The 72,089-nt window shown below is 39.0% G+C and overlaps 2 protein-coding genes and 2 pseudogenes across 5 annotated transcripts; 3 read left to right on the top strand and 1 right to left on the bottom strand.

Annotated features, from left to right (window-relative positions):
• Nucleotides 1–23,715: 23,715 nt before the first annotated feature.
• On the top strand, nt 23,716–25,980 carry LOC146457275 (tetratricopeptide repeat protein 28-like). The gene is made up of 2 exons (XM_085092095.1): nt 23,716–25,426; nt 25,861–25,980. The coding sequence occupies exons 1-2, from the start codon at nt 23,767–23,769 to the stop codon at nt 25,896–25,898; spliced, it is 1,698 nt and encodes a 565-aa protein (XP_084948221.1). The 5' UTR covers nt 23,716–23,766; the 3' UTR covers nt 25,899–25,980.
• A 5,335-nt stretch (nt 25,981–31,315) lies between these two features.
• LOC146457274 (uncharacterized) lies at nt 31,316–40,854 on the top strand (annotated as a pseudogene). Its single transcript, XR_014858492.1, has 6 exons — nt 31,316–31,563; nt 34,880–35,097; nt 36,487–36,826; nt 38,632–39,049; nt 39,571–39,796; nt 40,232–40,854. The product of XR_014858492.1 is annotated as an uncharacterized LOC146457274 (transcript).
• A 683-nt stretch (nt 40,855–41,537) lies between these two features.
• LOC146457273 (ATP-dependent RNA helicase DDX24-like) lies at nt 41,538–57,987 on the bottom strand (annotated as a pseudogene). Its single transcript, XR_014858508.1, has 15 exons — nt 57,910–57,987; nt 52,257–52,481; nt 51,728–51,840; nt 51,499–51,623; nt 49,942–49,982; nt 48,664–48,777; nt 48,002–48,123; nt 46,785–46,942; nt 46,029–46,140; nt 45,565–45,682; nt 45,233–45,329; nt 44,287–44,364; nt 43,529–43,593; nt 42,410–42,508; nt 41,538–41,863 (listed from the first exon to the last, which is right to left on the bottom strand). The product of XR_014858508.1 is annotated as an ATP-dependent RNA helicase DDX24-like (transcript).
• A 2,251-nt stretch (nt 57,988–60,238) lies between these two features.
• Nucleotides 60,239–63,514, top strand: LOC146457272 (uncharacterized). 2 transcript variants are annotated; one of them, XM_085092061.1, is made up of 2 exons: nt 60,239–61,514; nt 63,194–63,514. In XM_085092061.1, the coding sequence occupies exon 1, from the start codon at nt 60,322–60,324 to the stop codon at nt 61,489–61,491; it is 1,170 nt and encodes a 389-aa protein (XP_084948187.1). In that variant the 5' UTR covers nt 60,239–60,321; the 3' UTR covers nt 61,492–61,514; nt 63,194–63,514. The 2 variants fall into 2 exon arrangements, with proteins under 2 accessions (XP_084948187.1, XP_084948188.1); XM_085092062.1 differs by lacking the exon at nt 63,194–63,514 and having other exon boundaries at nt 60,239–61,371; nt 61,424–61,838.
• The last annotated feature ends 8,575 nt before the right edge of the window (nt 63,515–72,089 follow it).

Raw genomic sequence — 72,089 nt, 5'->3', positions numbered from 1 at the left:
AGTGGCACACGAGCCGCAGGCGAGTGTGTCACTGATGTTCTTACCACATTTTGACGTCTTCTGTGATCTATTACTGAACAGACTTACGGCAACTTGGAATCTATTTGTTTTATACAATGAACAGAAAGGAAACACGACAAACTTGCCTCGTAGTGCTTGACTGTTCGATTTGTGCCAGTTCAGGCATTTTCAAAGTCACCAACGCTACTTTCCGTGTCGGCTTCTTCTCTTCTTCTTTATCGTACTCGTAAACAGCTTCCTCTTATTTTTTTCCGAGGCCTTCGCTTGCTCAAAGCAGAATAATCTAGTAAATATCTCCAAAACTGTGAACCTTTTCGTAGCGCTAACAGGTGTTTTAAAGATTTGTTCCAGTTTAGGCATTTTCAAATTGACAAGAACACTTTCGCCTTGGTTTCTTCTTTTTTCTTGTTTGTAAACAGCTTCTGCTAAACTTTTCTCGAGGCCTTCACTTGCTCAATTCGAATTAGTCTCGCAAACATTTTCAAAACTGCGTGCCATGTTGTACAAAACAAAGAAAACAATTTTTCCCGTGACGTCATCCGTGTGTCTGTACTGTAATAGATCATGGGCAACGACCAATCACAGCGCGCGTAGTATTCAGCGCATTGTATAATTTAATATCGACGGCCATAGGGATGGACAGGCTTCTCGCTCTTTTATTGGGGCTTCGATACAGACATGTTGTAACTTTAAGGCGAATTGGGGCAGCTATAGTTTGTTGTGTATTGCTTAGTGTTGTCATTGGATTCTTGTACGTTTTTTTCAGCGATAAGTTATACAGCTTGGCTTTTGCCGTTGGCGTTTGCACACTTTCAGCTATCATATCAGTTTTTTGTTACATCAAGATCTACATTAAATTACGGCAACATCAAGCTCAAGTACACAGCCTCGTGGACCAAGGACAACCAAATGGAGCCGGAGAAAGTCCACTGAACATTACACGATACAAGAAAACGGTTGCTAGCATAGCGTGGATACAGTTGTCATTAGCTGTCTGCTATCTTCCTTTTGGCATTGTGTTTTTCAAAAAATTCGTGTTTGGATTAACAAACAAACCCTCCCAAATCACTTGGTTTTTTGCCATAACTCTGATGCATTCAAGCTCGTCCCTAAACCCGCTTCTTTACAGTTGGAAAATCCCAGACGTACAATAAGCAGTGAAGGACACAATCAAACAGTTTTGTAGCTCATAAACTTGAGCTTCGGCAAATCTCGATGCCGATATCACATATATGGCGGCAAGGAAAGCGTGTTTCAATTACCGTCATCCGACCGACCTACATTTGTGGGAATTTTCCAGAAAAATTGATTAAATTAAAAGTGATACTATTGTTACGTTTCCTAGCCAGCAGTTGAAAACTTTGCAGGTAGTGAGGTCGCTCTATTCGATTCAGTTTAGCGTGCAGTCAAAAGAGAGATTTAAAGCTAAGTTTTCTTTATCGTAAGTACCGAAAGTATTGCTCCTCACTGCTTTTGTGCTTTCAGCGTTTATATTACTATTGACATCTGCAGTGAAGTGGAAATTTCCACCTACATTGATTTGAATGCCAAATGCAAAATGTCGGTGGAAATTTCCACCGGCAATTTGGCAACATCAGTAAGAAAAATACGTAGCATTTTAAAATATCTCTAAAAAGTTTACATTTTTCATCTCGTATTTAAAATAAGGACTTTACAACTTTTATCGATATCGAGATTTTGCAAAACCGAGGAAGATGCTTGTAATATCAAACGAACTTTGGCTTATTTTGTAATCTTGCGTCAATTTATGTTAAAATGTTAACAATCAGGTCTAATTTTCCGTGAATAATCACAGTTTAGTAAAAAGAAAACAACCAATTAAATAAAGGAAAATACAGGGTGATGTAAATCATCGACCATAAGAGGACACACAAAAAAATCTGAGGCCTAGATTTTTTTTTCTGTGTCCTCTTATGGTCGATTCTTTACATCTCCCTGTATTTTCCTTTATAATATCATGCAACCAATTAAATGATTCCATATTTTGCCATAGTTTGCTGTATTAGAATGATCCCGCTGGGTACCCTGCTGTGTTTTAGAACGTTTTATGCTATATATCTGCACCTGTCATGGACGGAAAAGCCGCGACTGATTCTCATAAGAATGAAGTAGATACAATATTTACCTTGTGAAAATAGCACTACAATCGTTTAAAAACAGAAGTAAGCCGGTAGTTAGAAGGGTGAGGCTAACTCGCGTGGGTGGGTCGTGCAAGAAACGCACAGTTAAGTGCGAACTTTATATGGCGTTTACGTGCGCGCTTTAACTGGTCTTAAAGCAAGAAAATTTAATAAGGAACTTACCTCTGCTATAATTTATCAAGAAATTAATTATCTCTGTTAGAATGCCACAAGACAGGAGGAGGCAACGTCGTCGAGTGATTAGCGCTCCGAACTTGAAGTCTGGAGGTCCCAGTTGTTCCTCGGTAGCCCCAAGTTCAACCCCTCGGCCGCGCCTGTAAATAGCCAGCTAGTCTGCCTCCTGCCAGTTGGGATTTTTAACCTTGTTATTTTCAATTTAAATTATTGGTTTGTTGCTTAATGCTCGGCCCCACTAGTACTTGCCTAGGGTAAATAAAGGTTATATTTAACACTGTTCACGGACTTAACGGTCTTAACTGCGCTGGCTAAGGTACTTTGAATTTTTCTCTTATTTTAAAAAACGGGGGCTAATCATTCACTTAAGTTAAGACAGCCAAGAGCTAAGGTTGACTGTTAATTTTCACTCATTGTTCGTCAGAATACATGGGAACGCGCGCGCTCCCTAGTGAAATAGCAGAAGCCAACGATTTTATCATTTTTAGAAGTAAACTGAGAAAACTTTGAAATTATTACATTTTTATCATAGTTGGATTCTGTATTTAATTAAGGGAACGTCCTCGATAGCGAACTGAAAACCTTGGACGTTTCCTTTTATGTTTTCTTCACATAGTAAAATCTTGTTGTTGTTTTTGTGAAGGGGTCTTGTTGGGTGGAGAAAATTAAGTACTTAACGAGAAATGCTAAAAGCTATAATGGTCTTTAAACCTTTGCATGTTCTTACACCTGAGTAGTTTAAGCAAGCTGTTTGTCCGGCTGTGAAATAACTGAATTTTCTCAGCTCTAAAAGACTCCATTAACAAAACTGTAGTTACATTGCCTCGCACCCACTTTATGAAAAAGAGCTTAAGTTATACTAGTGCAGTCCTTTGGAACAGCTCATTTCCTCCGATTTTTGGGAAGAATCATCACTAAATAATTTCTGTCCCTCGTGTTGGGGATAAGGACCCGTAAACAAAATTACACAAAAAAGGAAGAATAAGAAAATACACAAATAAGTCCAGTGACCATCAAACACACAAAACAGAGGAAGAAAAAGATGATAAACAAACTCAGTAGTTGCTCCATCAGTTGGGTGCTATCGTTTGTTAGCCCTACAACCCTATTTTTCGCTGTGGGGTGTGGTGTTCTCCCCCTTTTGATAGACTAATAGACTATCGGCTGCACTCTGCCCCACAGTAACTGCAATGGCCTCCATAAGGTCTCCTCTCTCCAAGATTGTACCATCGAACCTGCTAACCTATTATCCTCCCAGAAGGGCATCCTTCCTGTGGTCCATTTAACAATTAGACGGCGAGCTCGAGGTTTCTATCGGCTGATAGTTGGCGAGGGGCGAAGCCCCGAGTCAACTATCAAAGGCGATAGAAACCGAGAGCAAGCCGTCTAATTGTTTTAGCATACCTCAGTGATCGATCTATGAAGCAAAAAAATCTTTTTATTTCATAAATTTTGATATATTCGTGCAATGATGCATGCGAAATCGCGCGCGCACTGACAAACTGACATCTATCGATCGATAGACGGCACCTGTAGCCAATCATATTGCACGTTACGCGATAGTCGGTCACTGAGGTATGCTGAACTATATTACACTCTAACATAGGTTCCCCTAAAGACACTATTATTCTGTGGAATATTGTCTTCCTTCCCTGTCAACCAAGTATTGCAACAACAATCAGCATTTAAGAGCAATTCTCCAGGAAAGTGAAGCAAAGTTGGAAATGAAAATTTTTAACCCCACTTCATTTTTTGTGTGGAGGTAGGTTACCTGCAGGGATGAACAAAAACAGCCATATTTGGATCAGCAGGTGTGTCGTTGCCATAGAAACCGCACTTGATCACGTCGGCCTGAGGTCTATGTTTTGACCGAAAAATTCCCTCTCAAATAGTAAAAATAAACGAGTCTGGTTCTCGATTACATGTGAACCAATTCAAATGAAATTCATACAGATGGTAGAACCACTCTTCCAGTTTATAAAATTTGCTGTTAGAGTATTTTGGGTTCTATAATCAAGAAGACCTTGGTCGTAATACTATGTTGCCTGTCAGCAATCTTGACAAGAAGGAAAAACAAGCACAACCATATTCGTTATTTCTCCGAAAGTACTCTTTCCACATAAACCAAATTAGCAGCAGGGCTTACATAGATATTGAAGTTTATAAATATTATAAAATCTATTTGGGGAAAATTATATTCTGGCCATGTGTGTTGAAGACTTCCGAGGCAAGTTGCAAAAAATTGCAAAATTGGAAATGTTGAGGTCTCCAGTATTTGGTTCAAACAGGCTTTAGATAGAGAATATCAGCTTCAGAGGTTTTTTCATTCATCTTATCTGTTATCTACATTTGATTGATTAGGTTTTGCCCAACGAATTTGATGAAATATAAATTAAAACAAAGCCTACCTTGCAACTTTTGGGAATTTCTTCAGGATGCTTTTGTCGTATAGGATGGGTCTCTCCTCAGTTCGCTCGCTCCATTTTCTAGACCAAATCTTGCACAGACTCTAGCGGAAAGGACAAATCTAACTGCCTAGTCTTGCCGAACATCTACTTTTAGACCAAAGATGATGATGCATTAACCCGAATAAAGAACAGTTGAACAGGTCAAACACAGTCGTGTGTCGAGTATCGAAATAATTAATCAATACAATCCATCCAGGAAGTTAAATAGATGCATCAAGATCACAGCTGAGCAAATGCATGTTTGCGACGATTCTGAATAACGTCTTTGGCTAAATCGAGCCGTACATTCCGTGGTGCATGGCTGATAAGCGAAGAAATCGTTGTTTACGACCTGTTTACGACCAAACGTGTGTAGACCGGAAATGCGAGTAGCAAAACTGCTGACTGGATGTAGTTTTAAATGCGATATACGCGCTTTTTGTTTGTTTGTTTTTGTAGCTTCGGCTAATTGTCGCAATGGCATTATCTCTTCTTTAGATATTTTTGGTACAATATATCATTGATAGGGGGACTAAAAGAACGACTTTTGATCCGCTTTTATGACTGTTTTACAGTGGTGAATAAAGAGCCAAAATAAAAGCGCTTAACTAGTCGTTTTTCGCAACCACATAAGCCGCCCATGTTTCCTGGGTTTGTTTGTTTGTTTGTGTTTTTTTTTTTTAATTCATTGCTTATTGGATGTTAAGGATGGCCTGCATGTAAGATACGTCGCTGATCTGGGGCATTAGCGTACACATTAGAAGTTACGAAGTTGGAATTATTGAACCACCTCTCCTTCGATCTCCTCCAGAAATAAATAAGTCCTCTTCAAGCCGATAAATTTTTACATTCAGTACCCAATACCTGCCCAAATTTTGGCATTCTTTCTGTTTATTTATTTATTTATTTTTTGCTGTTGTTTTTTTTTGGCGGGAGGAGGGGTGACCGGACGTAAATTTGTGCCGTCGATCAAAAAAACTGTAAGGGAAATTTGCATATCGTCGTGCGAAGGAAAATATCCTGGTCGGGACAATGGAAAGTTGGTCTCTTTCAAATCCCAAAAGGGACGTTTCGGTTTTTGAGTGCAGTGGAAACAATATCAAACTCAGTCAATGTCAAAGGGATCTTTCCAGGCACGTGCAAGCCTACGGACTTAGTATAAATCGTGATGAAATCAGCGACGAAATGGATCTTATTCTTTGCCGTGCAGGTAAGTAATTATAAGATTTCATGCGCGAATTTTTCATTCTCTTGTCACGAATAGTTTATCATAACTGAATTTGTAATTGCATTTTCACAGTCTAAAGAGCAATCTTTTTTTGGGGGGGGGGGGGGTGCGGCTATTATGATCATGCGTTCAACTTCAGTTCAGCTTCATTTCCTTTGTTTTTGTTTTCATTCGGTTATTCTGTTTTGTTTTTCTTTTTTGTTTTTTTTTTTTTTTGTTTGGCTTTCTTAACCATTGCCATTGTGAAACAACCCCATTACAAGAGGATATCATTACACATACATCCGGACTTACGGCCTATGCGTCCAGTTTATTTACCATTCTTGGCTTGTCGACTATCGCAATATCTGACTCGATTTTAGCCAAAGACGTTACTTTGGATTGTTTAAAGGCATGCATTTGCTTTGTACGTCGATCTCGACACATTTACTTTACTTCCTGGCTGAATAATATTAATGAATTTAGGGAGGGGGGGGGGGGGGGCGACAGGGGGGTCAGAACCTCCCGCCTCCCGTACCTTTGCCTCCCGCCTCCCGCTCTTTTTCGCGTTTCTCCCGTCCCCGAGTGAATTAGAAGGCTTCACTGAAACCTGTATTAGTCATAAAGCTGTACCAGGACGTACCATTCGTAGGCCTTTCATTATTCATTTTTTTACTACATACATTTTGATTAACGTTAACATTATCGATAGGTTTTGTACTCTGAGTTAATGGAGTTTTGACTAACAAAAAGACTTTTGTTCTTGGACCATCGTAGCTTGATCAGAAATAAAATACAAGCAGCGGTGACAGACATAATAAACTTGCGCATTTTATGTAACTTGACGTTTCATATGCTAGGTCAAGCTAAAATGCGCAAGTTTTCTTTATGTTTATCACAACTGTTTGTATTTAATTTTTGACGAACATGTTCGTCTTGTTTGACGGTTTAACCATTCTTTCAGTGACAACAGTCTTGTCCATTGTGCAGTGTTGCATTTCTTAATCATTCATTTGTTGGGATCATGTAATTCAAATAGGGAAGAAGGACATGGCGAGCTGGCAGCCAAAAGCCCCAGTTAGAGTTCGGTATGTCTGCCTAATTCTCGGCACCTTATTGGGGATCCATCACGTTTACTTGATACACTAATTCAGCGGCTATCTTGATATCTTTCTTGATATCCTTAGTCCCTAAAACTGCGTGAAAAAAATGCTTTTAGTTTGGGAAAAGGTAAAATGAAATTTTAGGACCTGCTTTCAATCCAAGGTTTAAATCTCTGGGTTACTGGTGGTGAATTCTAAGCTCGTTGCTACTGCTCTGAGGAAAGAATTAGTGAATTAAATGCAAAAAGCGTGCGAAATTAAGCCGGACAAACTGTTCATCAAAAAGAAGTCTTCATCAATGTGCCGGGGATGCTGCACTGTTCTCCTCCTACTCCTAATCCTACTCCTCTTTTCTATAAAGTCGTTCCCGATTGCTTCACATGCTGTTTAGCTGCCTATTGTAATAGGAATCGATTTTGCCTTGTCCAAAAAGAAAAACGGGGTCGTGAAACGAACCACTTCTCACTCTCGACGTGCTCATTGAAACAGCATTCCGTTCGCAAATTCCCATACACCTTACAGCAAAATCTTCATTACTACGGTCCGATTGACGGTCATTGGGAGCTAACTTCCAAGAAGGTCGCCCATGCCCCAGATTTCTCACTACCGTACTGAAAAATACTAAGAACTAAAATGGTCTTTGACGAACTTGAATTTTTTTATATCTCTGATACTAAATTTACAAGACACGTATTTGCTCGCCTTGCTCACTTCTTTTGAGACTTCTAACAACTTGCGCAGCACTCACACATGTGTACACATGCCACGCTTGACATTTCATGAGCTATGACGTAACACCATGAAAGGGTTTACAATTTCACCGGAAGTAACCCTGTTTATATATCGCCTGAACACGAATTTTCGTGTGCTCAGATCGGAAATAAAATATTGTGTAAAGCCTCAGAGGACGTTAAATGGAAGACAAATAACATTGTAAAACATTGTTGAGTTCTTTTTTTGAAAGTATTCTAACGCATTATTAAGTAAACAAATTCACCGTTTTGTATTGCTCTCCCGCTTCCCGCCCTTTTCTCTCCCGTCTCCCGTACCCCTCCCGCCCCCTATTCTCCCGGGCTCCCGCCCCCCTGTCCCCCTCCACAATTTAGGTGCTCGACGGCAGAAATCGCAAGCATTACGACCATGATTTGGACTTTGTCAACTATTCTTTGTCAAGTGTATGCGGGCTACTTGTATCATCATCCCTGGTCTGAAACACAGCAAACTGGATATTCGATGGGAGTAACTGTTAGTCTGCGCTAGATTTGGTCAAAAAGACGGAACGTGCGAAGGAGAGATACTGGAGAGAACCACGCGACGAAAGCATCCTGAAGAAATTCCCAAAACCCTCAAGGTAGGTTTTGTATCAATTTATATTTCATCAAATTTGTTGGCCAAAACCTTATTTACTAAATGTAGGTAGCAGACAAGATGATAAAAGATACTTTTGAAGCTGATTTTCTCTCTCTAAAGCCTGTTTGAGCTAAATACTAGAGCTCTCAAAATTACCAATTTTGCAATTTTTTGCAATTTGTCCCAGGTGTATTCAGCACCCATGGCCAGAGTATAGTTTTCCCCAAATTGATTTTATGATATTTAGAAACGTCAATATCTATGTAATCTCTGCTGCTAATTTGGTTTATGTGGAAAGAGTACTTTCGGAGAAATAACGAATATGGTTGTGCTTGTTTTTCCTACTTGTCTAAATGGCTTACAGGGAACATAGTAGGACGAGCATTTTCTTCTCGTTTATAAAACCCAAATTATTGTAACGGCAAATTTTATAAACTTGGAGAGTGGTTCTACCATCTGTATGAATTTCATTTGAATTGGTTCTCATGCACCCGAGAACCAGACTCGTTTACTTTTACTTTTTGAGAGTGGAACTTTTGCTCAAAACATGGTCCCAAGGCCGAGGTCATATAGTGCGGTTACCATGGCAACGATACATCAGCCGATCCAAATATGGTTGTTTTTGTCTATCCCCCAAGGTAACCTACCTACACACAAAACTTGATGAGGGGTTAAAATTTTTCATTTCCAACTTTGCTTCACTCTCCTGGAGAATTGCTCTTAAAGTCTTCTTCTTCAGCGTTCTGGACGTTTGTATCATGCCTCGCCCTTTCTGCAACTAGGAGATAATTTTAAGCTGTGAGCATCTAGGTCAGAGTCAAATTCAGAATTAGATTATTCACTCGGTTGCGCTTTAGCTTGGCGGGCTATTTTTTGTTATGCACAAAAAGTTAATAACAGATAGGGGAAGTGAATGAAAGGTTCTCATTGATACACCAGAAATACTACAGTTAATTTTGCTTAATAGTCTAAGAATTTTTTCTATGAATACGTGAAAATCGCATCTGACATTTTGAACCGTCCGTGTGTTTATAATATTACACCTTTTTTTTTTTAGCTAGAAAGGGCCTCAAATACGGATACCCCGTCCTAGATCAGGAGTCGCAAAGGATTGAGTGTTCTCGTCAGCTGTAACGATGTGTTTTTGGAAAGCATATTGTAAGACTTTTATTGGGTAGCTTGAAGGTTGTTCTCGAAAGGACGTCAGTTGTCGAATCATATTTTTCTTTTATTTAAGTCTAAAGAAGTCTTTTGTGAATAAATTGCTGAAAATGTTGCACTATAGGAACCAATCGCAGTACGGAGACAGACAGAGATGAATTAATGATGATTGTTTTCTGAATAATTTGTTGCGCCAGCCTTGATACCCAAAACTGAAAAACAAAAAACCTTTGAAACTAGAAAACGAAACACCCCAAACTTAGAAAATAAACTTCAGTCGCCCTTTATTTCAGAGCTAGAAGAGTTTAAATCATTACTATAAAAAAGGATGCATACATTTTTACGCTTTTTTATTTATTTATTTATTTATTTATTTATTTATTTAAATTGACTAGGTAAATAATTTGCACCCTTTCAACTTTTGTTGTTTTCATTATTTTTGATTAATTATATTTAAAGTAGCTGACAATTAAGACAACAAAAGTTACGTGTAATGATCTTTTGGTCACGGAAATTTTACTCTCGAAAATGCAATTTTGACGATCGGATGATAATCATCGAACAAAAATAATAATGAGTTCCGCTGGTATGATAAATTTAGAAAATAAACTTCATTCGCCCTTTATTTCAAAGCTAGAAGCAGCTTAATCATTACTATAAAAGGGAACATACATTTTTACACTGTTTTTATTTATTTATTTATTTATTTATTTATTTGAAGAGAATTAAGCAGCAAAATTTACATGTAATGATCTTTTGGTCACGCAAATTGTCCTCTCGAAAATGCAATTGTGATCGGATGATAACCATCGAACTAAAATAACATTCACTTCCGTCTGTATGATATATTAAAACACGCTTTAGAAAGCACTGAACGCACAATCATTCTATATTGCTTTAAATTTTTACGGTACCGTGACAGATTTGGATCAACACGATCTTTTATCAAAGAGGTGAGTAATAATCTAAAATCTAACGCTTTCTTCAAGATTTAATCGCGTCCCGAATTTTAGAGAATAATCACAGTTGTTGTGTAGGGCGTAGCCGGAGAGTACACCGTTTTAACTTTCAATCCAGTCCTACCACGCCCTGTGCCTGAGATGTATAAAACTAACAACTGAAATGGTTGTCCCTTTGAAATAGATAATAGATAAAAACTATTTTCTTGAGTTGTTGTAGTTTGGTAAACATTGTTGTTTCACCCTGTGTACTAATCGAGCAACTCGCACATTTTTGTAACAAAATTACATCATATCCCAACAAACTCAACGAGAGACTTTTATTACCACGAACACAGTTCTTTGTTTGTCAGCCGAGTTATGGTCTCGTCAAAACAAGTCTTTCTTGACACGATATATAGAATTGGAATAAGTTTTGAAAGATATTCGTAAATCAATATAAAGGACACTTTTCGGGCTCTGGTGCTGGAAGCTCTTCAAGAGAGGAGGTATAATATTCTCTCATATCAATCTGTTTCACTAGGAAGTCTGTTAATCTCATAAAAACCTCAGCGCCTACATTGTGAAACTATGGACCATGAATAATTATTGATAAGGCGACTAACTTTGCACTAAACTATTTACAGTCATAAAGAGAACACTCCGAAGCTCTTCAATCAATCGCCCAGAAATCTCACGAAGGATTACTCCGGAACGAGAACTGCAAGGGTAAGTAGTGATCAATGCCTGCGCCAGATACTTCTAAACAGAAATCGTTCAGTGCAACTTGTGTTTGTAATCCCTCGCTAAACGGTGTTTACAGTAGAATGTATGCTAGCAACACCTTTTTCAAGTCATCTTGAACTGTCGTCACTGGGGTAAGCAAGTTGTGTCAAAATCGCCAATATTTGCTGTGTATGATAATGGCGTTACGTTTCCACCAATCGTTGCTCGCTCCTGCGACAGCAACCCGCAAAAACCAGCCATCACTGGTACGGTGCGGATCAATCTGCTGCAACGATGGTATAAAATTCATTTGCATGTTTATCGCTTGCTTCAAACTTTACGATTGCTGGCTTGTTAAAAACTCTTGGCCCATATAAATCCACCAATTGAAAGAACGTTTTCTTGTTTCCTATTTTCTTGGCAATGGAACCGGCTCTAACTACTAAAAATTCCTTATTCGACCTTAATGGCATTTTCCATCCTCGGCGGAGTAACTTTTTAGGTTAGATTGAAACAGTGTACTTTAATTAATATTTTCTATACTATAATTCTTGGGCCTTACTTTATTTGTTTTTTTTTTCTTATAGATGGTTTGATATCCCAGCGGATCTTACCAACTTTTATGTAGGTAGAAGAAGATATGATTTTACACGACTTATATTTAATTAATCAATCAATTAATCACTCTATCAGTAGCGGTTTTCAATTGAGTTTCGACAGAAATTTCGCGTTGGCTTTGGTTTACATTATTTTGCTTTGTGACTGGTCAAAGCCAAACTCGCGCCATTTTGTCAACCAATGAGAGGCAAAACTAAATGCAACCGTCACTTGCTTGCACGCATTTTCCCGCGCTTGCAATTAACTCCGGAATCATGTGTGAACTTTGAATTCTGATTGGTTCATTGCGCTGTTTTCAGTTGTTCTGATTGGCTAGCTGATAGTTACTTTGGTTTTGGTTGCATGACAAAATTTGAAAATCGTTCCTCTTGATTATTTATTTTACATTTAGTTTAATTTACATATATTCATTCTATGTCGAAATTTCAATGTTCAAACAATTGACGTTATTTGTGGCCGCAGTCGCGTTTTCTGGGAGCTTTCTTTTTGCGCGGTGGCATTATTACTTAAGCTGATAGTTCTTCGCTGTATAGTTGTCTGCTGTAGGTCTGTAGTTGTCTGCCGTTTAGAGCTGTCAGACATTCCAATTATTTTTTCCAGTTTCTTCATTTACAAGATGTTCCTGTTTTTCTATGCTTTCTTTCTCATTAAAGTAAACAATCAAGTAAAAACAATAATTTCGATATCAAACCTCTTGAGGTAAAAACTTTGAGTAATCTAAGGCAGTTCTGAGTTTGAGTTTGAGTTTGAGTTTATTACTATTTCTAACAAATATACAAAGACAATTTACACAACCCGCGTAGAGCATTAGCTAATCTTGGCGGATGTTAGTAATAGACAAAAATTAAGACTACAATATTGCTACAATATGGGCACTACAATGTAAGACTGTGACATGTAGTTGTAAACGAAACACATAGCTATAACGTATAATAATTAGTAATAAACAAAAATTAAGTATTAAGAGCGGCGGTCAGGAAAAATCGAGCAAAATCTGAATTTTCTGGCGAAACTTAGCAGAGTCGATTTCTTTCATCTTTTGTCCATAATAAGGTTTTACTAAAGTAAGAATCATGGTGTGGCTTAAATTGGCCAGAAACATTTGCGTTTTGAGAAAATCAGGAAAATCGATCGAAGCCTTGCGAACTGAAAAATGATTGAATTTAAAACCGGAAAATCGCCACTTTTAATTGTCTCTGCGTTTGTTCTAGAAGAAGCGTGCGAAAATCTGGATTTCTTATATCGAAAGACAATCTCTTTCTGATATGATAACCGATGAATTTGTGTTTGTTATGATATCTGGCAAATTTAAACAATTTAAAACCAGCGGCATATTTTTACAGCTGGTTTACTCTGCAATGTAGTGCCAAAGGTCAAGCACACATTTCAGTATGTGGTATAACTCGAAATATTCTCACACTTTGGCTTTCAGTAACAATTGCCTTGATGTACTTCATACCTAAATATCAGGCTGGGTTCTCCATTGAGATTTTCACAAAAGGTCGTTAAAGTTGGCTTATTTCGACCACGACATCGTTTGGCGGCCAAATGACTGCCAGTGAAAACAAACCGACGCGACGGGCAAACTGCTAATTACAGCTTCAAGGCCTTCAATAATGCTCCTATCTTGCTTTATCAGAAAGATTTCTGTTTTCCCCTCGCTTCCTTTTAACCATTATCGACGGGAAGAGAAGAAATCGAAAAGATTCAGACATGTCTAACAATGTTGCGTGACAGCAAATATGCAAATTAGTTAGATCGTCACTGAGATATGGCAGTAGGGGCGGGGGCGGGAAGAATTGCTTTAACAGGCCCTTAGTCAGGCTAAAACAACTGAGATGGGGAAAGCAAATTGGAAACATCAAAAAAGGGGCAGATATAGTAAGCAAAACAATAACTTTGCACTTGCATCACACTTTTTGGTACATTAAATTTCTTTTCGACCCTTTGCCGTCACTGTACGGACTACCACGTGAAATTGCCAAACTTGTTCACGTTTAAAGGAGGACGTAAAAAGACGACGACAAATTTCCCTTTCTCTTTTTCCAGTGAACTTGGAATCAGGCAGTAAGAATATGTCCGCAGGAAGATTTGCCTGAAATAAAAAAAAAAAAAAAAAATGGAATTATCGCGATGAAGTTTAAAAGAACGCGAATTCTCTTTATGTTTTCGAATTCGCTACCATCACCGTCATGTTATCTTTAACTCCCTACTAACAAACACAAATCGGTCATGAGGATTTTGGTTCTTATTTCCGATTCACAAGGAAGGACAACCTTTGCTGCTGTTGTATAAAAGCCAAATGTTAGCGGAGGAAACTGTCAGGTACATAATAAACAATTTATTAAGGGTTGTGAAAAGGCACTTGCAGCGTCAGAATTCCAGATTGATTGTTGTACATTATGACTGTTTTTTAATTATTTATTTTTTGACACATTGTTTTTTTACGCTTCTTAAAATTCTGGGGGGGGGGGGGGTTCGGGGCTTGAGTCCCCCCCCCCTGCCCCTCCCCTTGTTACGGACGCGTTTAACAGTATGGCTTTATATACCAGCTGCTTATCTGGAAAAACGAACTCTTTGTGACAACTTTTGCGCAAATGACTAGTACCCGTAGTTCTTTATTGGATTTTCTTTTTCGTAGCGACCAGCAACAAAAACCGTCAATGCGAAGGATACACCAGAGGAACAGACTTAAAAACCTACAATCACTGATTGAAGTGTAGAGCGAAATTTTACTTCTTCCTAAGATAGAGGGGGAAGGGGGGTGGGGGTGGCTTAATTAAATACATAACCTTATTTCTTTTAATTTCAGCCTCTTCATTTCACTTAGACCGTCATAAGCTGCTTCCCTTGTTCTAAAGATTAAAGGAAGGTGCATGCAGACCTAAAAATCGTAGCATTAGGGCGTGGCGAAGACACAAACTTCACACTTTTAAGAGCTGGGACCAGGCTTCTTTTCCTTCAATTGAAAAGTTTTCAATACTTTCCTTTAATAGGGATAATAAGTCTTTAGCATGGGCGTTACACAAGCCTGAAAAGCTGTAACTATGATGTCTTACTTTCCTCAAGAGAAGGACCCTTTTACGAGGTAGTGAACAAAAAGTTGTCCACCACAGTCAGTAGCACTAGGACTAGGGTTCCAAGCACAGAAAAATAAAAATAATAAATAAATAAATAAATAAATAAATAAATAAATAAATAACACTGAAAACTTCACGTTTATTCTAATTAACGGCTTTCTCCGCATCTGATGAACTGAAAATACATCTGAATACTAATATTTTGTACTGGAAAAGACCGAATGTGCAAAAAAGTTAAGTGTTACATCAGACGTTTTTACAGTTTATTATACATAAAAGGTAATGGAAATTATGTAAACGCATACCTGAACCAACTGGGATAAACAGTCCTAGCTTCTTCCATAGCAAATGGCACGAATTTTTTCCAAGTCCTCGTTCTAGTTTTGCGACTTTTTGCGCCTGGCTGTCATGGCTTGATACCGGCGGAGAAATTTGACACTTATTTGAACTGACCTCGACGCCAGCCAATGCCCAGAGACGAACGGTGTCGAAGACAAAACGTCAATTCCGAAAGGTGAAGGAGATAAACATTCGTGGTGAAGGAGATAAACATTCTTGTCAGAATAAGTTCAATTTCGGTTTCTACATCGGCTATTGACAAGGAAGACTTGTGACCGGCGATGTTCCTTTTGCACTAGTTTACTTCAGTTGATCTGCTCCTGTCTCTGGAGTCGTAAGAGCAAGGACCTCCGACCAAGGAGCTAACAGACCACCTCCATGCTTCCATGACAGCACAAGAATATCAAACCAAATTTAAAGAGACAAATTTCCCAGTTTCCGTAATTGAATTTATCTTACATTTAATTTACTAATTCAATTTACTTTGGTAAACACCAATGCGTGATATTATTAATATTCACTGATTATTGGTGATTTCGGAATTTGTAAAACGCAGCCCTAACTATTTAGCGAATTAAAAACAGAATAGGAAAGTTTGACCGGTCTCCAATTTTTATTTCAGCGAGCATTTTACCATAGTCATAGGGGAGAACTTCAACACCACAGATTTCCCTTTGATGCGGTTTCATTGGCAATCTGACACCTGAGCGAACTCAAGAAATGGACATCGAGACGCTTACTGCTCCTTACAAGATATGGTTTTATAAGCAAAAATCTCACAACGCAAATGAGAAAAATCGGTTCCCAGACCGGGCTTTTCCTTATTGTAATTAAAGATTAAAAGAAATTCGTTTTCATTACGCTTTTTTGGTATATGTAAAATGAGTCTGTTTATTGTCACGGTAACGCAACAACGGTTGTTTATTTAGCCGTTGTCGGAATTTTAAACGAATTATGGTGACTTCAAAACGGTCGTGTGAAGTGCTTAATTCAAAACCCAGGCTGATTTTAATACATTATCAAGAACAACGTTACATTACTTAAAAGGCAAAGTTTAAGAAAAATCGGCCTTATACCACATAGCAAAAACTATCTTTAAAATTTATCGGTTTTTGCGGGATTTTTCCTGTTTAGAAAAGGGACATTTTCCTAAGGTCTGTTTGCTTTTATTAATAATGGTTAAGTCTAGTTCAAACTTTGCTATAAACGTGCGGCGCTTCCTCTGTCAATACCGAGTATAAAAATACCATGGATCTTCTTTCCTTCCAGATGAAGAGTCAGTTCAGAATATTAATTTCACACCGCCGTGCGGGTACTTTCGGGATCCTCGCGGGTCAAATTTGTTTATCTCAGTTTTCTAGAACGTTAAGCGCTCCTAGAGAAAACTGAAGGCGGCAAATTTGTTCTCTACTTAAAGGCTTTTTGTAGCCAGAAAATGAGCGAAATTGATTTCTCGAGTTCTGCCACCAAATGCTTGATATTTTCTGACCGCCGCTCTTAATGCTAAAAGACTACATTAATGCTTTAATATCACTACATTTTAAGACTAAGATAAGCAATTTTAAACGAAACACGTAGCGAGACACATAGCAATAGGGTACAATAATTATTGGCATTAAATTTCAATATTAAAGAATGGGCCTCAACATAACAGTCCTCAATCCCAAGTACGATTAAAAGTATTTTATGAAGTTTTTTTTAAAAACTCTTTTCGTTAGCTTACGCCAGTCGGGGTGTAGAAAGTTCCACAATCTCGCACCAAACGCAGGGAAAGATTTAAGTTTCACACGCAATCTAGATTCCTGAATATAAAATTTCTTTGTGGAAGAGGAACGCGTATTATGTGCATGAGCATCAGATGAATGAATGAAAAGCTGACGAATGTTCCTTGGTGTAGAATTAGTAGAAACATTATGTATTATGCCGGAAACCGTCTCAAACTAGAGCATAACAGGTAGAATGTTCGAAGTTATAAAAAGAAGGAAACGAAGCATGTCAGGTTGCTATTTTCACTAATAACCTCATTACAGAAAATGAAAGAATTGGATTTTCGACTTGTACTACGAAATCCAAATTTTGCTTGATAATTGCAGTTACACAATAGCTTTTTGTTCTATGTTATTAGGTCTTGTCATCTTGTCTTCCTTTGTATGGGAACCATCTATGCCGGGTTACGTTTTCTTTGCCTGTCATAGACCTTTTATAATGTTAAAGCGATTTCTCATCAAGACTTTCGATCCAAAATTTTTTACCTTTTTCCCCAAATTTTTGCTATTTGAAAATTTTCATGTTTTCGTCAAGAAATGAATGCGGTCTCATAATTTTATCAATTTTATGGTCAGCCCTTTTTAAATACCATTCAAAAAGAGCTATGATAATAGGATTTCTTCTAAAATAGTTGTTTCTAGAACATTTTTCAGCTGAGTGATATAAAAACCAAAACCAAGGTAATTACCCTAGCCAATTACAATAGATGTAAAAGAACAACCAACCAATCAGAAGTCGAAGCGAATAAATGTTACTAGCTAAACCAGTAAACCGTGGGAAAACGCGTGAAGCAAGCCACGACTACTGGGTTTGGTTTGCTTCTCACTGGTTGAGAAAGTGCGCACGCTTTGCTAAAAAATCACATAGATAAGAAAATCGCTGAAAACCACTCTATTTTAGAGTCGACTGAAGTAAGTTCACGTTTGCTTGATTTTGCGTTACTTTATTCTGTGACTGGTTAGCAAAACTCGTAACGTGCGAAAAGCCGGCTCCATTTTCGTTTTGTTTGGTAAATTATTCGCGTGGGAAACGCTACTAGATAAGAGTAAATAAGAACGCTGTTAAAATTAGATCCGATCGCAAGTTAGAAAACGCGCGCTTTTCTCAACTGAAAAGAATTTTCACCAGAAGCAATCGTGACTTTCTTGGACACGTTTTCCCGCGCTTGGCGCCTGTCACACGTATTTGTTTCGAGTTTTGATTAACTCAATGTGTTATTATACTCTGAGCCTCACTATGGACTCGACCGGCTTCGTGCATTGTTTTTATGATGATAATTAGTTTTCGTTCATATATATTCGTGTCAAATGTATTCTCTTTTATTACGAATAAGGCCAAACAGCTAAATTACTATTGACCAATTTAGGCTTATTGTCACGAAAAACTGTTACTCAACTGTCGTGGGAACCGAACGTTTCGTTTTGGTGGAATATCGGTTAGCAGGGCGGCATTTCCACTTCAGAAATTCGGTATAAAATTGTGATGGAAAACTAGCGTTTCCATTGGGGAAATGTTATCTCAAACTTTGGAAACACCGTGAAAAGCTAAACCTTACGTTTTTGGAGTGGCAAATATGCCGTTTTTTAAATTTGTTGAATAAGTTCAGCTTGTATTTTCGAAAGGACAACAACAGCCTGGAAAATTGGAGACTAATATAAGTTTCTTTTCCTAAACGTTTCCTCGATGAAACTTGGATCTAGAATCTCTTTACAGAAAAAATGTGTTAGCTTTCTCAAATTTGCCTTACATAAGAACACAGAGAACAGCTTTTACATTATCATTTGCTTGAACGCTCTTCGCAGGTGTCAATCCTCGCTCTCAGGAGGAGACACCATGAAAACGAGGTTGGTTAGGTGTCCCTGAGCTGTTTAAACTAAAATTGCAAATATGAAATGAAAACAATAGAACACAGTGCTGAGACTCAGTACAACTTTGGTTATAACAAACAATTAAAGAAATAAAGAGATGTGTGTTGTGAATAAAACCGTTTTAAACTGAGACCGCGTTAGTGTTGAAACTAACCTGGTGAGTTGTTTTGTGAAAATTATTATGGATCAAAATTGATACACTGTGAGGGAAAAATACCGTGGGAAATTTGCCCTTATCAAATCGTGATCTTCTCAGACTATCTTTCCTTTTAGGTACGTCGAATGTAACAGAAGTACGTTTGATAAGACCTGCGATCATCATCTACACAAAAATGGTGGATGGAAAGTCAGGAGATCTAGACATAGAGAACCATATTTTAGAGCTTAGTAATGCCAAAGAAGCTGGGAACAGATGGAGGGAGGGATGTGCCTCGTTTGAACTGGGCGATGCGTATTTCCAAAGGGGTGATTTTAAAAAGGCCATAGAGCATGGTACGCAATCGCTTAGTATTGCAAAAGAAATGAGTGATAAAGTTTTGGAGAGGAAAGCCTATTGTCTTTTGGGCGAAGCTTATAACAGTCTGGGTGATTTTGATCCCGCCATAAAGCACCTTACTAAATATCTTAGCATTGCACGAGAACTGAAGAGGCGAACTTCAGAGGGAACAGCCTGCTGCCGGCTCGGCTCTGCTTATAAGGGACTTCGCAATTTTGAACAAGCTATAGAGTTCTACAAACTGCATCTTAGTATTGCCAAAGAAGTAGGGGACAAGGATAGCAAGAGTTGTGCTCTTAGACAACTGGGCGAAGTTTATCACAGTCTGGGTAATTTCAAACAAGCCATAGAGTACCACACCAAAAGACTCAGTATTGCAAAAGAACTGGGGAACAGAACTGCAGAGGGAAAAGACTGCTGCTGGATCGGCTTTGCTCATGAGAAACTTTGCAATTTTAAACAAGCTATAGAGTTCTACAAACTGCATCTTAGTATTGCCAAAGAAGTAGGGGACAGGAATAGCGACAGATGTGCTTGTGAACGACTGGGTGGTGTTTATTGCAGTCTGGGTAATTTCAAACAAGCCATAGAGTACCACACCAAAAGTCTAAGTATTGCAAAAGAACTGGGGAACAGAACTGCAGAGGGAAGAGCCTGCTGCCAGCTCGGCATCGATTATGAGGGACTTCGCAATTTTGAACAAGCTATAGAGTACTACAAACTGCATCTTAGTATTGCCAAAGAAGTAGGGAACAGGGATAGCGAGAGTTGTGCTCTTAGACAACTGGGCGAAGTTTATCACAGTCTGGGTAATTTCAAACAAGCCATAGAGTACCACACCAAAAGACTCAGTATTGCAAAAGAACTGGGGAACAGAACTGCAGAGGGAAAAGACTGCTGCTGGATCGGCTTTGCTCATGAGAAACTTTGCAATTTTAAACAAGCTATAGAGTTCTACAAACTGCATCTTAGTATTGCCAAAGAAGTAGGGGACAGGGATAGCGACAGATGTGCTTGTGAACGACTGGGTCGTGTTTATTGCAGTCTGGGTAATTTCAAACAAGCCATAGAGTACCACACCAAAAGTCTCAGTGTTGCAAAAGAACTGGGGAACAGAACTGCAGAGGGAAGAGCCTGCTGCCAGCTCGGCATCGATTATGAGGGACTTCGCAATTTTGAACAAGCTATAGAGTACTACAAACTGCATCTTAGTATTGCCAAAGAAGTAGGGAACAGGGATAGCGAGAGTTGTGCTCTTAGACAACTGGGCGAAGTTTATCACAGTCTGGGTAATTTCAAACAAGCCATAGAGTACCACACCAAAAGACTCAGTATTGCAAAAGAACTGGGGAACAGAACTGCAGAGGGAAAAGACTGCTGCTGGATCGGCTTTGCTCATGAGAAACTTTGCAATTTTAAACAAGCTATAGAGTTCTACAAACTGCATCTTAGTATTGCCAAAGAAGTAGGGGACAGGGATAGCGACAGATGTGCTTGTGAACGACTGGGTGGTGTTTATTGCAGTCTGGGTAATTTCAAACAAGCCATAGAGTACCACACCAAAAGTCTCAGTATTGCAAAAGAACTGGGGAACAGAACTGCAGAGGGAAGAGCCTGCTGCCAGCTCGGCATCGATTATGAGGGACTTCGCAATTTTGAACAAGCTATAGAGTACTACAAACTGCATCTTAGTATTGCCAAAGAAGTAGGGGACAGGGATAGCGAGTGTTGTGCTCTTAGACAACTGGGCGAAGTTTATCACAGTCTGGGTAATTTCAAACAAGCCATAGAGTACCACACCAAAAGTCTCAGTATTGCAAAAGAACTGGGGAACAGAACTGCAGAGGGAAGAGCCTGCTGCCTGCTCGGCATCGATTATGAGGGACTTCGCAATTTTGAACAAGCTATAGAGTACAACAAACTGCATCTTAGTATTGCCAAAGAAGTAGGCAACAGGGATAGCGAGTGTTGTGCTCTTAGACAACTGGGCGAAGTTTATCACAGTCTGGGTAATTTCAAACAAGCCATAGAGTACCACACCAAAAGTCTCAGTATTGCAAAAGAACTGGGGAACAGAACTGCAGAGGGAAGAGCCTGCTGCCTGCTCGGCATCGATTATGAGGGACTTCGCAATTTTGAACAAGCTATAGAGTACAACAAACTGCATCTTAGTATTGCCAAAGAAGTAGGGAACAGGGATAGCGAGAGTTGTGCTCTTAGACAACTGGGCGAAGTCTATCACAGTCTGTGTAATTTCAAACAAGCCATAAAGTACCACACCAAAAGACTCAGTATTGCAAAAGAACTGGGGAACAGAACTGCAGAAGGAAAAGACTGCTGCTGGATCGGCTTTGCTCATGAGAAACTTTGCAATTTTAAACAAGCTATAGAGTTCTACAAACTGCATCTTAGTATTGCCAAAGAAGTAGGGGACAGGGATAGCGACGGATGTGCTTGTGAACGACTGGGTGGTGTTTATTGCAGTCTGGGTAATTTCAAACAAGCCATAGAGTACCACACCAAAAGTCTCAGTATTGCAAAAGAACTGGGGAACAGAACTGCAGAGGGAAGAGCCTGCTGCCTGCTCGGCATCGATTATGAGGGACTTCGCAATTTTGAACAAGCTATAGAGTACAACAAACTGCATCTTAGTATTGCCAAAGAAGTAGCCAACAGGGATAGCGAGTGTTGTGCTCTTAGACAACTGGGCGAAGTTTATCACAGTCTGGGTAATTTCAAACAAGCCATAGAGTACCACACCAAAAGTCTCAGTATTGCAAAAGAACTGGGGAACAGAACTGCAGAGGGAAGAGCCTGCTGCCTGCTCGGCATCGATTATGAGGGACTTCGCAATTTTGAACAAGCTATAGAGTACAACAAACTGCATCTTAGTATTGCCAAAGAAGTAGGGAACAGGGATAGCGAGAGTTGTGCTCTTAGACAACTGGGCGAAGTCTATCACAGTCTGTGTAATTTCAAACAAGCCATAAAGTACCACACCAAAAGACTCAGTATTGCAAAAGAACTGGGGAACAGAACTGCAGAGGGAAAAGACTGCTGCTGGATCGGCTTTGCTCATGAGAAACTTTGCAATTTTAAACAAGCTATAGAGTTCTACAAACTGCATCTTAGTATTGCCAAAGAAGTAGGGGACAGGGATAGCGACGGATGTGCTTGTGAACGACTGGGTGGTGTTTATTGCAGTCTGGGTAATTTCAAACAAGCCATAGAGTACCACACCAAAAGTCTCAGTATTGCAAAAGAACTGGGGAACAGAACTGCAGAGGGAAGAGCCTGCTGCCTGCTCGGCATCGATTATGAGGGACTTCGCAATTTTGAACAAGCTATAGAGTACTACAAACTGCATCTTAGTATTGCCAAAGAAGTAGGGAACAGGGATAGCGAGAGTTGTGCTCTTAGACAACTGGGCGAAGTTTATCACAGTCTGGGTAATTTCAAACAAGCCATAGAGTACCACACCAAAAGACTCAGTATTGCAAAAGAACTGGGGAACAGAACTGCAGAGGGAAAAGACTGCTGCTGGATCGGCTTTGCTCATGAGAAACTTTGCAATTTTAAACAAGCTATAGAGTTCTACAAACTGCATCTTAGTATTGCCAAAGAAGTAGGGGACAGGGATAGCGACGGATGTGCTTGTGAACGACTGGGTCGTGTTTATTGCAGTCTGGGTAATTTCAAACAAGCCATAGAGTACCACACCAAAAGTCTCAGTATTGCAAAAGAACTGGGGAACAGAGCTGCAGAGGGAAGAGCCTGCTGCCTGCTCGGCATGGATCATAAGAGACTTCGCAATTTTGAACAAGCTATAGAGTACTACAAACTGCATCTCAGTATTGCCAAAGAATTAGGGGACAGGAATAGCGAGACATGTGCTTGTAAACGACAGGGCGGTATTTATTTTATCAATCTGGGTAATTTCAAGCAAGCCATAGAGTACTACACTCAACATCTCAGTATTGTCAAAGAACTGGGTGACAGAGACTCAGAAGAAAAGACTTATGAATGTCTAAGCACAATATATGGAAAGCTTGGTGTTTTTAAACAAGCTATAGATTGCCATAAACAGCATTTCAGGATTGCTAAAGGAGTGAGAAACAAGGCTAGCGAGGGAAAGACATATCTCAGTCTGGGCGAGTACCACAACATAATGAAAAACTTAGAAAAAGCCACGAAAAACTTTAGAAAAGGACTCAATATTGCTAAAGAAGTAGGGGACAGGTTAGTGGAAGTCCGAGCCTACTGCAGCCTTGGCAATGTTTACCTCGAGCTGGGTGATTTGGAGCAAGCCATGGAGTACTTTAAACAACAACTTATCATTGCTGAGGAACTTAGGAACAAGGAAAGAGAGGGACTTGCATATTTTAATCTTGGCTTAGTTTATTACGGCATGGGTAATATAGAACAAGCCATAGAGTACCACAAACTATCTCTTTCTATGAGCAAAGAGTCAGGGAACAGGCTCCTGGAGGGAAATGCATACGCTAGACTAGGTCTTGATTATGAATCATCCGCTTCTTTTTCTGAGGCTATTGATTGTTATCAATCAAGCATAGAGATCCTAGATAGTGCAAGAGCTCTTCTTCAGTCAGAAGATGCGTGGAAAATAGGATTTCGTGATCTCAACTCTCATCCGTACACTGGTCTGTGGAGAACTCTTTTAAAGAAAGGAGAGGCTGAGGAGGCTTTATGTGCTGCTGAGAAAGGACGAGCACAGGCTTTGATAGATGTTTTGAAGACACAGTATGGGGTTGACTCACAACCGTCCATTTCAGTTGAGCCAAAGGAAACGATTTCCTATATGTTAAACGATTTACCAACACAAACAGTGTTTGTAGCACTTGATGAAGCATATGGCACGATCAATTTTTGGGTACTAGTGAAGAGCAGAGACCTTCATTTTAAACAAACCAAAATTGAACCTGGACATGCCTCCCTCTTACTGGAAACAACCTTGACAAAGATTGGTGTTCGCGGTCGCGTCATATGCGAGAATCGCTCAATGGATGAGCTAAGTGATGACTCACGATCCAAAAGAGAAGATGTGGAAGAAACACAAGAGTCCTCAATCCCCACTGCTGTCAATTCTTTGCGTGGTCTGTATGATGTGATTATTGGCCCCATTGCAGACTTGCTCCAAGGTGACCAGTTGATAATTATTCCGGATGGTCCATTTTGCCTGGCTCCTTATTCTGCATTGAGTGAGTCAATCAGGATTCGCATTGTTCCCTCGCTGACCGCGTTGAAACTGATTGCAGGTGCACCTGACGACTTCCACTCTAAGACTGCGGCGCTTGTCGTTGGAGACCCATGTCTAAAGGAAGTCAGCGTTACGTATACCAGTCAATTCGGTGAGCCCTTATGGAAGCAGCTAGGATATGCCAGAGAGGAAGCAAAGATGATTGGAGAACTTCTAAACATCACACCTCTGATTGGGAGTGATGCAACAAAAGACGAAGTGCTGAAAAGGCTCAAGTCCGTTGCCTTGGTGCACATTGCCGCACATGGATGTGCGGAAACCGGAGAAATTGTTTTGGCCCCAAAGTCTGACAAGACATCGCAGATCCTTGAAAGGCAAGATTTCATCTTAACAATGTCAGACGTGCAAGCCGTTCGTCTGCGTGCAAGGCTTGTTGTGCTTAGTTGCTGTCACAGTGGCCGGGGAGAGGTCAAGTCTGAGGGTGTGGTCGGCATAGCACGTGCTTTCTTGTGTGCTGGTGCTCGGTCTGTTCTGGTGTCACTCTGGGCGATTGATGACGAGGTAACCTTGATGTTCATGAGAAACTTCTACCAACACCTGGCAGATGGGAAACGCGCCAGTGTGGCTCTTCACCAGGCTATGAAATCACTTCGGGAGTCACAGGAGTTCGGTGCCGTGAAGTATTGGGCTCCATTTGTGCTGATTGGTGATGACGTCACTCTTGAGATTGCGAACAGAAATAGAGAGAATGGTGAGTCTAGTTTGCGTTTGAATTTAGACAAAAGTAATTTTATTTGTAAATAACTAAGGAAGTCAAGGTCTGAGGGTCTTCAAGTCTGTCTGAAAGTTATGTTGTGATGAAATTTGTTGTGCGATGATTCCATTTGTTTCAGATTCAGTTAAGCTCTTAACGCGTTCAGGCTTAGGACCTGAATTGGCGAAATGGCAGAAAGTGTTGTGAGATTTTATAGGTGAAGTCACAAACTAATTTTTCAATCGTGGGCTATCTTTTCTTTCGGTTTTCAAAACATGAAAGTCTGGAATAGACTTATGATTTAGTTATTTGTTGATAGGCGGAATGTCGACATGCACGTCACGTTACGTCACGCACTCCTCACCACGGAAGACTCATAAAGATGCTCTCACAGATTAAATTATTTTGTTTTATTTTATTTTGTTTGGCAGAGGAAGCGTCTTCAAGCCAAGAAGGAGCTGCTCAGTAAAGCCGACCCTGACGTATGATAATGTCCATTTGGTGTCTTTTAACCCTGGCGACTTCTGAGATACAGTGTAATCATCTCGAATCCAAAAGATGTCAAAAACCAGTGGTCTATGCCTGCTTTGTTAAGAAATGAACAAGAGAATAATGTAAACCGGATTGTACGGAACATTGGCCATTTTCTTGTTATTCGTTTAGTGAAGGACATATTCATTGCTTGTTTCTGTATATATGTTTTGAAGCTATTACTGTGTATATAGTTTGAAGCCATTACTTTCACAGGATAGAATAACCAAATCAAATATTACTTAATTATTATTTAGAATAGATGATGCACATTGGTTTTTTTGCATATATTTTCTGTGATGGAAAATAGCTTTTATGGATCCAAACAAAAACAACAAGAACAAAAAAAATTTTGATGTTGTCATGGAAACAAGAGATGGCTGCCTCGTTCCTCTTTTTTTAAGGTCGCATTCTTTCGGGACCGTTTTGGAATATTTTCTTGGACCTATTCTGTTTTCGGCATGAACAGAATTTTATTCCATTGATTCTGCCCCTGATACCAGCGTGAACGGAACTGACGGTTTGCCAAGAATAGAAATTGCGTTCTTTTGAGAAAGCTTTCAGATTTATTGAAATAGGAGGACTCGCGTTCTTTTAGGAAGGTTTTTAGTCGATAAAATCGGAATAGGCATAAAGGCATTTTTTTGTAAACTGATAGTCTGTGTATTCTGTTATTTCTGGACCGGAATAAGAATAGCCAGAATTTGTCTCAAAAGAATGCGCCTCTAAATCAGCTCAACTGTTTCGTTTCACGATGAAACTCGTATTTCCATTGACATAGTTTTTGGTGAAGTGGTAACGAGGTTTTCATAACGGGGTGAAAGTCTCATTAGTATCGTGTTAAGAGCCCTATTAATAACAGGATAATTAGTGTAGGGTATATACCTATATTAAGTAATGAAAACATTCGCAATAAAATAATAATCCTACATGGTAACTTTGGCGTGATAAAAGTAATATTGAAATTTTGTTTTCTTTATTTTTTCCTTTCAAGCGCTCCCAATGAAGGCGACTTCATTTTTACGATGAAAAGTCCAAAGACTACTGCAAAGCTGACACAACGTAATATATTTTAAAACAATATTTCGGCTGGCCAAACCAGCCTTCTTCAGGTTAAGATGTTACTAAATTATATAAATGAAATTACAATATTATATTATGGAGGATGTTGCAATACATAGGAGCAGCGGAAATGACGTTTATAAGGTGGTACCAAAGGATAAGAAAATAAGTAAAATAAAATAAAAAAAATAAAAAAATTACAATTTATCACGTCTATTCAAACCGTGGGGTTCCAAGGTCTCCGCTAAATCTATAAAAAAAGACACTCTGGCTTTTCTGATTGAATAGCGTGAGGAGTGGATAACTTCAAGTGGTATTAGTTGCATGTCAGTGTGGCAGTGGTTAGGTTGAGAAAGAAAATGTTTAGAAACAGTGGTTGGTTTGGATGTAATATTAGTTTTGTCAACTGGGCGTCTATGTTCGTTGAATCTGTCTTTGAGACGTCGCTTAGGTTCACCTATGTATTGTAAATGGCAGCGGTTACATTGTACCATGTAGATTAAATTTTTGGTGTTACAGGTTATATGTGAAGTGATGTTACGGGTTTCGCCAAGCAGGATCTTCGTTCACGGCTTTTGCAGTTTTTAAAGTTTTTATTTTGAAATAGACATACCCAAAGACAAAGAAAAAAAAATACCACTAAACTTAAGACCTGCGCCAAAAAACAAGTGGAGAACGATCGGTAAAAACAGGATTGTTTTCGGTGTACAAACTAGTGGAAAATGAAACTGCTGGAATATTTTGGTTTCAAGTGTTAAAAATGTTGGCTTCTTTCAGCTATTTTATGCTTTGAGTTCAAGAATACATCTCGAAATTTCCAGTTGACTGTGGAGTCGACTAAACGTTGTTTCGGTTTAAAATTAAAATTGGAGTTAGAAGCTGTACTTTCTTATTCCTTTTTAAACAAAACAAAGACGCAAAAAAATCCGTCACTTAATTTGTTTTCTCACGGAGCAATAAAGAGCTCTCTAGAAATTCTTTTTAAAGGTGTCCTTTGCGTTTCTGGTCGAATTAGAGTTTGAAAATGTTGGTTTTTGTGGTGAGAGGAAAACGGGAGTAACCGGAGAAAAAGCCTCGGGGCAAAGATGAGAACCAACAATAAATTCAACTTGAACCTGGGGCGCTTTATGGGAGGCAAGTGTTGTTATCAATGCGCATGCGCCATCCCTGCTCCCCTGGATAGCACGTTCTTGCAACTCACATTGCGAGAAGGGAAGAAAGTTGCGGGTTTCTATGAAAAAATATTCAAACCAAAAACAAAAAAAAAAAAAACAAAACAAAACAAAAACAAAAAATTTCAAGACGTACCCACTCCACCCCCTTATAAGCCCCTTCCCTTTCCCACTGGCGGCCTACAGCAAACAAATAGCTGTAGAATCATACAATCAACAAACATTAGCTTTCAACAAAATAGTTCAAGGAGGACCCAGAGGAATCTGGTTTTGGAAAGCATGTAAATTATCGGTTAACTTGATTACTGTTTGTTTCGAAATGACTTATTTGTAAAATCATAATCTCTTTTCATGAAGGCCCAAACAAGTCTTTTTTGCATTAATGTAGGAAAAATATTTGAGGTTTCAATGTTATTCGTGCCAAGATGAATTGATGATGAGTGCCTTAGGAATAATTTTAGACTGCTAGCGGTCTCTTTCTTCTCCTAAGTTCTTTAGCGCGCAAAGGATCTCCCCAATCCCCCCTCGTTCATTTTACTAATTTGCATAATTTTATTGTCACTTTGTGCGCATGACCTGAGAAAAAGGTACGACTGCTCGCAGTCTATAATTATTTATTCTGGCCTTGGGGCGGTGGAATGTCGAAAACGAAAAACTAAATATCTAAGATTAAAAAATGAAGCACCTTGAAGGTCGAAAACGAAGCCAGGAAGCATCCAAAACTTAGAAACTAAACTGCAGTCATCCTTTATTTCAGAGCTGACTCGTGAGTTTGAACGAAAATCACACTTTACACTTCCGCCCTTCCACAGATGAGAGACAAAGCCCCAAACGTCTGGAATTTGTTCAATTTTAAGTCACTTGTTCACCATTTACTCAACTTTTACGACAAATTCGCACCCTCGAAATCGGCCCTTAAAGGAGCATTGTCACTTTTGTGTTACCCCCGAATGGCGAAACAAAAACATGTGTATTAATAGCCGTGTTATAGTAATTATGCCCCAGTTTGTTTCATGACTACTCCAATAACTAGTGCACAAAGGTTGTGTAGGTTATCTTTGCAGATGACCAAGATGGAAATGGATTGAAAATTGAAAAAAAAATGGGCCAATGTTTTCAAGTTTTTTTACCATGCGGTTTATTTGGGGAAGATCCGACTAAACTGATTGGTTATGTTTTGCTCTTCCTTCGATAAGTCTGTTTATATTGTTTTCTTTGTACTCTTAGAGAAAATTCATGTTTAATCAAAGTTACTTTGACAAAATTTTGTGCAGTTTTGACGGAAACTTGGAAAAATGCCGTGACAATGCCCCATTACCTTTTCAATATAATTACGCGAAATTTATGTCCACTCTGCCGGCTGAGAGAACTAACAGCCTTTTATAATGATTATAGTTTGTGTCAGGGGAAAGTTGCACTGATGTGGGTGATTTAAACTGAAATGTTGCATGACGCTGAATATTAACTAGAAAATAAATTGAATGAATAATGCCACACGAAGTATGTCGCATGTAACACTGATAAGATAAAGTTAGTGAGAAAGCAGATTGCACAATTGTAAACCGGCAAAGCCCGAAGTTAACGTACTGCATGACAATGATGTAACTGCACGCATCTATTAAGCTAAATCAGGAAGAGAAACGCGTGTAATTGTGTCATAGGAATTAAATTTAGTGGCATTACAATAGTGTAGCCTTGGGATTTTACTGTGCTCGTGATTGTAGGGAAAATACCTGTTGCGCAAATAGAACCTAGTAAATCTTAGTACAATTATAATGTAAGGTCAGATCGAGTAAGAACGAATTGTGAACGGAACTGTGAATAGCGAATAGAAGATAGTGAATTGTAGATTGGATCGGAGATTGTCGGATTGTTGGAATAAATCTTCAGTAAGGGAAAGATACAGTCCTCTCCAGTTTGTGAACCGGCGAATGCGGAGTCCGTGAAAGATTCTGCGACAGTTTGTGCTAAGCGTCTTTCACTGAAACATGGTTTACAGTAGTCAACACTAAAACAGTCTATTGATTATTGGCTGTCCTTGGAAACGACGCCATCTAACCCCACCTCTAATTGCTTGCCTTCCAATTCAAAATTGCAATTATTCTTTACTGTGATAAGGTCTGTTCAGCAGGCAGACAAACGGAAAGGTAATCACAAGATATAAAATACCTTTTGCTTTGCCCGATAAAGGAAGTTGTTCGAGAATTTTAATTAAGTACGGTAATCAAAATATCAGCGAAAAGAGACTACGTTTCGAAGACATCGCGGTTTTATTTTCAATTAAAAAAAGTCAATCTTCAAGTGGAGTTAATTGACTTGAAAATGAGGCCACCCTGTGTTCGAAACGTAGTCTCTTTTGGCTAATTTTTATTTCAAATTGTTTCTCTAAATCCTGACTTATTAGAATCAAAACATCGGAAGTTCGAAAGTTTTCCACTGTCAAATTACACGTGGCCACTTATTAACAGCTGTCCACGGTTGCATCCAGTTTTGATTCTCGGATTGGTCTCCTCTGTAGTGTTACATGTAAGTTTTCTAAGCAGTATCGAGCTTGCTTACTTCAGTTCCTTCTAATTATTCCACGTGCACAAATCTCGTGCCCAGAGTCATCAGCGGTTGGTCGCCAGGAGAGAGACTGGGAAGATCCCATTTTTTTGGACTGGCTGCACTATTAGGCTGGTATTGTTTTACCCCAGAAATCTTGAGGTAAAAAAATTCCAGTAACCCAGAGTCTCTCCTGGTGACCAACCTCTCCGATCCGCTACGATCTTTTGGTCATTGTAGGGGTTAGATCGTTGGCCCTGGTTACTCTCCGTTACCACTGAGAACTCCTGCGGTTACTCAGTCTCTCTTTACTGATGAATTCACCGTGATTTCACTTTTTTCTTTATTTGTCTCTTCGTCTACGAATTCCAGGTAATCAGCAACTGCGGAGTCTCTGCACTGCAAATGCAGATCTTATCCGGCTTCCTAAAAAAACATCAGCATTTTTCACCAAAATTCCTGAGGGTGGGGAAGGGATAAATCGTAGCGCTCTTTCCATGGCAACCTAATGACAACAGCCTCAATCACATGCACAAGCAACAAAATTCCAATATGGCGGACGCTAGACTTTTGAAGTGTGGTGTAAAATTCTTTATATATAATTTTTTTTACCCGATTCAATGAATACAAAACTCGCAGGATCCGAGGATTGTGAAGAGAAGGAATTCAAACTGCCCAGAACTCGCAACCTTCTCCCATCGAAGACATACCGCGAGAGTATTAAGAGATGGGGAGAACCTTCAGAATTGAGCAGAAGACGCATAATTATTGTCCCTTCCATAAAATGCCCGGCTAGAGATGTTTCGGCGACAACGGTGAGCCAAGGTAAGAAGGCAGATAATATCGGATAATTGGGAAAAATAAACGAACACCATTCGAAGTCTTGTTTGTATGAGCGTATACAGTCTGAGCTAGTAAAAACAAGCCAGAATTTAGCTGGTATAAATTTTAGCGCACTTTTAGAACAAAGCTTCGTCCAGGTCTTCAATAATGGTTTCTTATTGTTTCAATGTGTGCATGCGGATAAGCTAAACATTATTCACTGTTGACCCGATCGTCAAATGACTTTATTTTATACAGTCAAGAGACATAATTTGCCTGCACGCCGAACTTGGGCAAGCATCTTTAGTTTACCTGATAATTTTTCTCGGTATAAATAAAGTCAAACAGATTACCTCATCATTTAGATGTAACTGCTGTATGCCCAGTAGGGTTGCTCTAGCTCTCTCCTCGTAATTATATAACAGAGGCCTCTTTCGCACTTGAGCAGTCAACCTCTGTAGAGGACAGAGGGACCCCTCCTTAAAAGAGGTGGGAAATATCGTCATCTCTCTTTGGTGGATAAATTGTGGATTTTGGTATCCTCCAGGCACTGAATCTTGAAGATATTTGTAGTCATCAAGGTATCATTGAAGTTTTCAAATGCAGATTAATTAAGAAATTAAAAAATGTCATAATGTATTTTTGGTAAATTTATGTAGAAGAAGCAATCAGACGTGAGATTTATAAAATTCCTTCACAACCATCATTATTTTATCAGTTTCATTGGTGGACATCAATGGTGGTGTTCCCCCAGGAGTTTGATTCAAATTTCCAACCAGTATCCCCACTTGGAAACTGTCTGCTCAGTTTTTTCCTCTTGGTGTACAAACTGATGTCAGTGTCCCAGTAACTTTCGGAGTAGGTAGTGAAACAATTGAATCAACTGTTATTTAAATTCCTTTGGAATGGCACGGATAAGGTAACACGCGTTTCGGTAATAAATGAATACGAGGAAGGTGGATTAAAAATGATCAATTTAGATTGCATGATAAAGTCCTTAAGGCTGGCATGGTTAAAGCGTATTTTTGAAGGTCAGAATGGAACGTGGAAAACTTACCTACAGCACTTGCTAGAACCGATGGGAGGTTTTTTCTTCTTAAATTGTAACTATGATATTAAGGATTACAAAATCTCTTCTAAGTTTTATTGTGAACTACTTTCTTGGTGGTCAGATTTTCGTGACTCTTTTGCCTCTCAGAGAGACTGGCAAAATGTTATTTGGAATAATAAAGAAATTCGCATTGACAAGAGACCAGTTTTCTACAAAAATTATTTCATGGCAGGATTGATCTTTACTCAAGATCTACTTTTCAGTTTAAATATAGAAGTCTCTTTTTGCCACTGGTCGCATAAGATTTCCAAAACTAACTTTTTGCAATGGGCTGGCCTTCGACATTCAATACCTTCTTCTTTAAAAATTACTTCTCCCTGTCCATCTACAGCCTCTCCATTATTTTCAATTGATGACAACATCTTTGATGTCACAAAAAAGAAATCAAAGGACTATTACTCATTACTTGCACGCAAAAAAGCACAGCCTCCTAATATCGTTCGTAAATTGCAGAATGATTTTAATTTTTCGTTTGATCAGCTGAGAGAAATCTTCACTCTGCCACATTCTGTTGTGCTTGAATCATACGTAAAAGGTTTTCAGTTCAAAGTGATCAACTCTATTTTATACACAAATTCTAAATTATATAAAATAGGCTTCAAAACGGATGATCTGTGCTCGTTTTGCAAGGCAGAATCTGAAACCTTACACCACCTTTTGTATCAGTGTCCCTTTGTTAGACAGTTTTGGAATGATTTTCAAGATTACTGGCACCAACTCTCAAATCAGCAAATTCGTCTTACTCTTCAAGATGTTTTATTTGGAATTATAATTAAACCATGCCCTTTACTTAACCTACTGAATTATTTTATAATAATTGGGAAACTGTTTCTATGGGACTGCAGAAGAACCCAGATTCGACCCAAAATCCAAGGATTTCAAAGTAAAATAGTCATAAAATATGAAACCGAAAGAAAGATCAATAACACAAAATTCTTTAAGAAAAAGTGGGTACTATCCCCAGTTTAATGTGAAGAATTACATTACACATAAACTTTTGTGTGGTATTTTCATTCATAAGTGCAACTGTAACCTATTGTTAGTCTCTTTTTTTTTTCTTACTTCGTTAGTAACAACTTTTAATTTAATTTTAATATTGCAACTATTGTGTAACTGTATATTGTAAGTGTTAGTAGAAGTATTTAAGTATTGTTTCTATTATGATAGTATTAGTAGTAAATTTGAGTGAATTGTAATTCGTTGTAAGTCTAAAAAATAGTCATACCTTGTCAGTAGAAGAATTTAATTTAATATTGTAACTTATTATTATTATTATTATTATTATTACTTTTTTGTAATTTAAGTTAGTATCTTAAGTTGGTATGGTTAGTATTGTAAGTAAAGTTTAGTATTCTATAGTTAATAAAAAAAAATAAATAAATAAATTTAAAAAAAAAAAAAAAAAAAAAAAAACTTTCGGAGTAGGTGTCAGTGAAGAATTTTTGAGGGGGTCAACATATCTGGTTCGATCTCTTCAATTTCAATTTGTCAGGTCAGGAATCCACTTTACTTAGGTTTTTGACCTAAGATCCCTTTTTTTTCTGGAACACCATGATACTCAGATAAAGTGAAGTGGATAATAATTTTGTGGATGGTTGATCTGTCTGACTGCTCGCATTTATACCCTGACATGATTTGTTTCATTTTAGCCAGACTTTCCAAAATCTGGTTCAGGATTTTTTGATATTTATTACAGTGTGGTGCGCCTTACCATGGCACCCAACAAAGTTTGTTGGTTGGCCACAGTAAGGCGCATCGCACTTTAAGCCGGGTCTTGACGATCTGCGAGCCAGCGAGCCATGCGAGGCAGACGTGCGAGGCACTCAGGTTGGCCTAAAAACACTCTGGTTAGCCTAAAAAGCACTCCGGTTAGCCTAAATAGCACTCAGGTTAGCTTAAATAGCTCCCCGGTTAGCTTAACAGTTAGCATTTATGTTGGGGGTTCTTCATGCCTCGCATGCCTTGCATGTTTTATTCATGCCTCACATGTCTGCCTCGCATGGCTTGCATGTTTGGCTCGCTGGCTCTCACATTGGCCACACTCCTTTAAGCCTAATGGCAATTACGCAGTATAAAATTAGCTGGGTACAATTATTATTCTTACATGCACTAGCCTTTACTTGCAATGAGAGCCCTGTTGGTCATAATACTTTTTCTTCATCATTCTATAAAGTAAATTTTTATTAATCAAAGTTTTATGATTTCTAGACAAGAATGCTCAAGGTTGCTCAGAAACTGACAGCTTTGACTCTCAAGTTGCAAGTTACAAGAGAAGATTACAGGAACGCAAGAGGATCCGAGGAATTTTAAACAACTGTGGCCTAAAACAGGACTGGCTTGAAAACAAGACTGCTAAAACAGAATTGGAAAACAGAGTGCTGAAAAGAATGATACTGAAAGGACGACCTGAGATTACCATTAAAGAGGTAGTAACTTGAGATGCACTATCTACAGAGAGTCCTAAAGGGATGACATAATAGTAATAATGATGATGATGATAACATTTTTAGAGCTTCAGTGTACCTGTATATGATTTTTCTAAGTGAAAATTAGGATTTAGGGGTTTGATTAGAACTTAGTGATTAGTTGTTATGGTTTAGTCTTTGCAGGGTTGGCTATGGTTTGCTGCCCAACCATCGTTTGCTTAGTCTCTTGGCATCCAGAAGTTACACTAATAATAATAATTAATATTTGTTACTTGATATCGCACAAATTAACCTACTAATACATGATCAAATGTGCATTTACAATACTAACTAAACTTATATGGATATAATGATATCACGAGATCTAAAATTTGTGAAATTATAAAATTGGATGAGTTTTTACAGGGTTTATACGTATCATGGAAAACCACTGGAAAGTTATGGAATTTTGTTCCAGGCCTGGAAAGTCATGGATTTTAATTGTGGGCCATGGGAAGTCACTTAAAATTATGTACATGTAACTACAATCGTAACTCTCCTTGCGACCACCCTCGTAAGCAACCAGCTCCAGTTACGACCACCATTGTGAAACCCCGTTTGAATTGTCACTTAAACTCTGTAATCAAAAGCTCTCGTAAAGGATTGCTGCCATAAGTGACTGCGACCTACTTTTGGGAATTACCAACTGGTCTATTCCTTTGTTTTTAAGCTTTCCTAAGCCGCCACTCAAAGATTCTGATGCTTATTATGGCATAAGTGTACACTTCGTAATTACATTTACAGTAATATAGCACTGCCTAATAATGTACATAGATAAATATCTCAAATCTAAATTCAAGATAATTTATGGCTGGATCGAGAGTGTTACCCTGAGACCGAGGTAGAAAGCTTAATGCTGAAAGCTTGGGTGAGTGACAAGCCTCTATTGTTTCTGAGCTTTTGGTCTCTTACGACATTGCATTCTCGTAAGTGACCAGCTCTTAAGTTATGACCACTTTTTCCAATTGCCGAGGTGGTGGCTTACAAGAGCTTTGACTTTAATAAAAAAGGAATTAAAAGGGAAGAAGATAAACATTGAAAAGACCTCTTTTAAAGGCTTAATTAACTTGCATGCTATAGACCCTTATCACCTGGCGGCCATGTCTCGGGGTAATAAAAACCTTTGTTTTTGCACGGCAAGCCTCAGCCAGACACGAATTCAGTGTAAGGCTTACTGTGCAAAAACAAAGCTTTTAATTCTCCTGAGGCTCAACATGGCCGCCGAGTGATAAGGGTCTATTGATAACATACTGCTGTAAAATTGAAAACCACTCTTGACTAGTTTTATTATTGAATTTATTAAAAAACATTAACTTGCCTTTTGTTTTACATGTACTTCTTTAAAACAAGACACCCACCCCACCCCCTGTGATTGAAGAGGATACCCTTGTAACAGGGGAGGACAGGGGAGTGCCCACTATTCGCCAGCCCTCCCCAGCTGCCTTGGCTGTCATCCAGGACTACTTGGAGCGTAAGAGGCTTCGTTTGCTGGACCTCTTTGCACAAGCAGATAAGGACAAGAACTGGGTATAGTTTCACGGCAGGAGTTTAGGAACATCATCCGATCATGGCACATCCCGCTGACGGAGATTGACTTGGAGGATTTGATAATGGCTCTAGATAGAGATAGCAGTGATGCCTTGGATTACAGAGAGCTGGCTGTGGGAAGGCAGACATACTTAGAACAAAGGTTAGAAGACTGTTTCTGAGCTCAGTGGCTTAACATATTAGCATTAGTAATAATGTCAAACATGAGGAAGTGTTTTATCTGATTTCTTCACACTGAGAAATGGGTTGAAAAAACAGGGCACACCTGAGTATTTTAAACCAACTTTGATGTGTTTGGAAATCGTATGAAACGCTTTCAGAAGAACTAGAGATATGGTTCAAAAATTTGGGAAATTTTATAAGTTTTTTAGATTAGTTTTAAGCCTTTTTACCAATTATAATCATAAACACTTATTGCCAAAAAGAGCAATATATTTTGAAGTTAGTACGCAACTTAAGCAGTTGCGAAAAAAAAGCCTGAGGTCATGGGTTCAAATCCTGTTCAAGCCTGAATTTTTTTCAGGCTTTCTTTTTGCAACTGCTTAGTTGTGTACTAACTGCGAGGATCTTTTTTCTAATTTTAGCTCTTTTCAGTGTTTGAAACTATTAAAAAAATTAAAAAAAAAATTATTTAATAATTAACAATTTGCTAATTTGTGAAGTAATTTTATTCTTGGAAAACACGTGGCCATTATTGGGTTAATAATTCTTAGAAAAAATCAAAGCAAAAGTTTACAAAATTTTATGATAATTAAGATACCATTCCAAAACTTCAAAACTTCTTCATGGTACAGGTAGTGATTTCCTTTGTTTGATCATAAGAATAGTATTATCAATATTAGTTTGAGCAACAGTCATTTACATTGTGTATCCAATCATGTCTCTGTACTCATCATCGTAAAACCCGATGGGAAGGACTTTAGGCATATGTTGGGCATCTGACTTTCTGAAGAACTGTTAATAATTGTTTGTGGGTTAAATGAGGACAGTTGATCCTCTGGGGTTTAAACACTGAGGACCAGCTTAAGGACGGTGCCTACTAATACCGAAGTATTTTTGCGCAGTTTATGACTATGCAGGAAAAGCAGATCTTAGCAAGGTCTATCGGAATCCAAAAAGAAAATTGGGGGTAACCACACATTTTTTAGAGATAATTATTGAAGCAACAATAATTCTAAAATGCTTTAAAATATAAAGGAATGTATGGCGTTTTTTTTCCAAATTTAGGCTTATTATCTCTGAAAAATATATGGTTAGCCCCAATTTTCTTTTTGGATACCAAGGGCACTTGCTAACTTCTGCTTTCTCCACATAGTTTTAAACCATGCAAAAATATCCCTGTATTTATTTAGCAGACACCACCCGTAGGAAACGCGAGTATCTCAAGATGCACAGAACGTATGCACAGGAACAAAAGTAGGCACCGTCCTTAAGCAGAAAAATGTAAATAGGAAATTGTGGGGACCTTGGTGACTCAGATAGGAAGTGGCTATGCTGCTGAAGCGGATGGATCCTTAGATGGGGCCGCCTAAAATGTAACTTGAAAATTAAATTTGCATTCTCTTTACTTTAAAACTTGTGATCATTCCAACTGATTTCATTCACACATTGTGACCTTGAATTCCTTCAGGAAACGTTGTTCCAATGTTTTATCTACTACCTTGCACTTCATTTGCATTCAAAACCTATGATAAATTATGGGCAAGCTAGGTTTCTGTTTTTATTTCTAAACAAAGTGCAAAACAGTCAGGATAAACCATTGGAGCAACGTTTCCCGAAGGAATCAAGACTACCTGCAAAAACTACAGTGAATCTGAGCTAAAACACTCAAAAGGCAATCTGAAATCAATGCGAATTTTTACCGAGCTCTTCCATTGCTATAAAAGACGTCCACAGTCCATTCAAGACGCAGAGACTAATGCTTGTCAACATTCTATATTTCCTCAGGGTAAACAAGCAAACTGGAGAGTTCCTTCATGATCCTGCTAACACCAAATCAGCAAAAAGACCAGAAACAATTCCAGAAGAGCCAGAACCAGCTGTGGATCCTTCTCAGGAAAAATGGGCTGGGTCAGGAACACAGAGGCCAGGGTCTCCACAGAGACCTACATCCCCTCAAAGACCTCCCTCAACGTCAAAAAGCCCTGCTCAACAGAGACCCTCGACTTCCCCTCAGAGAGCCTTTTCACCCTCTCCAGGCCAGCCTGTGCCTTTTGTTGGACAAAGGCCCGATTCTGAGCCCCAGGCACGAGGGTCACGCCCTTATTCCCCCTCTAGTAGTAGTGACTATAGTATGTCACCAACTCTGTTGGAAATTCCTCCTTTTCAATTGTCAGAGAAAGTGGAACAGTTAACCCAAGATGAGGTGAGGGGACTTTGTTTCCTTCTCGCCTGCGTAGCCGGAATCCGGTCGTTTCGCTCGAAAAGTCAGTTTACCCGATCTCACGACGATTCGACCGATGTTTTTGAGTGCGTGGTCTAATAAAACTTCAATTGGAAAAAAAAAACTAGAAGACATGCAAGTAAATTGCGATGGATAAAACGAGCAGGAATACTCAGTACAAATTGTAAAGCCAAACTGAGAGGTCCTGGTATAAGAACCTTGACGCGCCGAGTTTTTTCCAAGATCTTGCGGATTTACCTACATGTGAGATCAAAAAGAAAAGTTTTGCTTGTAGTCATGCTGTCATACCCCAGCAACTCGGAAATGCTCTATTTAATAATTTACAGACTTTAAATTTGAAACGTTTTCTAAATTTGTATCTAAGGACCTCGTTCATACAACGATTGTTTTTGTACAGTTTTGACCAAAATACAGCAAAAGCGCCGTGAAGGTGCACCTTTAAAAAAAGTCTGGTATTAACATGACAGCAACCTCTCTTGCAGATAAAAGACAGACGCTCGAAGAAACAGCAGAAACGGAAAGAAAAAGAGAAAAAGCAAAGGAAGAGGGTACCCCCAGAGAAAGTGACGGTCACACCATCTACCATGGGGGGTAGGCTGGGGGAAATGGTGGACAGGTATCGCAGGATGACCATGAAGGAATATAACGACGTGGTAGAGCTGTGTCAGATGCATGGTGTGCAGGTCAGCAAGGCACTGCTTGGACGAGGTGAGTTGTGTTTGTAGTTGATTTAAGGTCGCATCTAAACTGCGAGGGGTTTTTATTTTTCTTCAAAATATAGAGTTCTAAAGTGTGACGTCACAAATATTTGAATTTTTGAAATTATGGGATTTGTTAGTGTATTCAGAAAGAGTATAATGAAAAATGCCTACTTGTCAAAAATTTTTATTTTTTATTTTAACCAATTAAAATAAGCATCTTATTGCAATTTGAGGGCGAGATATTAGCTGTTATGCCCTGATGACTCCATACAAATCTTTCTTAAATTTTGTCTTAGTTCTTATATTTGGAACTAAGACAAAAGTAGAAGGTTTTGTATGGAGTCAACAGGGAATAAGCGGAATTGATAAATATTATCTCAATCGTTCAGGAAATTCAGACAGTTTCATTTGTTAACTACATTTTTGGTGTCTTGTCTTTCAGTTCTGCTTCAACCTGAAGATACACCACTTTCACAGATAAAACTAAGAGCGAGGAAGCCTGGGCTCTTTTCAATATCCACCAGGCATCACATACCCGCCTCTAAACACCAGTCTTCCGTGGCTGTCACCAGCTTACGACGTCCGAAGTTTAGAGACCTGGGTCCTAGTACGTGACATATGCACATTTGTAAATACAAACATAGGAGTCTTGTAGTGTTTAAAAGACTTTATTTTTTTGGCACAAAAATGTGTAAAATGTTATATTTATTATACAGATATGCAAATATGAACTCTTGTACTGTAAAAATTAGTCATTTTTGGGTTCTTTAGCCCGAGAAATAAATAACAACAGATATTCTAAACAATTTGAAAAGTAATCTGTCAATAATAATCGTAAAGTACACGTTGGTGTTAAAATGTTTATTCAGAGTTACGTGATTTTACCTTTAGCCATTTTGAACTGTTTGCCAAGTCTTTCGACATCTTGCTGTTAGCTTTCTTAATATTTTCATAGACCTATCGACTGCATGTGCGCATGAGCATGACTATTCGCCAAATAATAGGCCAATTTCCGAGTTGCTTTGAATAAACCTCATTATGAAAGCGAGGCTAAGTGCAAAATTTGTTATCATGAAGATTATATTTTATTCATATGCAGACAAAACCAATTCTACATGAAAAGCTTTGCACTTGCTCTCATAACTAGGCTCACAGCAACTTGGAAGTGGACTATTCAAAATGGCATTCGCTGAGGAATGTAACCAGGGAATGGTGTGTTTGGTGAAGAGACAAAGCTAAAAGAAAGTGGGAAGGATGCGCTAAGAGGATATTTAGGAATGAGCTATATTGCGGTGATTATTTTGATCCTTCTCGTGGTTTTCAGAACTTGTCAGTCAATCCACTGTGCGGGAAAAAAATGGCGTCTCAACATTTTACCACAATACCTTGTGAACCTTATACAGCCAATAGGCACATAGCCATATTTTATGGCAAAATTCGCCCCTGTACTAACAATATTGTGTATGCTAGGTTTGTAGTTGTTAAAACTTTTCTGTGTATTTATATAAGTGTTTTTAGGGATTTTGCACCCTAAGAATTATGGGTAAAATGTACCATTCACCATCTTTTTTGATACAGTGGATTCACATGTGCAAGTTACCTGCAAATACGGCTTAACTACCAAGCCTTTTAAACAGCGTTCTGTTGTTCTTCAGTTAATTTCAGAGTCAATAATCATTGAAACTGCTAATGTAATCCTGCGCCTGTTTCTGGCTTACACAGCTTCCTTACAGTTTCGCCACCAAACCTTCGTGAAATCCTGTGACAATCCCTAGTAATCATCCACCGCCAGTGGGCGACAACACTTCTGGATCCTCAAGGCGGTCATGTGCTATTCAACTGTCCTTTGACATCCCAGCCCTCAACTACCGAACTGTTCATTTGGTGAAGTACTAGGAAAATCCAGCACTCATTTAATCTCCCAATGGATAGCATTTTCCTTGTGTCGCTTTGCGTCTTCCAGTCTTCACCTGATTTCGCTTTCACCTTGTGGATCTTTTGGCCTTCTTTTGTCGTTTCTTCCTTTTCACTTCTTCCACCGCTACCTTCCCACTATCCTCACAACTTGTTTCAGCTTATGAATGCAAAAGAGAGAAAGCAGTTTTAACAACCGTTTTAAAAAAGCGCCTTGTTTACTTATGGTTAAATTCTGAATAAACGCTCCACAATCCTTCCGTAGAAAAGGCAACCCCCTCTCCCCCCCTTCAACCCGATTTTAGTTCGACTGTTAAGACGCGAAAGCACAGGGTGCTTTCTATTAAGCCAAATTTTGCCGGTTTGAAGGTTGTGTGCGACATTGCAAGGTTACCCCCAATTTTCTTTTTGGATACCAAAAGCACTTGCTAAGTTCTGCTTTCTCCTCATAGTTTTAAACCGGGCAAAAGTATCCCTGTATTAGTACGCACCACCCATAGGAAACCTGAGTATCTCGAGATGCGTAGTAACAATAGTAGGCACCCTCCTAAAGCTACTTTATTGCCAAAGTCAACCGATACTAAAACGCAAAATTCCCTCCAAAATTAAGAAGCCCCGCCCCACCCTACCCCCCTGAAAATAAGCCCCCTTTCAACAACAGAAGCCCAGTGCATATATTGTACAACAGTAATGTAATGTAATTTACCTTTGATCCCAGGCATCAGCAGGGTCCCGCTCTTCGTAGGATACTTTCCGCTAAATCCAGCAGGTATTAATGGCGTCTTCACCAAACTGGAGAGTTCAGCTGAGGAAAAGGAAAAGTAAAATATCGTGAAAAACTACATTATGGAACAACTACAAAAGCGATAAGTGAGTTTGTAAAATGTCAAAACCAGCATTCGAGCTGGCTCCATGCCAGCGTACACCTGAGAGGCGCCCGAGCACGAAACCTCCTATCAATTTACTTGAAATTCTCGCCGCTTTCTTCTTGGACTATGAGTAGTTTTCTTATTTTTCTCAGGGCGAGTGGAGTGAGCGAAATACACGAACGCGCGCAAAAATCCTCCCCCTCCCCACTCCCCCTCCTCGAGGAGACACCACGCGCGTTTGTCCACGCAGGAGGCAATTTTGCTGCCATTCGCGTGGTGAGCTCACTGTTGTTTTCTAGTGCGTCTAGTTTTCACATCTCTTGTGCAAGACTGTGACATTGCACGCTGGTAAAACGAAAGGTTTTTTCGCTAAACCTAAGTTACAATGCAGTATAAACAGTACGTTGTAATACACTACAACAAAATTTCTCTTCGTTCTTTTAGCTCTCCAGCTCGGCTATCCAGAAAGCGACTGCCAACTATCTAGAGCTGCAAGCAAAATAGACCTCATTGGAATGTCGTAAAACCAAAACCAAAGTCATTACTCTGGCCAATCACCACAGACGCAAACAGCGTAATGAACCAATAAGAAATCGAAGCAAATACATGTACCTGGCGCCAAGCACGGGAAAACGCGTGCAAGTAAGGCACGATTGGTTTTGATTTTGCTGCTGATTGGTTGAGAACGTGGCGCGTGTTTTGCTGGCCAATCACAGAGCGAAGGAAAGCAAAACCAAAGCAAAAGAGAAATTACTTTCGACACTCAATTGAAATCCGCTCTAATGGTATTCTCGCTATTAAACTGAATCCAGTTTGCACAAGAGGCTCAAGCAGAGGGAATCTTCACAGGCAAATATATATTTTGAATATATTCCCCTGCAAGGGCCTCCACTGCAAGCTGCTAGATCCACATCAATACCAAGAATACAGAAATTGTTTATTGGAATGCTCAATACCTTTCATTTGCTTCAGCTTTTCCTGTCTCTCTTTCCTTTCTCCTGAATCTCCAAGATCTTCTAACCTGTGTGAGTGCTCGTCAAAGGCAAATAACTATTTAGAGCAACTTTTGCTGGCAGGGGTTGCCGCAGTGATATGGTGATGTCATTCCTAATAGCTGTAGTATAACTATGGACACTGGAAGTACATGAGCCAAAATCTCACAAAAGAAAACATGAGACTGACGGCAAGGGCGGGAAAATACACGGGCAGCCAGCAGAAATCACGTACACGCCACGTGGTTGAGGTACATTTTTGTATCTGATTGGCCAATAATTTTGCATTGAATTTAAGTGAACACATGAAATGCCACGCATATGTTTGAACTGTGGGTCACAGATGTATTTAAGGGCGCGGTTTTCCGGATATTCCAAAATCAGAATACCTCGAAATAATTATTAAATGTTATTCTTCTAAAACATTAATAAGAATTCCACACGTTTACCTCAGCCATTTGGATATGTTTTCGTTACCGGGCAACAGATACAACAGAGATTTTTCAGTGTGTAGTTTCCTTTTTCAGAATACACAGAATATGGCCCCAGAAAACGCGCCCTAAAAGTTTCTTTTGTTGGTAATAGTTGGAGCATACTCCATGTAAGAGTTTTTGAACAGCGCGTGGGGAGAACTATGGAATTTAATCAACAACCACTTTATTGACATAAACTTTGTCTTGAAATCTTTGTAATAATCCCTTTTGAACTTCACAAAAGGATACAAATCTTCATCAACTTCAATGTCCATAGCTTTGGCGGAGGCAAGAATCCAGTCATTGCCAGACTTCTTCCGTCTAAATCTACAAAACAACACATGATAAATGAATAAATAAACAAAAGGAAACACAAATGAGGGGAGGTGTCCTAGTGCCCTAGCGATTAGAGCGCTGGAGGGCCCGGGTTCAAGTCCCGCTCTGACCACTTGGATTTGTTTCACGGTAGCCCCGTTTTCAAATCCAAGGCCACGCTTTGTAAATGACCAACTGGTTTGCTTCCAACTAGCTGGGATTTTTAACAAATGTTATGTTCAGTTTGTATATTTCTCATTGATTTATAGTGTCCTCAATTTGCGCTACAGTGCTAAATACTTGACGTTTAAAGGCGCATTGTCAAGGAGATTTTGCTGTATGTTGGTAAAAACTGCTAAAACATTTGGCAATGACAAAGAACCACTTCTTTAACATGAAATTGCTCTTAGAGCACCGAAAAGAAAATATGAAAGGATTTATCCAAGGAAGAATAAACTATAAACTACAGTTTTCAGCGATTTCTCCAAAACTCATAGGAGGAACTTGAAAAAACTGGCCAATTTTTTCAAGTTGCAACCCATTTCCATCCTATCCATCCGTAGACAAAAATGATTAATTTTAATTCCTGTACACTAGTAGGGTTATTTTTAACAAAGTTGAACCATTATTTTATCGTCTCCATCGATACATATAGGTTTTTTCGCCATTCAAAATGACACTAAAAATAGGTGACACTGTCCCTTAAAATGAAGCCATTTACTTTTATTTTATTCGAATGAATGAGCTGCTCGCAACACTTAGTGGAAGGGTACGGTAATTGTTTTCAGAAAGTTTCAGAAGTTTTCCATATTTATGTTGCGGTGTTCTTGAGAGTCACAGCGACATGTCCACAGTATTTTGTTGACTGTCTTTTACTTACATGTGTTCTTCCTTGTCAATTTGTTTAGCAAGCGAGATTCTTTTTCGTATGGAAGACATGAAAGCTACGTCAACAGGGAAGGAGTCGAGGTCGTTTCCTGGAACAAAAAAGTAAATAAACAGGAAACAAATGAAGATTTGTGAAAACGCGAACATTTGGTTGGAACAAAGAAAAAACTCTGATTCCCAACGACAATACAACCCATGATGCTAGGCCCTCTAAATTGGGAGTCAACTGTCTATTATAAGGGGCGTGATATCTCTTATTTGGGGGCTACAGGTCTGGGGCAAAACGTCTTAGGTATGATTCGACCACAAATCCTCACACCATACCTGCGTTGAGCGTCTTCATGATTTTCTTGTAAGATCCCAGTTCTTCCGGCCCCACAAGAACAACACTTAAACCTTCCCTACTGGCTCTGGCTGTACGACCACTTCGGTGAATATACAGCTGTAGAAACAACAAAGTAAGAAAATGAATATATTTATCGAAGCTACAGATCTGTATCAAAACCATTATTTATTGCCTTTTGTCTTCCAGCAGTTTCTCTCAGAATCCGCGAAGTGCCGTCTCTCCAAGCACCAAATTAATTTTGAAAAGAAACAAAATTTCGGCTAACTGACAAGCAAACAACCTCCCATAACGTAGACCCTGGTTAGTCAGTGGGAAAAACGTCCAAGAAATACCCGAAAAATTATCGGGGACTTAACGGACAGTTAACGGGAGTTTCAAGCCTTGCGTAATCTTAAGGTTATCACGCACCCCACCCCACTCCTACTGGTATGTTTGAACATACATCAGGATCCTTGGGAACTTGATAGTGAATCACGTGCTCAACTGCTGGTATATCCAGACCCCGCGCGGCCACATCTGTAGCGAGAAGCAAACCAGTAGAATTTGACTTGAACCTAAAAAGCGGGAAAATGACAAATCGAGGTTAACATGAATATCGCTTTCCTGAGTATACCTGTGTCACTCAACGAACAATACATCATACTCATTTTTTTAACAGGCTTAAAATAATTATACACTCAGTCAACTCCCTTTATTGCGGACACCCTCGAGCGAGAGTCCGTGTTCACTGAAATAAATTCCCGCTATTAAATAGCAGGAATTTATTTCAGTCAAACGTCTGTAATTTAATTTTGTTGCAGATTTAGTTGCTGTCTGTATTATCGGGGTGTCTGTAACAGCGAGGTGTCCGCAAGGCGAGAATTGACTGTATCATCGCATTCATTCCATTGCGCATATGCCACACATTGACATTCAAACCCTAGCAGTATCTGCAGGATGTTTGTTCCATGAACCTAGTTTAATGGCCTTAGCTCCCACGAGTCTCCTGTAGCTCAGTGGTAGAGCATCCGAACTAGTAATTGGAAGGTCTTAGGTTCAACTCCTGATAGGAGCACTCGGATTTCCCTTTTCAAAAATATGCCTGTGTCACTCACTGAATAATACATCATTTTCGTTAACCAAATTATTATCAAAAAGCGTATTTTCGACTGATTTCGACAAGATTTAACGTTAAGTATAACACATGATTTTGACTGACCTGTCCAGGTTCTTTAACCTCTGTCTTTGTTGCATAACCCACGGATCAAAGTTTAGCAGTCTAAACAATGAACCCAGTCTCCTAACACAGTCGACCGTATTGGAAAACACCAGCGTGCGGCCTGGGTAACGGGACAGGAAATAGTAAAGATACAGATCCTATAAAGCAAAGGAAGGAAGGAAGAGTAAATAAGATGACACAAGAACTAGAACTTGTAGTAAGCGTGTGTCTGTTGAAAATAGCACGTGCTTAAGTTGACAAAGGCACAATGAATAGTCTCTAGGCTGATGGTGGAATTTTAACTCCTCGATTCTACATGTACAGTAGATAAAAAAATTCAGTACAAGGGTTGATTCAAACTCTGCAAAGTTTGTGAAAATTGATGACAGAAAAGAGCATGCATAAACTGGCGGTTAAACACAAACGCCACCAATTTTCCCTACAGTTTGATAACGTCTATTTCTTTCTTTCTTCTTTCTTTGGGGTGGGAGGAGGGGTGGATTACATACGAGAACAATGAGAAAATGTCTGTTGACAATAAAAACCATTGGCTCTGGTTTGAACACAGTTTGAGGAAGAGTGGCTTTGCTAAAATATTGAGATTTTCACTGAACGCTTTCCAATTTGAATGACTCTGACAATCTGCCAATGGAATTTTCCCTTCTGGAACTGAAAATTTCATAGAGCAATAGTACATGTAACAAACAAATTAATACACATGCTGATAAAGAAGACTATGAGTAGTCTATCAAAGCAAGTCGGGTGAACAACATAAATACACAAAAATTGCCTCTCCATTCCTCCATATGGGGTGTCTTCTCATGGAAGGCAATTTTCGCCCATGCTGACATATTTTGCTTGCTTCACTATCCCAAGAAAAGTAAGGGAGTGCTTGTAGTCTAACTTACAATTTATTATTCCACAAATGTGCGACCCAACTATCACAGGCAATGAGGCGTGTAGGGCCATGTTAGCTATAATCATCTCATACCCAACAAGCACGAGTGGAATAATTGGTTTATTAAAAACAACCAAGAAATATTGCAAGATCTTGCTGATTTCACTTTGGAAGAACAACCAGAAGAGAATTTAATTGTAGCCATTTCTCAGGGATGTTATAATGGCTGACATACCATGGCCGCTAAGCTAGTCAAAATTCTGAAATTGCATTATACAATGATCATGTTTTTGATAATGATAAAGATGCAGCAACAAACCTTTTCATCAAGGGAGCAAGTAATCTTTGTCTCTGTTAGCGTTTGCACTGTTCCTCTCTTGTTTGTAACATCAATCACTTTACAACTGTTTTTATGCAGTCCAACTTTGTCCATTAACGACACTAAAAAGACAAAAAGATCTTAGATTACGCTTTGGTTAGCATATAAGACACAAGGATGAAAATTATTAAGCATCCAAACATTCTTTTAAATATCACTACTTGAGAGGAGCAGGGATGGCACAGCGCTGAGAGCACCGGCCTCTCACCAGTGTGGCCCAGGTTCGATTCCTGGACTCTGAGTGTCATATGTGGGTTGAGTTTGTTGTTGGTTCTCGTCCTTGCTCTGAGAGGTTTTTCTCCGGGTACTCCGATTTTCCCTTCTCCTCAAAAAGCGACATTTCAAAATTCCAATCAATTCGGAGAGTGTCCCCATACTGTAACGCACATTTGATTATTTTTCCATGGAATTAAGCGCCATACAATTTTACATTTTTTTTTTTTTATTTTTTTAACAAGTACTTGTACAACTAAAGGACAGATCACCAAGGATACAATGTCTTGCCGTGTTAAAACAAATTCTCCCAACTAACACTAAAAGGAATATATCGAGACCAGTAAGGAGATTGTACATGTTGAAACTGGGCTTAAACAAGGAATTACCCAAGGCTTCTCCTCTTGTGACACTCTTTTCTTTTCCTTTTTTCTTGAACGATTTGGGAAGAGTCAAGGTTGCAGAGAAGATAAACTTCTGCAGAGTTTTCTTGGCAGCAGTATCTTTATGGGACAAAGATTGAAATGGTGTTAGGCATTTACAATCATCATGTACTGTACAATCATGAACACAAAATGGAACAAATACTAGAATTAATACTACCTAAGGGCATGTTCTTTTGGGACTATCCCGGAATAGGAATACTCGGAATTCCGAATAGACGGTATTTGTGTTCTTTTGGGAGCTCTTCCAGTTTCCGCATGAATGGAGTATCATTCTGTTCATTCTGCTCCCGACAGTAGAATGAACAGAATGGAAGGAATACGGTTTACTCGGAATGTACAGAATATGCGTTATTTTGGGAAATTTTTGGCGGGAAATCCTAGTCATGCCGGTCACAACTGGCTTTTGGTTGAAAGCTTGGATACGAGCATATTTTCGGCGACGCTGTGCACTGTGCAAAGCACTTTAAAGTACAAAAAGTTCTCCTACATCTTCTGCAAAGTTCCGAAAAATTGAAGATATGGCCTAAAAGCTGGTTAGTTATATATGGCAAACACATTTTGGCCATGTTCACTGGCACTCAATTGAGTGCAGTCAGACATAGATTAGTAGTTCTCAGGTCACCTCCTCCATGGGTATTCTGTTTCCAGATATTTTTAGAAGTGTTATTTTTGAAATTGAAATTCCGTGTATTCTGTTAATCCTAAAGTGGAATAAGAATAACTAGAATAGCCCAAAAAATGCACCCTAAGATTAATCAGACGTGTTTTGGTTGATACAACAGCAATGGAGTAACCCTTCATAGAGTAAGTTAAGTGTGACGTCACAAATATTTGAATTTTTGAAATTATGGGATTCATTCGTTCAGATGATCGCAAAGAGCATGATGACAAAAATAAATGCCTACTTACCAAAAATCGGAATCTTACTGCAATTTGTGGAGAGACATTAGCACTGTTTTGTTCTGATGACACCAAAAAAATCCTTCTTATTTTCTTTAGAACTTGTATGGAGTCATCAAAGTACCACAGAACTAATACATGTATCTCACCCCCCAAATTGCATGATGATGCTGATATTTGGAGAACAGACATTTTTCATCATGACCATTCTGAATATCTTGAAGTGAATCCCACAATCTCATAAATTTAAATCTTGAGATGTCATCACTTCAGAACTCTATTGCACATGTACATGCAAAATGACGGCAAAAATAACTTTACTTGTGATTGGTTGGCCATCCTCTTGGTGTTCTCGGCTGCCACTACAAGTGTATGGAAAAATGAAATAAAGAGTTACACTGTACATTAAGCTCAGAATAAAGTTAAAAGAAGTTGATCCAAGGGTGCGTTTTTTTGGGAAAATCCAAAAACGGATTTGTGATCTCACATCATTGGGATCAAAGAACTGATGAATCCTTGTCCAGAGTGGATCTGTCGGTTCCTTTGATACACCATGATCCGAATGATCTGAGATCACAAATCAGTTTTTGGATTTTCCCAAAAAAACGCACCCCAAGGCTCTTGTGCATGTTAAGCAGCAGCTAGACAAGTAGAAACAAATGTTTAGTTTATCAATAGAGCTGACAACTAAAGGTAAATTGGCCACCGTAAAGAGATTCGAGTGCTGAGGTTTCAAGCATTAGCCTTCTGTCAGAGCGAATCAAGGAATCGTGGGTTGTATGTGTTAACATTTCTATAGTGACCAGCCTAGCTATGCTATTGGTGGGTGCATAGTGACGTGGAAAACAAAAAGTGTTCACTGATTCCTTGGGGATTAAGAGTGCCGATTTGGAAGATGAATTGGTGTTCTAAAGTTTTGCAGGGTGGCCTAACTTCTAAGTATCTGGCTTCTTGAAATTTGTTTAAGAAAACTGCCTTCATTTCATGACTCTATATCGAAATCAATAAATATACATCTAACAGGCATACCATTGCAAAACCGTGTAATTTGATTGACTATACTACTCACTACTTATTTTGCAATCACAGATAGTGAACAGACTTTAAAATATGGATGGAACAAAGTAAAATTTTCCATTTTGGTGGAATATGAATCAAAATCTATACTAAAACAGTGTGTGCTGGTGGGTAAGGGATGCACCCTCATCAACTATCTCAGCCCAAAAGGAGTAGCGAGCGAAATGCAAGCAAGCTACATGTAGCAATGGCATGGTAAAGCAGATGTCACTGGGATTTCCAGAGGGTGCCCCCGCAAACCACTTTGCAAGTGGACGGCTGACCAGCCCCTGGATCGAGTTTAACATCGCCTAAATTATATTTAACCACAAGTAGAAATCTGGCACTCATAATCATTATAATCCTTTAATTTCTATCAGCTAGCGAATCCTTTTAGCGTCACTTGTTTGTTTACTACTTATTTAACTTTTATTTTAGTCAATTTGTAAACACCAAATTTATTTGTATTTAGTTTAGTATAGACATACCTACCCGCCTCGACTAGCTTCAGCTATTTGCAGGTAGGTATATAACCAGCTTGTAACTCTGTTTTTTTTTAATAATATTATTGTGTTCGACGCAGAAAGAATGCACTTTTAATTGTGTTTGGAGTCGACTCACATTGTATGGGACAATCAACAAATGAATGAATGGATCTTGGGATATGTATCTGGCATGCCCCACAGATTTTGCAGGGGCAGATAACATCATCACCAGCCCAGGCAAGGAAAGAGAGCCTGGGGTCGAGATAATTGAAACACACTCCCTAATCTTTGATTACATATTACTAGTTATTATTGTTAATTAGATTTCCTGCCCTACCTTGTCCTATGAATAAGATCTAGGATTGAAGAAAGTTCTTGAAAATGCCCTTGTTCCACCATTCTGTCGGCCTCGTCAATTACAAGGAATCTGAGGTGATTCAGCTGGCAGACATGTTCCTCTCCCTACAATGATGTGTTGTGGTTTAAATTGTTTTTGGTTTAAAAATGTATTGTATCTCATGCACAGTGCACTACATTTCGGGCAATTATTTACACGCAGCACTCACCTCTGATATCAGATCCTACAGTCGTCCAGGAGTGGCCACTATGATCTCAGGACACTTGCGCAAAAGTCTTTGTTGCTTCTGTGGAGCCATATCCCTCCAACCACAGCCACAATCTACATGGATGTATACAGTCAGATACTATTACATAATATTTTAAAATAAAAAAAATAAGCTTTCAGGATCTAAAAAAGTTAAAGTGTTACAAAATATTAATTTCAATTCCTTCACAGAATCTTTTTCAAGTAAGTGAAATGTTAATTCAAGTCATGAGTCTTGAGGTGGTGTGAGTCACATGACAAAATGTCCAAAAAGCCCTCTGGTAGTTCGTATTATCCCTGTCTTGATTGAAAGCGAGACCCTGGCACTGTATCTTGATGGCCTCTCTGAAAGTCCTTCTCAGATTATCAGTTTCCCTTACGATGATTTTTGTTCAAGACATGCCCAGAGAGTGTTCCGAGTTCTGGTGATTGAAGTAGAAGAAGTACTGACAGCAGCTTGGAAAACAGGGTATTTCGGATCATGCCTTTACCTCTAATGAAATGTGCTTTGCAGCTTGCAGGAGGTGAGTTCTTATTTGCAGGGCTAATTCTCTTGTTGGTGTCATAATCAGAGCCGAGAGGGGCCTTTTGATCTTGTCACTGCCCAAGCTGTTGCTAGTGGATATCTCTTTCTCTTCTTCAGATTCTAGGCTAGCCTTTTGCTGCAGGATGTGTGTGAGAATTGGAATCCCAAATGCAAGAGTTTTACCTGATCCCTGAGAAAAAGAAGTAGAATACTCAACAGTTTAAGGGGAACCGACATGGAGGTATTGCTGTATTTTAGTCAAAGCTGCACAAATATTTGACATATAACCTTTTCTCTTACATGAGATTGCTGTAGTAGAGCACCTGGAGGAGATGACACGGAAAGGAAAATGAAGGAAGGAATGAATGAAAGAAATGACAGATATGATTTCTCCAAGGAAGAATAAACTGTCATCAACTTTTAGCAATTTCTCGAAAATTCACTAGCAGAACTTCAAAAAAATTTCCCAACTAACCCAATTTCATCCTAGCCATCCCCAGCCAAAGAAAACAAATACTAGTTTCTGTGCACTAGTATGGTTAGTGTTAACAAAAATGAAGCAGTATTTTTGACATTTCCATTGATACAAATATGTTTTCTTGGGGGGCCATTTTGAGTGAGCACAGCCAGATTGATCTTACTAATTGTCTTAAGACACTGGTTCATGAACTGAAGACACAACCTGTTAGTAGTTTTGTGCTCTGCCAACTGAGCTAACTGGGTGACTGTTACTGTCACCAATGTGCCATTTTTATTTATCTCTATCCACAGCTCATTGTACACTAAAGTAATTAAATTTGGTTAACTGAAATGTAATTTAACTAAGTTAACCACCACAAGCTTAGCGGTCAAGGGGCCCACGAGCTAAGCGGGCATCCAGCGGTCAATCCCATAAGTGCAGGCTGACATGGTAGCTTTGTACATAGCTAGGATCTTGGAGTTCTTTGTTGAGCGTTTTTGTAGCGGTCTGCGGAGCGGTCGTTTTAGGAAATTCAGTGGCACATCCACAGGGTGGCTCTTCGTCTGCTATTTTCCAATTCCTGGTCGAATTGGAATTTGGAAATGTTAGTTTTTGCGGAGGCAGAAAACTGCAGGCACCGCATTGAAAACTTGACATAAATAAATGGGAAATTCAGTGGCACATCCACAAGGTGGCTCTCCGTCAGCTATTTTTCAATTCCTGTACTAATTGGAATTTGGAAATGTTAATTAGTTTTTGTGGAGGCAGAAAACCGCAGGCACCCCACATTAAAAACTTAACATAAATAAATGGGAAATTCAGTGGCACATCCACAGGGTGGCTCTTCATCAACTATTTTCTCGAATTGGAAATTTGGAAATTTTAGTTTTTGTTTTGGGAAATTCAGTGGCTTATCCGCAGACGGGTTCTTAATCAGCTATTTTTTCAATTCCTGGTCGAATTGGAATTTGGAAATTTTAGTTTTTACGGGGGCAAACCGGAGAAACTTCAGAAAAACCCTCGAAGCAGGGAAGAGAACCAACAACAAACTCAACCAACATATATGGCGTCGACACAAGCAATCGAACCCCGGGCCACATTAGTGGGAATGTTTGGTTTATCGATAGAGTTGATAAATAAACTAAGGTAAGTTGGCTAACCTAAAGGGATTCGAGTGCTGACGTTTCGAGCGTTGGCCCTTCATTAGAAGAAGAAGTCCTGATTTAAAAGGCAAGAGGGGATGAAGGCACCTTGATCCTCTCTTGAAAAGGCCTAGACGTTTTCGGACGATGTCTCAGCTCTCGTAAGGTCTTACGCGGTTAGCTTGCAACCCTTCCAGAAGGTTTTAAGGTTTTTATTATTATGCACTATTTCAATGGTTCACAACAAAAGGAAATTACAATATATAAGAAAAGTAATATAAAGACAGCTTAAATTACATAAATGTGAAAAGTAAAATGTGCGCATTGGCCAAAGGAGCTTAAGCTTTCGAGTTGGTCACTGTCACGTGCAACTAACTGGCGTATAACGTGCAACTTAATAGAGCAAAAAAAAAAAAGTAAAGGATAATAAAAGTGCAATAATAGAAAAATACTACAATTTTTACATAAAAAACAATAGGAATGAAAATTAATAGTGAGGGCAATACCTTTTATATACCCAATACTCATTGGGCAATAGAAGAAGCAACAGAACAATACCCCCAACCCTAAAAACAATAGCAGTTGCTGCACAATTAAAACAGTAACAGGCTTACGAGAGCTGCTACTGATACTACTTCCATTTACACTGGGGTGAAGAATCGGCGAACTCTGAATTTTGTTTGGATAAAAGCTGCCTATGAATACCTTGGTTTTTGATAGAAATGCTGCATATGTTTTCACACTTCTTAAGGGTTTGCCTTTTGGGGGAGGGAAGCCCGTGAGAGTTGGGAATCGTTTATTTCGGTTGATCGTATACGGGACTTTATCTCTTAAGGATTGGCCTTTTGGGGGAGGGGAGGGGAGGGCGTGAGAGTGGGGAATCGCTTATTTCAGTTGGTCGTATACAGCAACCTCGTTCCCAGGGTCTCTCCTCCTCTTGCAGGGGACGGGAAAAGGAGAGACCCTGGGGAGGAGGTTGCGTATATGGGTCGATCTACTTTAAGAGAGAGATCCAGTATCATGTGCAGTGATAGTAAAATCTGCTAAAGCACATAGAACTTTGCGGTAAACTTTTTTCTTCTTCTTTTAGATTGAAATTTCGGAGCCTCATGAGCTGAACGAACAGTTCCTTCAAGACCAAGTCCACCCCCGAAAGGATATCATCAGGCAAAAATTTGCCAAGCCCCCAAAGCCTGCTGGGAGTCGTGGTCCCAGGAGGCTTCACAATTCCCCGGGAGGAGCGGCTAGTGCGGAATGATTTGCCAAGATTTTATAGTAACTAGTACAAGCTTTCTTGTATTTTATTTTAAAAGAGAAACACCCTTTTCTAAAAAAAAAACATTTGAAATGAGATTATTTGTTTACTTCATAGGTCTCACTCTTAGCGGTATTTGATTGACAGTCAGAAGTTACAGTACACTATAATAATAGCTCTTTTCACGGTTGATTTTTCTCATTTGCATTACAATGTTATCCAACGTGAAAGCGAGGCAATTTCGGGCTAAAACTACAAAATAGCCCGAAATTTCCTCACATACATGCTAGATTTTATTGTAATGCAAATGAGCAAAGTTAACCGTGAAAAGGGCTATTAGTTCTTCACTTGCTCTCGACCAGCTCAAGGCTGGTTTCCATATGATCGCGGATCGCAGATCGCAATAAGGTCTGCGATGGTCTGCGATCATATGGAAACTACTTCTGCGATCGTCTGCGATCCTGCGATCGCGATCGCAGAAGATAGAACCATGTTCTATCTAAAGGCTGGTTTCCATATGATCGCAGACCATCGCAGACCTTATTGCGATCTGCGATCCGCGATCATATGGAAACCAGCCTTTAAATATCTGCCTACTTCGCGCATCGTTGGTTTCGCTTGGAGATTGTTTAGAATCATTACATGATCACTGTTGTTTCGTCTGCAACAAAACAACTTTGAACTCGCGATGAGTTTTTTTCAACATTCGCAGTTGTAGCCTGCTATAACCGAAATTTCCACAATTAGCTCTTTGCTCAGTTGGTTAGAGCGCTACTGGTCTAATTCAGAGGTAATGGGTCAAAATCCCGTCACACCAAATTTCGTTCACTGGGCTAGCAAGCCGGGAAATTTTAGGACGGTAGTCCTCGCTTAAGCACTCAAAAAGAATCTTTTCTAAGTACAGGGACTCTTGAAGGGGTGACTGTTTTATCTAGACAGCCTTGATCTTGAGAAGTCCTTGAGTTCTTCCTCCAAGACATTATACGTGGAAACATAAAAGCCCACTCTTTGATCTTGAGGTCAACAAAACTTTCATCGCGCGATAATTTTTTTGGAGCCATGGAGGAAGGCCAACTTTGCGTGAAACGGGCAGAGTTTATAATGAATCCTACTGTTTCATCTTTTGTCAACTTTTACATGTTGTCGTGCATTTTTGAGCAATCCAAAAAAATTACCGTCAGGTGCAGTTTTGTCAATACATGTTTGTAAGTGGAATGTATGAAATATCATATATTCGAAATGTATGAAGTGTCATATATATTAACTGTCTCAAAATCTCTTAATACTTTCAATTTGTGTGATGTTTGTGGCAGTTAAAGACTAGAACACAGCTGTGTTCCTTGGGTTGGTTATGTATGGCTTATGACGTCCCCTACATCTGTAACATTTTCAAAAAAACCTTTAGACAAAAATTACTTAGCTTTTGAATAAGACGAAAACACACCGTTCTTCAGTCTGAAAAGAAGGTCTTGCTCCGAGCAACGTTTCATAAAATGTATCTCACAACATGATTGCGACAGAAGTTGTACCATAAAACGGTCAAGTGCAAAGGACCCTGCTAGGAGCATGACATATACCGAAATAGCTGCAAGAGGAAGAATTCGATTCCGCACCGAACATGGTAATGTTTGGCAGCAGAAAAATTCGAGATTTTGGGGTTGTGGCTCGCAGGGTACGCTGAAATGCGCAATATTTGTCGTGCAATTTATTTCGCAGTTTTGCGTCAAGACAATTTGGATGAAACGTTACCTAATGTGTTTTCTCAGCGGTCTCAAATGATCTCCTGAAACAATTTCGAACTAACTTCGAGCCCTATTTTATAACCAAGAACCTTGGTGTTTTTCACTGATTATCATTTATGTACTAATACTGATATTTTTTAGTTTTATCGAAATAAAAGTTGGTCCGTTGGAAGAATTTTTGCAGTAATAGTTGTGTGTTTGAATAACTGCATGTGGTAGTTTGCATAATAGTACAGAACTGCAAATTGTTTGAAATGGAAGACCTTCAAAAAAAGTAAATAAAAGGGACTCTAGATTAGAACATTCTTTTGTAAGAAGTTGTCATGTTTTACCCTTGAGTTTACATTGCAACTCCTAGGTTTTGCTACCGAATTATAGGCAGCGAGGTCAGCATGTTTCTGCGGTTCCAATGTGTGAAAGACACGTTTTTCCGAAAATGGAATATTCCTGATTCAATTAGTTAAAATTACCTTTTTTGAAGTAACACGTTCTTAGCTTGGTTTAGTGATCTAATGGTTTCGGTCAGGGTTGGCGGTTTTCAGAATTTTGGTCAAATCCAGAAATCCAAGATGGCCGCCGTTTGGCAATGATGACGTAAATGGCACATATGACGTCATCATTTTCTCTTGTGGACCTCAAACAAATCATCTTTGAATATACTATATATCATCCAAATGACATTGTGGAATGTGGTGGGGGGGGGGGGGGGGGGGGGACGAAAAAAATCACGGTCTGGGCCGGTAAAGGATTAACAGAATTCCAAGAAAAATTGAAAGAGCTGTCCGGCAAACCGGTCCCCGAACTGTTCCTTAAAGGTTAAATTTGTAAATATAGTGATAAATGACAATCGGTGAGGTAATCAGCGATAACATCTACCCAACAACTGTGTTTTAGAGACAGGCCTATACGCTCCACCCGTCTCCGCACAATGAATAAAATCTCTGTGAATTCTCCAGAAACATTTTTGAAAGGTGAATTATATGAACTCGATTATAATTAACAATTACCTTATAACTTACAGAGCTGTTAAAACTGACGACAAATACTACAACATGCGTGGGATCGCTCATGCCGTCTGGAACACAATAGACGACCATCAAGAGTTGACATACAATAATTCTTCACTCCCGCAACTGTTAGAAGCCTGGTATGAGTAATGGACTGTGGGATCGTTTGGGTGGACGAATGGACAAAGCTCCGACGAATAAGTGCATTATTCCGCATTTTCGCAGGTTAGCGAAGTTCTTGTTAAATTGGGACCCCCAGTAAAAGCAACGAGCGGTTTAATTATTTCCACAACGTTGATTCCACAAATTACTACACGAAGCTTTTTCAGATTTACACCTTTCTGTATGGACGAGCTCTCGCCCTTTTATATACGTACATTTCAAAATTCTAGAAATTCCTCTAAAGAGCTAAATTTAGTAGTATTGTACGGTTTCTAAACCAGGGTTATTACCTAAAAAAAAGAAAAACATTCCAGAATGTTCTTTAGGTGCGGACGGCTGAATGACTTCCGGTTCTAGACGGCTGTTCTATCAAGGAAGTTCTAGAAGTTTAACTTTCCATGACACTGACATGTAAATTATGGTTTTGTCTTGAAGAATGCCCAGAAATTAGCCAGAAACGCAGGTGGTCGAGTTTGTAAAAATAGTCATAAATGACAACTAACGAGGCTGCCAACAATATTCCCATCTACACAATTATAAGCGGGAGCTCAATTTCCACGAAAGTCCCAAGAATGGAAAATTTTACAGCAGATGAAAATACTTTGCAGATTTACCAAAACGGCACATTATCAGTGGACATGGCCACGGTTTTTGTTGCTTTGAACATATTTCTGTCCGTCGTTGCATCTCTTGGCAATGGTCTAATCCTAGTCGCTCTTCACAAAATGACTTCTCTTTACCAGCCAACAAAACTGTTGTTTCGATGCCTGGCAGTCATTGATCTTTTCGTTGGACTTGTTTCCTTGCCACTAAGAGCCATATTTTACTTGCCTTACATAACAGCGGTAAATATGAAAACGTTTCAATATGTTCCCGACATAACTGGTGGTTTCGGTTTCACTTTTGGCATGTCATCAGCTTTAATATCGACGGCCATAAGTATGGACAGGCTTCTCGCTCTTTTATTGGGGCTAAGATACAGACATGTTGTAACACTAAGGCGAATTGGGGCAGCTATAGTTTGTTGTGTATTGCTTAGTGTTGTCATTGGGTTCTTGTACGTTTTCTTCAGCGATAAGTTATACAGCTTGGCTTTTGCCGTTGGCGTTTGCACACTTTCAGCTATCATATCAGTTTTTTGCTACATCAAGATCTACATTAAATTACGGCAACATCAAGCTCAAGTACACAGCCTCGTGGACCAAGGACAACCAAATGGAGCCGGAGAAAGTCCACTGAACATAACACGATACAAGAAGACGGTTGCTAGCATAGCGTGGATACAGTTGTCATTAGCTGTCTGCTATCTTCCTTTTGGCATTGCGTTTTTCAAAAAATTCGTGTTTGGATTGTCAAACAAAACCTCTCAAATCACTTGGTTTTTTGCCATAACTCTGATGCATTCAAGCTCATCCCTAAACCCGCTTCTTTACAGTTGGAAAATCCCAGATGTACAACAAGCAGTGAAGGACACAATCAAACAGTTTTGTAGCTCATAAACTTGAGCTTCGGCAAATCTCGATGCCGATATCACATATATGGCGGCAAGGAAAGCGTGTTTTAATTATTGTCATCCGACCGACCCAGATTTTTTGGAATTTCCCAGAAAAATAAATTAAAATACATGTAAAAGTGATACTATTGTAACGTTTCCTAGCCAGCAGCTGAAAACTAAACAGAGAGTGAGGTCGCCCTATTCGCTTCAGTTAGTGTACAGTTAAAAGAGAGATTTGAAGCTGAGTTTTCTTTATCGTAAGTACCGAAAGTATTGCTGCTCATTGCTTATGGGCTTGCAGCGTTTTTATTACTATTGACATCTCCAGTGAAGTGGAAATTTCCACCTACATTTGAATGCCAAATGCAAAATGTCGGTGGAAATTTCCACCGGCAATTTGACAACATCAGTAAAAAAAATACGTAGCATTTAAAAATCCCCCTAAAAAGTTTACATTTTTCATCTCGTATTTAAAATAAGGAATTTACAAATTTTAAGTACATGTCTTTTATCGATATCGAGATTTTGCAAAAGCGAGGAAGATGATTTGTAATATCTAACGAAATTTGGCTTATTTTGTACTCTTGCGTCAGTTTATGTTAAAATTTTAACAATTAGGTCTAATTCTATTCCGTCACCGCACTGAGGGCTCACGTGAGATAGCATTGCGCCTGCGCGAACTCAGTGTGTTGCCGCCTTTGGAGCGAACCGACGTTTATTTTTTCAACACGCTGAGAATTTTAGTTTTAAGCGATAATTCGCTAAAAATGCCCGAGACCTCGGATAAATCTGAGCTTAAGGGCGAGAAAGACAACTTAAAAAGGAAAAGTAGTGGCTCTAGAAGCGAACACATCGAAGCAAATGTTAGAATCATCGAAAGAGGTGATGGCGCCGATGGCGCCAAAACTGACTCACATGGTTTACAAGAGCTTGCCGCTACGCTGAGACAGGGTTTCACCCAGATGTCTCAAGATTTATCCAAGACTATTGCTGAGTCGTTCAAACAGTTTCAGTCAGACTTTGAAATACAATATGTTGACACGGAGGAAGAACAGGAGGCAAAATCTGCCGAGAATGACCACGAGGTCAGCGAAGAGCCCCCCACGAAGAAGAAGCGAGATGACAAAACTACGAGCTTAGAAGAAGCTGTGACAAAGCTGGCTGACTCAGCCGGGGCTCAAAAAATGCCTTCTAATGAAGGAAAATTTGAGGTACTTAACAGCTTGAAACAAGAGCTGAAGAAAGAGGAGACGGGCCCAAGTGTAAACACAGAGCTGGCGAATGTAGTGAATGCCATGCTCAAAGAAGGGCTGCCTGAAGAGAAACTTCAGGAAAAGTTGAACAAGTATCACAGACCAGAGAACTGTGAATTCTTGACAAAAGTACGAGTCAATCAACCAGTATGGGACCACCTTACTCCAACAGTCCGGTCCCAAGATGTTAGACTGCAAAAGGTGCAGACATCCATCTTCAAAGGAATGTGCGCGTTGACAAATATGATCGACAAACTCCTTGAGCACTTGTCGTCACTCCCAGCGGGAAACGACCTTCTTCAAAAGTCAACAGATGCACTTACATTGTTCGCTAATGCAAACAGTGAACTCAATCAAAGACGAAGGGAATTTATTAAACCGGATTTACACGAGGAATACAAACATCTCTGCTCCTCGTCGGTTCCGATCACTGACCAATTGTTTGGCAATGATCTCCCGAAACAAGTGAAAGAATTGACCGAGGTCAATCGAGTGGGAAAGAAAGTCTCCACACACAGTGGTCGATCAACGAACAAGCCTGATTATCACAGGCACAACTCTTACGCACATAGCCGCGGACGCTCAGGAAACCAACATTACAGGAAGCCTTTTTTAGGCTCGTGGAAAAACGACCACAAACATCCTCCGAACTTCAAGAGGAAGAAGGAGGGGAAGTCAAAATGAATCAGATTGCTAACAACGTTGAGGTAAGAAATGTGTCAGAGCAATCTATTAAAATTACAGGTGGAAGACTGAAACAATTTACCTCTCAGTGGCAATGCATAACCTCAGATCCTTTCATACTTAATAGTGTGAAAAATTATAAAATTGAGTTTGAAAATGGAGAGCCAATGCAGTTTATGCCACCAAAAGAAATAAATTTTACAAAACCAGAGCAGGAGGTCATTGACAATGAAATTGATAAACTGCTGACCAAAGGTGTGATTTCAGAAACCACACATTGCCCTGGTGAATATATTTCTACTATATTCATACGCCCTAAGAAAGATGGAGGGTTTAGATTAATTCTAAATTTGAAGAATTTGAATGAACATGTGGAGTATCAACATTTTAAGATAGATACCTTACAATCGGCAATAAGGCTTATGACTCCAAACTGTTATATGGCCTCAGTAGACCTGCGTGACGCATACTACTCAGTGCCAATTCACAAAGATGATCAATAATATCTGAGGTTTTGCTGGAAAGGTAGATTGTTTCAGTTTACATGTCTACCAAATGGTCTGGCTTGTGCACCCCGACTCTTCACAAAAATCCTTAAGCCAGTGTATGCTACGCTGCGCCAGAAGGGTCACCTAAATGTAGGCTATATTGATGACTCTTACTTACAAGGGGAGAGTGTGGAGGACTGCCAAGCCAATATTAATGATACCTGTGACTTATTTTCAACATTGGGTTTTATCCTACATCCTGATAAGTCGGTCTTACAGCCAGTTCAAGTCCTTACATTTCTGGGATTTGTCTTGGATTCAGTTAATATGACTGTCTCCTTAACACAGGAAAAAATCCAGCGCATAAGGGAAAGATGCAAGAAAATGCTGGAGCTTGTTGAGCTCCCAATCCAGGAACTAGCTAGCTTTATAGGGCTTTTAGTGTCAAGTTTTCCTGGGATCTTATATGGACCACTGTATTATAGACAACTTGAGAGGGATAAAACTACAGCCTTAAGACAAAACTATGGCAATTATAATGCTCAAATGAGATTATCCCAAGAAAGCTTTTCAGAGATAAAGTGGTGGTATGATAACATACAGACCAATAACTACCCCATATTATTGCCTAATTCAAAGGTTGATGTAATAATTTACACCGATGCATCAACTAAAGGATGGGGAGCTGTCAAAGAGACAGAGAAAATAGGTGGTAGATGGTCAGAGGAAGAAGCAAAATATCACATTAATTGTCTGGAGCTGTTGGCTGCAAATTTTGGACTTAAGGCATTTTGCAAAAATGAGCAAGGCATTCATGTTAAGATTTACTTTGATAACTCAACAACTGTGAACTATATTAATGCTATGGGAGGTGTAAATTCTAGGGAATGTCACACTATTGCTAAAGATATTTGGCAGTGGTGCATAGAAAAACAAATATGGTTAACATCTGCTCATATCCCAGGGAGAAAAAATGTTGAGGCAGATCGGGAATCACGCATTTTCTCAGACAACAAGGAATGGATGATAAGATCTGATATTTTCCAACAGATCACAGATATCTGGGGGGAGCCCTCCATAGATCTCTTTGCATCCAGACTAAATCATCAGGTTCCATGCTATGTATCTTGGAAACCTGACCCAGGGGCAGCCTTTATTGATGCATTTTCTGTAACATGGGATAAACACTTGTTTTATGCTTTCCCTCCTTTCAGTTTAATTGCAAGATGCCTACAGAAAATACAAACCGATTGTGCAGAGGGATTGATGATAGTTCCAATGTGGCCAACCCAGAGTTGGTATCCCAAACTTCTTCGCATGTTAGTGGCTGTTCCAAGAGTGTTACCACAACAACGAACTGCCTTACAAATGCCGGGGATGCCACAAGAAGTCCACCCCCTATTCAGGAAAATGGTTCTGATTGCATGCAGATTGTCCGGCAGTCCTATGAGACACAAGGAATTTCTCAAAAGGCAACCTCCATCATCTTACAGTCCTGGAGGAAAGGAACTACAAAGCAGTATTCATGTTACATCAAAAGATGGACTATATATTGTCATAAAAAACAGATTGATCCAGTTTCTGCCACTGTCCCACAGGCACTAGATTTTTTAGTGGAGCTATTTGAGTCAGGCATCGGTTACAGTGGTATTAACACTGCAAGGTCTGCTCTATCCAGTGTCTTAAAGCCTGTGGACGGGATGACTTTTGGAGCACAAGAGAGTGTTAAGAGGTTCTTAAAAGGAGTTTACGAAGCAAGACCCTCCAACCCAAGATATACTGAGACATGGGATGTGAGCAAGGTTCTGAACTATCTTAAGACAATCTCTATTACAGACTGCTCACTAAAGGATCTGACTTTAAAATTAGTCACTTTAATGTCATTAGTATCAGCTCAACGGGGGCAGACAATTCACTACTTGTCTTTGGAGGACATGGTTGTTTCAGAAACTTCTGTGACTTTTATTATCTCCAGGCCTATTAAACAGTCTAAGCCAGGGTCGAAACCCACTGTTGTTAAGTTTGTAGCTTACCCGGACAACCCTAACATTTGTGTTGTCACTACCTTGAAGGCATATCTTAATCGTACCTCTTCTTTACGTGGACGTGCACAACAATTGTTTATTAGTCATTACAAGCCATTTAAACCAGTTTCCCGGGACACCATCAGTAGATGGGTCAAAGCTGTAATGCAAAAGTCAGGAATTGATGTAAACCTTTTCAAGCCCCACAGTACTAGGGCTGCCGCAACATCTAAGGCTTTGTTGAAATCTGTACCATTAGAGCACATCTTATCAGTCGCAGGATGGAGCTCATCTGACACTTTTGCAAAGTTTTATAGCAAGCCTGTTATCAACACAGATAGCTTTTCTAACGTTTTGTTACAAGAGTAAAGTTAATAAACTGTTTTGACCAATATGACTTGCTTGGTTGGTCATTACTCTGTTCATGTGTGCAGTGGGCTTTGAAGTCTCACGTGAGCCCTCAGTGCGGTGACGGAATAGAATTGGAAAATTAAACGAGACTTACCTGTAAGTTGAAGTTTGATTGAAATTCTATCCGTCACCAAGCACTGAGGGATTACGTGCCCTCCCTTTTAAGGCCCTCCCATTTTGCTGGTCAGGGTTTTCTTTCCCCTGCACACATGGCAAGTGCTTTAAAAACTGAGTTCGCGCAGGCGCAATGCTATCTCACGTAATCCCTCAGTGCTTGGTGACGGATAGAATTTCAATCAAACTTCAACTTACAGGTAAGTCTCGTTTAATTTTCCAATTTTCCGTGAATAATCACAGTTTAGTAAAAAGAAAACAACCAATTAAATAAAGGAAAATACAGGGAGATGTAAAGAATCGACCATAAGAGGACACAGAAAAAAGTCTGAGGCTCAGATTTTTTTTTCTGTGTCCTCTTATGGTCGATTCTTTACATCTCCCTGTATTTTCCTTTATAATATCATGCAACCAATTAAATGATTCCATATTTTGCCATAGTTTGCTGTATTAGAATGATCCCGCTGGGTACCCTGCTGTGTTTTAGAACGTTTTATGTTATATATCTGCACCTGTCATGGACGGAAAAGCCACGACTGATTCTCATAAGAATGAAGTAGATACGATATTGACGTTGAGAAAATAGCACTACAATCATTTAAAAACAGAAATAAACTGGTAGTTAGAAGGGTGAGGCTAAATCGCGTGGGTGGGTCGTGCAAGGAACGCACAGTCAAGTGCGAACTTTAAAGGGCGTTTAAGTCTTAAGGCAAGAAATTTAATAAGAAACTTACCTCTGCTATAATTTATCAAGAAATTAATTATCTCTGTTAGAATGCCACAAGACAGGAGGAGGCAACGTCGTCGAGTGGTTACAGCGCCGGACTTGAAATCCGGAGGTCCCGGGTTCAAGTCCCGCTCTGACTACTAGCTGGAGTTGTTCCTTGGCAGTCCCGAGTTCATGCATCTCCTCGGCCGCGCTTGTAAAAAGTCAGCTGGTCTGCCTCCTGCCAGTTGGGATTTTTAACCATGTTATTTTTAATTTAAATTATTGGTTTGTCACTTACTGCTCGGCCCCCTAGCACTCGCCGAGGGTAAATAAAGGTTATATTTAAGACTGTTGACGGACTTAACGGTCTTAACTGCGCTGGGTAAGCTTCTTTGAATTTTCTTTTATAAAAAAACGGGCTCAAGCCATTCACTTAAGTTTAGACAGCCAAGAGCTAAGGTTGTTCGTCACGGGAATGCGCGCGCTCCCTAATGAAATAGCGGAAGTGAACGATTTTATCATTTTTAGAAGTAAACTGAGAAAATTTTTAGATTATGACATTTTTATCATAGTTGGATTGTGTACATTTTAAAATTAGGGAAGGTCCTCGATAGGGAAAACCTGCGACGTTTGCTTTTATGTTTACTTTACATAATAAATCTTGTTGTTGTTGTTAAGGGGTCTTGTTGGGTGTAGAAAATTAAGTACTTAACGAGAAATGCGAAAAGCTATAATGGTCTTTAAATCTTTACATGTTCTTACACCTGAGTACGTTTAAAGCGAGCTGTTTGTCCGGTTGTGACACATGTAACAAAACTGCAGTTCCATTGCCTCGCACCCACTTTCTGAACTGAATAGCTTAAGCTATAGTGGTGCAGTTCTTTGGAACAGCTGACCTTCAGATTTTTGGAAAGCATCCGTCACTAAATAATTTCTGTCTCTCGTGTTGCGGGTAAAGACAAGTAAACAAAATTACACACAAAAAAGGAAGAAAACGAAAATAAGTCCAGTGACCATCAAACAGACAAAAAAAAAGAGGAAGAAAAAGATGCAAAACAAACTCAGTAATTGCTCCTCCATCAGTTGGGGTGCAATCGTTTGTTAGCCCTACATCCCTATTCTTGGCCTGGGGTGATTCTGTTCTCACCCTTTTGATAGACTAATAGACTATCCGTGGGCCAACACAATCGTGACAGGGAAGTGCACCCTCGCCTGCACTTTGCCCCACAGTAAGTGCTATGGCCTTTGTTCGAAAAGGTCTGATCTCTCCAAGATTGTATCATCGTACCCTCTGACCTAATATCCTCCCAGAAGAGCACCATTCCTGTGGTCCACCCTATGTTACACTCTAACATAGGTTCCCTTAAAGACACCATTACTTTTATGGGATAGTCTCTACCTTCACTCCAATCCAAGTTTTGCCACAGCAATCAGCATTTCTAGTCTCCCTCTTCTGCGTTCTGGGTGTTTGTATCATGCACGTCTCCTTTACAGCAATTTAAGATGTGAGCATGCAAGTCAAAGTCAAATTAAGATACCAGTTTATTCACCAAAAAGGTTAGGTGCGCTTCACCTTGGATTTTTTGTATTGCACAAAAAGTTAATACTAATTATGGGAAGTGAATGAAACTGTCTCACTGATACACCAGAAACACTACAGTTAATTTTGCTTCCTTGTCTATGAATTCTCTATGAATTAGTGAAAATCGCAGCTGACATTTTGAACCGTCCGAATGTTTATCAGGATATAACACCTCTTTAAGCTAGAAAGAGCCTCAAATACGGATACCCCGTTCTAGATCAGGAGTCGCAAAGAATTGAGTGTACACGTCGGCTTTAACGATGTGTTTTTGGAAAGCACATTGTAAGATTTTTTATTGGGTAGCTTGAAGGTTATTCTCGAAAGTACGTCAGTTGTCGAATCATATTTTTTTTATTCAAGCCTAAAGAAGTCTTTTGTGAATAAATTGCTGAAAATGTTGCACTATAGAAACCAATCGTGGCACGGAGATAGGAAGAGATGACTTAATGATGATTGCTTTCTGAATAATTTGTTTCGCCGGCCTTAATACCCAAAACTGCAAAACAAAAAACCTTGAAAAAATTAACACGAAAACGAAGGACCACAAAAATAGAAAATAAACTTCAGTCGCCCTTTATGTCAGAGCTAAAAGCGGATAAATCATTACTATAAAGGGGGAATTTGCTGTTTTTATTTATCTTTTAAAATTGACGAGAAAATTAATTTACACCCTTTCCACTGTTGTTGTTTTCATTATTTTTTATTTATTATTTTAAAGTAGCTATCAATTAGACAGCAAAATTCACGTGTAATGATCCTTTGGTCACAGAAATTTTACTCTCGAAAATGCAATTTTGACGATCGGATGATAATCGTCGAACAAAAATAATAATGAGTTCCGCTGGTATGATAAATTTAGAAAAGAAACTTCAGTCTCCCTTTATTTCAGAGCTAGAAGCGCTTAAATCATTACTATAAAAGAGGGCATACATTTTTACGCTGTTTTTATTTATTTATTTATTTATTTACTTATTTATTCATTTATTTATTTGAAGACAAATAAACAGCAAAATTTACATGCAATGATCTTTTGGTCACGCAAATTGTCCTCTTGAAAATGCAATTGTGATCGGATGATAATCATCTAATCAAAATAACAATGACTTCCGCGGGTATGATATATTAAAACACGCTTTACAAAGCACTGAACGCCAATCATCCTATATTGCTTTAAATTTTTTACGGTCCCGTGACAGGTTTCGATCAACACGATCTTTTAACAAAGAGGTAAGTAATAATCTAGAATCTAACGCTTTCTTCAAGATTTAATCGTCCCAAATTTAAGAGAATAATCACAGTTGTTGTGTAGGGCGTAGCCAGAGAGTACACCGTTTAACTTTCGATCTAGTCCTACCACGCCCTGTGCCATATGTATAAAACTAACAACTGAATTAGTTGTCCCTTTGAAATAGATAATAGATACAAACTATTTTCCTGTATTGTGGCAGTTTGTTAAACATTGCTGTTTCACCCTGTGTATTAAACGAGCAACTCGCACATTTTTCAAACAAAATTACATCATATCCCAACAAACTCAACGAGAGGCTTTTATTACCACGAACACAGTTCTTTGTTTGCTAGCCGAGTTATGGTCTCGTAAAACCAGTTTTTCCTGACACAATATATAGAATTTGAATAAGTTTTGAAAGATATTCGTAAATCAATATAAAGGACACTTTTTGGGCTCCGGTGACGAGTCCCTTCACGTTGCACTTAAGGTATTAATAATATGCTGTCATGTTAATCTGTTTCACTAGGAAGTCTGTAAATCTTATAAAAACCTTAGCGCTTACATTGTGTGTATTAGTAAAACTATGAACCATGGATTTATGAGGTGACTAACTTTGCACTAAACTATTTACAGACTCATAAAGAGAACACCCCGAAGCTCTTCAATCAATCGCCTGGAAATCTTACGAAGAATTACTCTGGAGGGATTACTGCAAAGGTGAGTAATGATCAATGCCTGCGCCTGATACTTCTAAACAGAAATCGTTCAGTGTAACTTGTGTTTGTAATCTCTCGGTAAACGGTATTTGCAGCAGAATGTATGCTAGCAACACCTTTTTCAAGCCATATTGTAATCTTGTCACTGTGGTAGGCAAGTTGAGTCATCACTGGTACGGTGCGGATAAATCTGCTGCAATGATTGTATAAAATTCGTTTGTGTGCTTATCACTTGCTTCAAACATTACGATCACTGGCCTCTTAAAAAACGTTTGGCCCATATAAATCCACCAATTGAAAGAAGGTTTCCATGTTTCCTATTTTCTTTGCAATGGAACCGGCTCTAACTACTAAAATTCCTTATTCGACCTTAACGACATTTTCCATCCTTGGCGGAGTAACTTTTTAGGTTAGATCTAAACGGTGTACTTTAATTGATATTTTCTATACCTTAATTCCTAGGCCTTACTTTAATTTTTTTTCTCTTTCTTATAGATGGTTTGATATCCCAGCAGATTTTACCAACTTTTATGTAAGTAGCAGACGATATGATTTTACACGACTTATATCTAATTAAACAATTAATTAATCGCTCTATCAAGAGCGGTTTTCAAATGAGTGTCGACAGAATTTTCACCTTTGCTCAAATGGTTTACATTTTATTTCTCTGTGATTGGTAAAAGCCAAACTTGCGCCATTTTCTCAACCAATGAGAAGCAAAACTTAACTCAATCGTCACTTGCTTCCACGCATTTTTCCGCGCTTCAAATTGGCTTCGGAATCATGAGTGAACTTTGAATTCTGATTGGTTCATTGCGCTGTTTTCAGTTGTTCTGATTGGCTAGCTGATAGTTACTTTGGTTTTGGTTGCATGACAAAACTTGAAAATCGTTCCACTTGATTGTTTATTTTACATTTAGTTTAATAATCTATTTAACATTGATATAAATTAATCAAGATCAGTGAGTACGTTTAAATTCATTCTATGTCGAAATTTCAATGTTCAAACAATTAACGTTATTTGTGGCCGCATTCACGTTTTATGGGAGCTTTCTTTTTGCGCGGTGGCAATATTACTTAAGCTGATAGTTCTTCGCTGTATGGTTGTCTGCTGTAGGTCTGTAGTTGTCTGCCGTTTAGAGCTGTCAGACATACCAATTATTTTTTCCAGTTTCTTCATTTACAAGATATACCTGTGTTTTTTTATGCTTTCTTTCTCATTAAAGTAAACAAGTAAAATCAATAATTTCGGTATCAAACCTCTCGAGGTAAAAACTTTGAGTAAATATTTCGACCTCCCCAACCTGAAAACCGATTTCGTGTTTTTTTTTTTTTTTTTGCAATCTAAGGCGGTTCTGAGTTTAAGTTTGAGTTTGCGTTTATTATTATTTCTAACAAATATACAAAGATAATTTACACAACCCGCGTATAGCATTAGCTAATCTTGGCGGATATTAGTGAGAGACAAAAATGAAGACTACAATATTGTACAATATCGGCTCTACAATGTAAGACTATGACATGCAGTTGTAAACGAAACACATAGCTGTAACGTATAATAATTAGTAATAAACAAAAATTAAGTATTAATGCTAAAAGACTGCAATATTGCTACAATATCACTACAATATAAGACTAAGGCATGAAATTTTAAACGAAACACGTGGCGAAACACATAGCAATAGGGTACAGTAATTATTTGCATTAAATTTTAATATTAAAGAATGGGCGTCAACATAATAGTCCTCAATCCTAAGTACGGTTAAAAGTAATTTATGAAGTTTTTTTTTTTTTAAAAAAAAGCTCTTTTCTTTAGCTTACGCCAGTCGGGGTGTAGACAGTTCCACAATCTCGCACCAAACGCAGAGAAAGATTTAAGTTTCACACACAATCTAGATTCCTGAATATAAAATTTCTTTTTGGAAGAAGAACGCGTATTATGTGTATAAACATCAGATGAATGAATAAAAAGCTGACGAATGTTCCTAGGGGTAGAATTAGCAGAAACATCATGCATTATGGCGGAACCGTCTCAAAATAGAGCATAACAGGTAGAATGTTCAAAGTTATAAAAAGAAGGAAACGAAGCAAGTCAGGTTGCTATTTTCACTAATAACCTCATTACAGAAAATGAAAGAATTGGATTTTCGACTTGTACCACGAAATCCAAATTTTGGCTCGATAATTGCAGTTACACAATAGCTTTTTGTTCTATGTTATTAGGTCTTGTCATCTTGTCTTCGAATTCCTTTGTATGAGAACCATCTATGCTGGGTTACGTTTTGTTTGGCTGTCAGAACTTTTATTATGTTAAAGCGATTCTCATCAAGACTTTCGATCCAAAATTTCAACCTTTTTTCCAAATTTTTCCTATTCGAAAATTTTCACGTTTTCGTAAAGAAATAAATGCGGTCACATAATTATAACAATTTTATGGCCAGCCTTTTTTAAATATCATTCAAAAAGAGCTATGATAACAGGCTTTCTTTTAATAGAGTTGTTTCTATAACGTTTTTTAACTGAGTGAAGTAAATCCAAAACCAAAGTAATTACTCTGGCCAATCACAATAGAAGTAAACAGAGGAACGAACCAATTAGAAGTCGAATACATGTTACTTCCTAAACCAGTAAGCCGCGGGAAAACTCGTGAAGCATGCCCCGACTACTGGGTTTGGTTTTGCGCATGCTCCTCACTGGTTGAAGAAGTGCGCACGCTTTGCTAAACTATTACATCGATAAGAAAATCGCTAAAAACCACTCTATTTTAGTGTCGACTGAAGTAAGTTCAGGTTTGCTTGATTTTGCGTTACTTCATTCTGTGACTGGTTAGCAAAACTAGTAACGTGCGAAAAGTCGGCTCCATTTTCGTTTTGTCTGATAAATTATTCACGTGGGAAACGCTACTAGATAAGAGTAAATAACAGCGCTGTTAAAATTAGATCCGATCGCAAGTTAGAAAACGCGCGCTTTTCTCGACTAAAAAGAATTATCACCAGAAGCAATCGTGACTTTCTTGGACACGTTTTCCCGCGCTTGGCGCCTGTCACATGTATTTGTTTCGAGTTGTGATTGATTAAATGTGTTATTACGCTCTAAGACTCACTATGGACTCGACGCTTTGTGCATAGTTTTTATTATGAAAATTAGTTTTCGTTCATATATATTCGTGTCAAATGTATTCTCTTTTATTACGAATAAGACCAAACAGCTAAATTACTATTGACCAATTTAGGCTTATTGTCACGAAAAACCTGTTACTCAGCTGTCGTGGAAACCGGACGGTTCGTTTTGGTGGAACATCTTTTAGCAGGGCGGCATTTCCA

The sequence above is a fragment of the Pavona decussata genome, unplaced genomic scaffold (assembly GCF_977016875.1).
Source record: "Pavona decussata unplaced genomic scaffold, jaPavDecu1.1 SCAFFOLD_244, whole genome shotgun sequence".
Classification (NCBI taxonomy): Eukaryota; Metazoa; Cnidaria; class Anthozoa; order Scleractinia; family Agariciidae; genus Pavona; species Pavona decussata.
Note: the sequence above shows the minus strand (reverse complement) of the source record. Positions and strands in the feature narration are given on the sequence as shown.

Bases quoted from the DNA above. Each gene is read 5' to 3' on its own strand.
- LOC146457275 (XM_085092095.1), top strand. From the start codon at position 23,767: ATGGAGTACTTTAAACAACAACTTATCATTGCTGAGGAACTTAGGAAC. The intron at 25,427-25,860 runs GTGAGTCTAGTT...TTTGTTTGGCAG, and splicing joins GAACAGAAATAGAGAGAATG to AGGAAGCGTCTTCAAGCCAA.
- LOC146457272 (XM_085092061.1), top strand. From the start codon at position 60,322: ATGCCCGAGACCTCGGATAAATCTGAGCTTAAGGGCGAGAAAGACAAC.